The sequence below is a fragment of the Eriocheir sinensis genome, unplaced genomic scaffold, assembly GCF_024679095.1.
Source record: "Eriocheir sinensis breed Jianghai 21 unplaced genomic scaffold, ASM2467909v1 Scaffold1126, whole genome shotgun sequence".
NCBI lineage: Eukaryota > Metazoa > Arthropoda > Malacostraca > Decapoda > Varunidae > Eriocheir > Eriocheir sinensis.
In genome coordinates this window covers 14,245-86,333 of record NW_026110437.1, presented here as the reverse complement: position 1 = coordinate 86,333, position 72,089 = coordinate 14,245, and the positions used below count along the sequence as shown (strand labels likewise).

The following is a 72,089-nucleotide window of genomic DNA, read 5'->3' as shown; positions in this document are numbered from 1 at the left end:
TATTAGAGTTGCGTTGTGAGCGGTATATTCTCTCATATCCTTTCACAAAGCAATTCATTGGCCCCACCCCGCCAATGACTGTGGCCGACAACCATCTATATTTAATATTACAAACTTTACTAAACATTTTATTTTTAAGCTAACAGAGCTTGTGGTTGATACGACTATCAACCACCGTCGCCTCAAAGTCCAGGTCAGCAATGCGGGTGGTTTTGGGTGCAGGTGACCTGGTTCCTCTCAGGCAGACCAAGGCTGACCTCGGGAGGGAGAAGGACAGCCTGCATCTCATCCAGGCGACCACACTGCTTCTTGGCTGTTGTTTCTTATCCGCCAGTGTTTCGGCGAGTCTTGCGTAGAAGCTCTGCGCCCTTGGTCCCATCCCTCCTGCCGTCGTGAATACTATACCGGGGTGATGGAGCCCTGGTCCACATTCTGTATTCTTTCTTCATATGCTCTGTTCTTCTCTTGTTCGTTTCTTCTGTGGGCTGCATCAAGGGTCAGGTCTCTGTGGCAATGGGCCATGGGATCAAAGATCCTTATGTCAAAATATGCCCTTTGTCCACGAGTCCAAAACCCTCTGGCGCTAACATCCACTCGTGCTTCGTTCGAAACATTAGCGGTGCTTCTGGCGAGGTGTTCGCCTTGCAGAGGGAGCAGCATGGGTTCCACAGTCACGTCGTGGCAGACTTCTTTCAGCATCTGAGCTGTTACGTCTCTTACTTCATCATGTCTCATGGAGACGAAACCTCCTCTCTTGCATGTCATGGCATGCTTTTGGTTGAAGGGTGAGCCACAGTTACACATGTTTGGGAGCCCATCCACTGGCCAGCCATACCTGAGGGCAAGGGCATCAGTAAATTCTTTTTTGTTTAAGTTGAAGCCTTTTGCCCTGATAGGTAGTGTGGTTAGCCAGTTTGAAGCGCCCACTTCCTGTGCAATATCTGTCCTTCTCCTTGTGTCCCCAGGGAGTTCTCTCATTAGGTCACTCAGAGTGTCTCTCTGTTTTCCTTCTCTGTTTATGGAGATTTCATTCCTTAGTGACCTAATATCTTGAGGGTTGTCTTTTCCCCTTTCATTTTGATTGGTAATATATCCGGTCAAGGAGTCTGTGATTCGGATTGAGCTCCCGAATTCAGACTCAGCCAGATTTTGCGGGTTGGTGATGCCAAGCCCACTCATTCTTGGCGGCAACTCCAGCAATCTTCTCTCCTGGTCACTGGGACATCTCCCATTTGCTATCGCCGATATGAAGGTGTTTCTTATAGCATCTTCCAGAGGTTTTAGTAACGGAGCAACATCAGGAACTGTCCTCATGAGGTAGTTCCATTTATGCTTGACACCGTACGTAAATGCTTTACAAAAATGCTTAAATCTCGGAGTGGCATTCAACTTTAAACAGTAAATCATCATGCAGTACTTATGTGACTTATAAGGACAGTTTCTCTTTTCAAAGCTACTTAATAAAGTTACCAAAGCCGTATAGAATAAGTCTTTGAAATTTTGAACTAATAACCACAGATTACCCATTGCAACGGGCAGGTATACCAGAGCCCCTATAGAGAGGAAGGACTTTGTGGTGAATGTAGTAACAATAGTATAGGAGACGAGTACCCTGTCATGTTTGAGTGCAATGATCAAGACGTTACCCACCTGAGGCCTCGGTATGTTCCTGCTGGCTACTGCAGAAATAATACAAGTTTGCGCAACTGTTCCAAAATAATAGACATACCATGCAATATATAGCGGCATTATTCCGCAAGTCTCTTTGTAACATATTTAGATAATTCAAATTGTTAGCCAATGAATAAAATACATTGTATTTTATGTTCAGTTGTGCTCCATACTTTGTTAAAAAGTCTGAGCTCAAAATTTTTCTCTCTCTCTCTCTCTCTCTCTCTCTCTCTCTCTCTCTCTCTCTCTCTCTCTCTCTCTCTCTCTCTCTCTCTCATTCCATCATTTCTACCACCACCTCCACCCTCCCCCTTCCTCCCCACTTTCCTCTTGGGATAGGGACAAGAGGGAGGGAGGCATAGAGGGAGGAAGAGGTGGAAGAGGAGAAAAAGGAGGAGGATTAGGAGGAGGTGGAGGAGAAGGAGGAGGTGGAGGAGAAGGAGGAAGAAGAGGAGGAGGAGAGGAAGAAAAGGAGGAGGAAAGGTTTGAGAGGAAATGGAAATGGGAAAAGACCTAAAAAAGTAATGGGAAAAGACCTAAAAAAGTAATGGAAAAGACCTAAAAAAGTAATGGGAAAAGACCTAAAAAATTAATGGGAAAAGACCTAAAAAAGTAATGGGATAAGACCTAAAAAAGTAATGGGAAAATACCTAAAAAAGCAATGGGAAAAGACCTAAAAAAGTAATGGGAAAAGACCTAAAAAATTAATGGGAAAAGACCTAAAAAATTAATGGGAAAAGACCTAAAAAAGTAATGGGAAAAGACCTAAAAAAGTAATGGGAAAAGACCTAAAAAAGTAATGGGAAAAGACCTAAAAAAGTAATGGGAAAAGACCTAAAAAAGTAATGGGAAAAGACCTAAAAAAGTAATGGGAAAAGACATTAAAAATTAATGGGAAAAGACCTAAAAAAGTAATGGGAAAAGACCTAAAAAAGTAATGAGAAAAGACCTAAAAAAATAATGAGAAAAGACCCAAAAAAGTAATGGAAAAGACCCCCAAAAATAATGGGAAAAGACCTAAAAAAGTAATGGGAAAAGATCTAAAAAAGTAATGGGAAAAGACCTAAAAAAGTAATGGGAAAAGACCTAAAAAAGTAATGAGAAAAGATCTAAAAAAGTAATGGGAAAAGACCTAAAAAAGTAATGGAAAAGACCCCAAAAAAGTAATGGGAAAAGATCTGAAAAAGTAATGGGAAAAGACCTAAAAAAGTAATGGGAAAAGACCTAAAAAAATAATGAGAAAAGACCTAAAAAAGTAATGGGAAAAGACCTAAAAAAAGTAATGGGAAAAGACCTAAAAAAGTAATGGGAAAAGACCTAAAAAAAAATGAGAAAAGACCTAAAAAAGTAATGGGAAAAGACCTAAAAAAGTAATGGGAAAAGACCTAAAAAAGTAATAAGAAAAGATCTAAAAAAGTAATGGGAAAAGACCTAAAAAAGTAATGGGAAAAGACCTAAAAAAGTAATGGAAAAAGACCTAAATAAGTAATGGGAAAAGATCTTAAAAAGTTATGGAAAAGACCTGAAAAGTAATGGGAAAAGACCTAAAAAAGTAATGGAAAAAAACTAAAAAAGTAATGGGAAAAGACCTAAAAAAGTAATGGAAAAGACCTAAAAAAAGTAATGGGAAAAGACCTAAAAAAGTAATGGAAAAGACCTAAAAAATTAATGGGAAAAGACCTAAAAAAGGACTGAGAAAAGACCTAAAAAAGTAATGAGAAAAGACCTAAGAAAGGAATGGGAAAAGACAAAAAAAGTAATGGGAAAAGACCTAAAAAAGTAATGGGAAAAGACAAAAAAGTAATGGGAAAAGACCTAAAAAAGTAATGAGAAAAGACCTAAGTAAGTAGTGGGAAAAGACCTAAAAAAATAATGGGAAAAGACCTAAAAAAGTAATTAGAAATTACATAAAAAAGTATTGAGAAAAGGTCTAAAAAAGTAATGGGAAAAGACCTAGAAAAGTAATGGGAAAAGACCTAAAAAAGTAATGGGAAAAGACCTAAAAAAGTAATGGGAAAAGACCCCAAAAAGTAATTAGAAAATACATAAAAAAGTAATGAGAAATAACCTAAAAAAGTAATGGGAAAAGACCTAAAAAAGTAATGGGAAAAGACCTAAAAAAGAAATGGGAAAAGACCTAAAAAAGTAATGGGAAAAGACCTAAAAAAGTTATGGGAAAAGACCTAAAAAAGTAATGAGAAAAGACCTTAAAAAGTAATGGGAAAAGACCTAAAAAAGTAATGGAAAAAGACCTAAAAAAGTAATGGGAAAAGATCTTAAAAAGTTATGGAAAAGACCTAAAAAGTAATGGGAAAAGACCTAAAAAAGTAATGGAAAAAAACTAAAAAAGTAATGGGAAAAGACCTAAAAAAGTAGTGGAAAAGACCTAAAAAAGTAATGGGAAAAGACCTAAAAAAGTAATGGGAAAAGACCTAAAAAAGGAATGGGAAAAGACCTAAAAAAGTAATGGGAAAAGACCTAAAAAAGGTAATGGGAAAAGACCGAAAAAAGGAATGGGAAAAGACCTAAAAAAGTAATGAGAAAAGACCTAAGAAAGGAATGGGAAAAGACAAAAAAAGGAATGGGAAAAGACCTAAAAAAGTAATGGGAAAAGACAAAAAAGTAATGGGAAAAGACCTAAAAAAGTAATGAGAAAAGACCTAAAAAAGTAATGGGAAAAGACCTAAAAAAATAATGGGAAAAGACCTAAAAAAGTAATTAGAAAATACTTAAAAAAGTAATGAGAAAAGACCTAAAAAAGTAATGGGAAAAGACCTAGAAAAGTAATGGGAAAAGACCTAAAAAAGTAATGGGAAAAGACCTAAAAAGGTAATGGGAAAAGACCTAAAAAAGTAATGGGAAAAGACCTAAAAAAAGTAATGAGAAAAGACCTAAAAAAGTAATGGGAAAAGACCCCAAAAAGTAATTAGAAAATACATAAAAAAGTAATGAGAAATAACCTAAAAAAGTAATGGGAAAAGACCTAAAAAAGTAATGGGAAAAGACCTAAAAAAGAAATGGGAAAAGACCTAAAAAAGTAATGGGAAAAGAGCTAAAAAAGTTATGGGATAAGACCTAAAAAAGTAATGAGAAAAGACCTAAAAAAGTAATGGGAAAAAACCTAAAAAAGTAATGGGAAAAGACCCCAAAAAGTAATTGGAAAATACATAGAAAAGTAATGAGAAAAGACCTAAAAAAGTAATGGTAAAAGACCTAAAAAAGTAATGGGAAAAGACCCCAAAAAGTAATTAGAAAATACATAAAAAAAAGTAATGAGAAAAGACCTAAGAAAGTAATGGGAAAACCTAAAAAAGTAGTGAGAAAAGACCTAAAAAAGTAATGGGAAAAGACCTAAAAAAGTAATTAGAAAATACATAAAAAAGTAATGGGAAAAGACCCCAAAAAGTAATTAGAAAATACATAAAAAAGTAATGAGAAATGACCTAAAAAAGTAATGGGAAAAGACCTAAAAAAGTAATGGGAAAAGACCTAAAAAAATAATGAGAAAAGACCTAAAAAAGTAATGGGAAAAGACCTAAAAAAGTAATGAGAAAAGACCTAAAAAAGCAATGGGAAAAGACCCCAAAAAGTAATTAGAAAATACATGAAAAACTAATGAGAAAAGACCTAGAAAAGTAATGAGAAAAGAACTAAAAAAGTAATGAGAAAAGACAAAATAAACGACAAGAAAGGAAAATTAAGAGAATTTAAACAAGAAGAAATATTACGGAGAAAAAAGGAAAAGAAGCAGAAAAGGAAATAAAGAAAAAAAGTTCTTGGAGGAGGAGAGGGAAGACGCAAGTGGAAAAAAACACTGCGTGCGTGCGTGCGTGCGTGCGTGCGAGTGTGTGTGTGTGTGTGTGTTTGTGTGTGTGTGTGTGTGTGTGTGTGTGTGGGTGTTGTTATTGTTGTTGTTGTTTTCCCTGCAGTAACCTTTGAAGGTGTGTAAACAAACGTAAGCTCTATTGTTCTTAAAGTTTTATTGTTTCCATATCTCGACTCGGTAATCGTCAAACGTTGCAGTATCTCGCGTGGAGCTACTGCACGCGTCGCTAGGGTCTTTGTTGCTCTCTCTCTCTCTCTCTCTCTCTCTCTCTCTCTCTCTCTCTCTCTCTCTCTCTCTCTCTCTCTCTCTCTCTCTCTCTCTCTCTCTCTCTCTCTCTCTCTCTCTCTCTCTCTCTCTTGGAGTCAGATGAAAATGCAGTCACAAAATAGCAAAGATTGAATAGATGCCGTGTGTCGAAAGCTGCACCCTAAAAAGAGCGATAGAAAAACTGATATAGACACACCACAAGAAAAGTTAATCGAAGATGTTAAAATAAAACTCGTGTTCAGAGAGGAAGCCGAAGGACTATACAGTTGCCGATCGGAACATTGAATAACGTTGAGGCCAGTGAATCAAGATTTTGAGAGAGAGAGAGAGAGAGAGAGAGAGAGAGAGAGAGAGAAGATACAGGAGGTCTTAAAGCAAAAGTTATGACCCCCCCAACACACACAACCAGAAGGACCGGGGTTTGATTCCCCGGCCGGGTGAAAATAAGTTGGGTTTACTTTCTTTCACGTGTAGCCCCTGTTCACCTAGCAGTGAGTAGGTACGCGACGTCAGGCAAGGAGTTGTGACCTCGTTGTCGCGGTGTGTTGTGTGTGAGTGGTCTCAGTCCTACCCAAAGATCGGTAGTACGAGCTCTGTCCTCTTCCGTAGGGGAACGGCTGGCTGTCTCGAGAGAGACCCGCAGCAGACCAAGAGGTGAATTACACACACACACACACACACACACACACACTCTCTCTCTCTCTCTCTCTCTCTCTCTCTCTCTCTCTCTCTCTCTCTCTCTCTCAAGGCCAGGCAGTGAGTTGGTCGTAATCTCGGTCGTTACCTCGCACACTCGTTAGCAACACGTGGTAGTACAATGCGCGCCTCGCCCAGACTCCCGACGCGCGCGGAATCGAACGTGAGGCGAGGCAGTGCGTGCTGAGTGTGACGCATTGTTGCCGTGTTCTTTCATGGCAGTTGGTGTGTGTTATTGCGAAGATTATTTTTGCTGGTAATTTTTGTTTTGTTTTGTTTTGTTTTGTTTACCGCGATTAACTGTTGGAAAATGTGTGGTGATATTTTTTCCATTTATTTTTTACTTGTGTTATTTGCTTCGGAATAGAATTTCTCAGAAGTTATTTGCTAGTAATGTAATATCTTTGGTTTCATTTTACTACAACGATAAAGTGTTGCAGGAAAATTGGAAAGTCGTTACTGATGATTTTTTGTATGTTCACTTTACTTTTCAACATGTTGCGAGGAGAAAATTTACTCCTGTAAAGTTTGTGTCGCTGCTACTTTTTTGTGCTTATTTGTTTGGATAAGTTAAGAGAACAGGTCTTGGCAATATTGCTTTTCCTCCTGATGCTCCTGTGTTTTGTTACTACGAGGAGAGGGAATGTGCCGCAGCGAAACATTGTATCGCTAAGTTGTTTCCCGCTTCTTGCATTTCACTTCAAGAAGAGGTCAGGCGTCAGGTCACTTGTCGATATATCTGACTTTTTTCTGCTGCTGAATGTCTTTGCGATGAAGAATATTTGAAGGTTAGTTAGAGGCGCATGTCCGTCCTTTGTGTTGTTCAGTCATATTTCATTGTCGTTATTGTCATATTATTGGTGTCATTACATCTTGTTATCGGCGTTGCAGACGCCGACCAACAGATTTTCCATCTTGTTGCTGTTCTTTCAAGTTGTTTTCCTGGCTTACCCATGCATTGTAGACATGACATTGTATAATAACATTTGTTAGCCCTGATGAACCCTACAACATGGCACTTCAGTTTTTTTTTTTTTTTACGTCTTGGCCGGTAATGGTCGGCCCCAGCCCGTTGTGGCGCAGGCAAGTGTTTATAATGGCGCCATCTTTACTTTTCAACATTTTCCATTTAAGACCCCTAGTTGCATAATATAAATTGTTGCGGGTGTGTTGGAGGGTCATGCGACGCCGCTCTAGCACAGTTTTTGTGCTATTTATTAAGGTGAGCGTCTCAAGGCATTATCTTTGAAAAAATAATTTTTCATTTTTTTTGCGATTTTCAAGTTAAAGGCCTAAAAAAAAGGCTATCCTGCTCATGAAAAGTTGTTTAAAATCTACTGTTAAAGGGTCACGAGCACGTGCTAGTCCTTTAACTTTAACGCTAAGAAGCAAGAGATTGAAATATCATGGGTTTTTAATGATTTTTCGATCGTCTTTTAGACTTCCTTTAGTTTGATTTAGTCCACCTTTTCATGACAGCATGCTCTGTCGGGCTTGTTCTCAGAAAACGTAGACTTTTCTTGGGAAGAACGAAGAAAAAGAGTATTGTTTGTTTACGTGTTGGGGAGAACTCGGGCTCGTAATCTGATGTGTTTTACACCATTTTTCGATGTGCCACGTAAGTCTGAAGCACTCAAGGAGAGACCTGAAAGGTTAGCAGAGGTTAGAGAGGCCAGGAAGAGAAAGAAAGAGGAACGGAAGACTGCCACAGTGAGAATCTGGTGAGGTGGGCAAGCCACCCGCCACCCAGCCAGCCCCCACCAGCACCCTGGCTAGACGAATTGAGCTGTTACATCAGGACTGCAGTGACAAAACATCTGTTGTAAGTGCAGAAAATTGCATTATTGATAAATGTGTACTGCAGGAGCGTTTGAGGCTGACAGTGTAGCATGCCCAGCTGGGTTAGCCATCATATCATATCCATCATAGCATCATATTCAAGGCAGCAGACAGACATTTGATTGCCTGTAAAGTGCAAAATATGCCACAATGAAGTGTTCTACTGCTCTTCGAAGACAGTCAGGGATGGCAATTTTTCTGAAAATAATGTCAAACTTGCCAATTCTTTGCAAACAGGTGGTGGATATAATTTGTACTCTATGGCAGCAACCACCATCACCACCAAGTCCATGACAAGGAGTGCTTATTATGACATCCAGAGCTTTGTTGGAGATAAATATTTTACCCTTGAAAATTATTATAGAGACTTGAGAGACAGCAACGGCAAACGCATTGCCGAGGCGCATGAAATACCATCGGGGCGTGTAAAGAAAGCTTCTGCAGCTGACTATGCTACAGGAAGCTTCTAAATAATTAGGTGGAGTGTGGGGAAGTAGCCTACCTCTTGTAAAACAAAAACCCACATGATAAACTTATGTTCCGATGATCCCCAGAGATAAGGTAAAATATTACCGCTAAAGGCCTGAAACATATCAGTCTCATACGTCTGAGATACTGCAGCTACAACAACCATTTTCTCAGGGGTAGATGGCCACTTGACAAAGATGACGCCTACCAAATTTCATCCAGACAAGTCTAATACTTTATGAGATATGGGACGTGCCTTTTGTTCCATACTGAGAAGTAGTGGGCTTATACGTTATAATGCGGTTCAGTGGGGTGAGACGCTTACCTTTGCTATTAAAACTAGTTTTTCTCCTCCTATTGCATTTTCTCGAGTCGTTTCTGTTCCTTTCATTTCGTCACTTTCCGGTTAAATATGTCTTTAAAACAATAATTTGATATATTTGCCTTCGCTTACATTTTGATGGGTGTATTCAAGTGCGTAGGAAAAGCTTCGGGAACATTTGAGCGGCTGTTTCTGTCTTATATGTCCATGTCATTTCTCTACTGCCAAAAAGAGTGTATCAAGACACATCGCCATCCGAAATTGACCTCTCTTTTGGCCACTCTATACTTATCGCTATATGAGAGCAACAGTTATCGGGTTTATTTTTTACATCTTTTTGTTGCCCTCGAGTTGCTCTGTGCTGTAAAAAAAAACAAATACAGTGCAGATACATATTTAATTTGAGTGCAATATCTGACTCTTTGGCGACTTTTACTTCTTTGGTCTAGTTATCTTTGGGAGCGATGAAAGTGCCTCGGGCGAGCGGCTCTGCGTGTGTCTCCGACGTGGCGTGTCCCGCGGAAAATTCAGAGGTGAACTTTATTGGTGTTGTTTCTGACTCCTTTCATGCGTCTTTTCATTACTATGGTCTTGTTATTTCCAGATGTGATAAAATTGTATGCTTGCGATGCCCTTGAACTGTGTGTGTGTGTGTGTGTGTGTGTGTGTGTGTGTGTGTGTGTGTTTCTTTCTTATGTGTCTCTGAGCATATAATCTTAAACTTACCAGAATATAAACGTTTTGATTGAAAAATGTAAGAATATTAAGTCAAGCAAATAAATACGTCCTTAATGTGTCAGAAACCTGATTTAATTACGTTCAACACACACACACACACACACACACACACACACACACACACACACACACACACACACACACACACACAGACGCAGATAAAGACCAACGTGCCGGGGAAGGACTGGCAAAAGACATTATCAAAACATTTCTAGACTTTACGCGGAAACAAACTCCCATTGTATAAGGCTTTCGTGGTTGAGTTTGTGTTAGTATTTCTGTGGGTAGTTTTGTGAGCCCGGTGATAATTTGACAACATTATCAGGCTTTCTTGGAGGTTGTGTTAGTATTTCTGTGGGTAGTTTTGTGAGCCCGGTGATAGTTTGACAACATTATCAGGCTTTCTTGGAGGTTGTGTTAGTATTTATGTGGGTAGTTTTGTGAGCCCGGTGATAGTTTGACAACATTATCAGGCTTTCTTGGAGGTTGTGTTAGTATTTATGTGGGTAGTTTTGTGAGCCCGGTGATAGTTTGACAACATTATCAGGCTTTCTTGGAGGTTGTGTTAGTATTTCTGTGGGTAGTTTTGTGAGCCCGGTGATAGTTTGGCAAGGCTTCCGCACCATGAATGGGAAAAAAATAACATGATAAGGCTTTCGTGGGGTTGTGGCAATTCCCTTGGGCAGTTTAGTGAGCCCAGTGATTGTTTGACGAGGCTTCTGCACCATGAATGTAAAGAAGAAATACATGATAAGGATTTCGTGGAGGTTGTGTTTGTATTTTGATGGGTAGTTTTGTGGGCCCAGTGATAGTTTACTCACAGATACTCACAGATACTCACAGATGACTTCTGGAAGAGGCCCCTTCAGGCCTGTGACTCCAGTTCCAAACTTACTATATCCTGGTCTGGGTGCCGGACGCACCATGAAAGTGAAGTAAAGAAACCTGAGAACCCGATTTATTATTATTTTTTTCTCAAGGGCACACAAAAAAGTAAACAATAATAAAAAAAAGCCCGCTGCTCGCTGCTCCTAAAAAAATAATCAAAGGAGGTGGCCGAAAGAGAGGTCAATTTCGGGAGGAGAGGTGTCCTGATACCCTTCTCTTGAAAGAGTTCAATAAGCGCACCTGACAATACCATAGCCGATCCAGGACTCAGGACGTTTAATAAGCTAAAGAAGGTAATGTTATATTTGTATTTCGTAAAGAATCCTTATAACCAAAAACTAGCTAAAATTATGCGTATTCTTTTTTTTTAACACAATATTCAATAAACAACAGAACAATAATATGAAAATACGTATAGCCACCGTTGCCAGATTATCGTACTCAGAGCATAGTATTTAACGGTGCTTGACGCCTAACTATTGCCAAGAAACATCAGAATCTTACTCTTTTGACGATAACTATAAATTAGTTTCGTTTTTGGAGCCCAAAAGACAGTTTTGGGGCAGGAAGTCGGGAAAATAATCGGCTGAGTACGACAATCTGGCAATAATCTGTGGCCGAGGCAGCAGCAGCCTGCCATATTGCGGGTGTCAGATACCAAAATAGTATACTTTTACTACGTAGAGCAGGTGGTGTCACTTATTGTGACTTCGTGAGCTTTCATATTTATCTATTTGTGTATGTTTCATGGTGCCAAAACTTTAATTACTAGTTTCATTTTTACTAGTGACACGAATTTGTGACTGTTTATCACAATAGAATTTCACTCTAATAAGTGAATCAGACTCCACAGAAATGTTACCAGTGTGTGTATGAATGAATACAAAGATAAGCACATACTTTGATTTACCTCTAGGATGGCTCGTGGATCATTAATAAATGAAAACAAATATCCGGCTAAGCTACTCTTTAGCCATTACCTTTAATGGCGCCCAAAAAACAGTCCCTCCGCCAAGTTTGTACCCCACATTTGGTAATGTCAGGTGCGCCTATTCGTAGGCAGGAGGAAATACAGATGAAGGAAGATTGTTCCAGAGTTTACCAGCGTGAGGGATGAAAGAGTGAAGATGCTGTTGAACTCTTGCATAAAGGGTTTGGACAGTATAGGGATGAGCATGAGTAGAAAGTCGCGTGCAGCGGGGCCGCGGGAGGGGGGGAGGCATGCAGTTAGCAAGTTCAGAAGAGCAGTCAGCGTGAAAATATCGATAGAAGATAGAAAGAGATCTTCCTTGTGGTGTGATAGTGTGAGCAGGCTTAAGCACCATGAATGTGAAGGAAAACTAACATGAGCACGCAACTCTCCTTCTTCCTTGTGGCCTTTGGAAGTGTTTGTTGTGAGAGCCGAAAGCGTCTGAGAGAGAGAGAGAGAGAGAGAGAGAGATTGTCACCTCGTGGATCACATTATTTTTTTTTTATTATTCCACAAGACCTTGGTACAGTCGGCTATAGAGAGTAGTGTCACACTGTCCAGTAAGTTTCGTTCAGAAAGCGACATCTGGCAACCCCTCCACGCGACATGTAAATTATTACATCCTATCGAAATCTTACTGTTGTGGTGATTGGTGGTCACAGGTGCACTCTCCATAATTTTAAGATAGATATTTATCAAAAGTGCCCGTCGCTAACGCTTAATAAAGATTTTTTCTTTAGGCTGTCGCTACATTTTGACACGAGCTTTTAGTTCCGGTCAAATTTAGTCAAGAGCAATTCTAAGTTATTTATCAAACTATGATACATTTAAAAATATACTGCACTTAGTAAGGGAGATTGTTATGCCTTTTAACTTAAAAAATAAATCCCTGACAGCCGAGATCTTGTTCTTTATTAAAAAAAAATATATATATACGTAATAATAGGCTATAAACGTTCACATTATTGCGTCGTCGACCGCGGGCTTTTCCGCGCTCGCACTCAACACACACACACACACACACACACACACACACACACACATAACCACTTACACACACACACACACACACACACACACACACACAAACCACTCATATAGACACACCAATCATAGAAATACACACACATAAATACACACACTCAAACACGCACACACACACGCAAATAGACACGCACACATACTCACTCACACATACACACACATACCCCCCCCCCCCCCCCCCACACACACACACATGCACACCACTCATACAGACACACTAATCATAGAAATACACACACACATGTACACGCACACACACACGCACGCACACACACGCAAATAGACATGCACACATTCACGCACACATACTCATTCACACATATACACACATATTTCAAAAACTTAATGAATTTTGATGATGGACGTCCAGCAGCTGTAACAGCAGCAGTTTTGAGTAGAGGTAGAGGAGGAGTATATAAAGAAAGAAGCATAACATATGAAGAAGTAAATCAGGCAATAAAAAGATTAAAAAATGGAAAGGCAGCAGGAATTGATGGAATCACAGCAGAAATGTTGAAGTGTGGAGGAGATGTAGTTGTTAAATGGATGGTCAAGATATGTGAAGTAGCATGGGAGAGGGGGTGCCAGCAGACTGGACGAAAGCCATCATTGTCCCAGTTTACAAGGGAAAGGGCAGGAGAGGGGAATGTGGGAGCTATAGAGGAATAAGTCTCCTGAGTATACCCGGAAAGGTATATGGAAAAGTCGTAATAGAGAGGGTGCAAAGACTTACAGAAGAGAAAATCAGTGAAGAGCAAGGAGGCTTCAGGAAGGGGATGTGGATCAGATATTTGCCTTCAGGATGGTAGTAGAAAAAATAATAGCAAAAGGAAAGAAACTATACGCTGCCTTCATGGATTTGGAAAAAGCTTATGACAGAGTCGATTGGATTGCATTGTGGGATGTTTTAAAGATTTATGGTGTGGGAGGAAAACTGCTTAGTGCAATAAAATCTTTCTATGAGGATGCATCTGCATGTGTCAAAATTACTGGAGAAACAAGTGAACATTTTGAGATAAAAGTGGGCTTAAGACAAGGGTGCGTCATTTCACCTTGGTTATTCAATATTTATATGGATGGTGTTATTAGAGGAATTAAGGGCAAAGTTGGAAAAGTTGGAGTAAGACTGTTCGATGAGGGAAGGAAGTGGGTACTGAATTCAGTACTGTTTGCTGATGACACGGTGCTCATTGCAGAAAATGAAAGTGACCTACAAAATTTGGTCAGTGTTTTTGATAGTGTCTGTAACAGGAGAAAGCTGAAAGTAAATGTCAACAAAAGTAAAGTGATGGTTTGTGAACGAAGTAGAAGTGAGGTTGTAGATTTTGTATGCCCATGTAGAGTGGTAATTGAATGTGAAAAAGAATGCAAAATAATTTGAAAGGTGAAGAAATGGAGGAGGTCAATGAGTTTAAGTACCTTGGATCAGTTATGTGTAAGCATGGTGGTATGGAGGGAGAGATAAGAGAAAGGGCATTGCAAGGAAGAAGGGTGGTAGGGTCTTTGGGACGAATCATGAATGGCAGAAGTGTGAGCATGGAGGTAAAGAGGGATTTGAGAAATACAATAATAGTACCAACCCTCACATATGCAAGTGAAACGTGGGCCTGGAATGAAAGTCAGAGGTCTAGAGTGCAGGCAGTGGAAATGAGTTATTTGAGGAGTGCTTGTGGTGTGAGTAGAATGGATGGAATGAGTAATGAAAGTGTGTACGAGCGTTTTGGAATGTGTCACAGGGGTGAAGGGAAGTGTGGAGTGGTGGAAGAAGTGAAGCGACAGACTTTAAAGTGGTTTGGCCACATGGAGCGAATGGAGGAGAGTAAGATGACCAGAAGGGTGTATGTGAGTGAGATAGATGGAGGGAATGCTAGAGGACGACCTCCAGTGAAATGGAGGGATAGGGTGCAAGAGTACGTTGGGGAGAAGGGGGAAAGATCTTTGATAAACTTTGAGCAGGCAAGGAGGGAGTGTCTGGATAAAGAAAGTTGGAAGCTCTTCTGCCGTGGCCATCCCCTGGTGGGAGCTCCTAGGAGCAGGCGTCGATGAAATGATGGTGATGACACACACACACACACACACACACACACACACACACACACACACACACACACACACACACACACACACACTCGTGTCAAGGGGAGGGCACTATCAGTCTACTAAGTTTTCAAGCCCTGTTATGGTATTATAACAGCCCCGAGTTCGACCCCTGGCCATCACAGGTTGAAAAAATATAAAAAAGGGGAGGAAGAGGAAGAACAGTGACGCTAAGATTCCTCAACCTCACATAGAGTGTACGGCTGGGTTCGAATCCCTGCTGTTCCCTCTCTGTAAGCTGCCACCAGGAGGTTGTAATATGACACAACCCCCAAAGCCTGTAAGTGAGGAACGGCAGTTCTATGAACCAGGTGGGGCGGAACTAAACTAACTGTTTAGTCCCCAGACTCTCCCTGCCAAGGGCAGGCCTGGCAACACTTGACTAACAACTGTCCCACCTGGTAGATAGTGTCCGTCGCTCCCCAGCTTACTATGGGTTGTTCCTTGAGGTAGATGGTATCCTCAGTCCCAAGTTTGGTATTGTGGGGTCTTGGTTACCTTCGGAGGTCGTGGTGGGGGAGATTGCGAGACTGCACCTTAGGCTAGGAAGGCTGTATGCATTAATACAGGACATAGACAGAATACAATTTATTGGTTTAATCCTCACTCCCGATGGAAGGGTAGCATGTTTTGGTTAATACAAAATTGTAAATCTTTCTTCTAATTCCTAACCTTCTTATCGATAAATGCTACACACGAGAGATGACCATATGTAGGTATATATCACAGGGCTACCGCCCGATTGACTAGACAATCCGATTTCAACTTCCCGCATCGGCGTGCATACACAAATAAAAACACTCATGACACACTCAGGACAAAAATAGGAAGAGAAGGGTAAGTATGAGAGAAAGATCAGACTGTTACAGCTAAAGGGGGGGTGAGGTCACTGTTTGCCCCTCGTCCACCAAGCGGATGCCCCTTACCCGTTTTACACAATTTCCTTGGCTTGGTGGAGGCCTGAGAGCTACACTATATGCTGTTGTGCCGTGCCTAAATGGGGGGTTTCGGAGCCGTTTCTACTCCCATCACCAGCCTGCTGATCTCGGGGGCGGCAGGGATTGGACTGGCTCGCCCTTACCTGGGCTCAGTTCAGGCACTCATGACTGAGGGCATGACCCTTGTTCACCACTGGCGTCTGGGTCCATTCCCGACTCCCAATGGGGGCGGCTTCAAGATGGCGCGCCACTCGCCTGGCCTAACCCCTGGACACCGGCCTTCAGCTGTCTCGCGCCCTCACCTGTGCCGTGGAAAGTTAAGTCCCGAATGAATCTCGTCAGGCCGAGCGGTTAACTCATGACCTTTCCCCTGACGTGACCACCTCAAGGTTCCAACACTTTTCCTTCTCGCCTTTCAGCTTGGTACATTAATCTATCCTTCCTCTGCCTTTCTGAGGGTGTCTTTTTGTATGTTAATTCTAAACTTAATTTTCCCTTAATTTCTATGTCCTAACGTATTGTAACGAAAGGAGTAAGGGGTGGCGCCCCTTGGGGCCTGGGGCCGTATACACAACTATTCTAAGAATAATACTAAGCCTTGCACTTAACAACTTTTAGCTAAGCATAGGCCCTTAAGTATTACTTAGAATTCCCCTTAGCGGACTCTAAGCTAAGTATTTTTTGAGCAAAATACCGGTATGAAGTACATCGCCTAGCAAAACGATCACTTGCAAAAGCATTGTATATGGCTACCACAGTGCATATTATGCAAAGATGAAATAGCTATAATGCATTCAACATGTTATCTATCTGTACACAAAAGCTTGTTTGGAAACAATAGACACAACAGTGGAGTAAATGATCGACATAAACGAGCCTTCTTCTTCTTCCTCTTGTGGTCTTTATTGCCTATGATCGTTATATAGGTGCATCTTTTCATGTTTCCGGTGTACCTCCACTATTCTTTTATGTGTTTTGGTAAAATATGTATATTACTGCCCTGACGTCGTCTCCTCAGCCGCCGGTGACAACAAAGGCGTAGCGCGAAGCGTATCACACGGAATTACCAAATAATAAAAGTAAACAAGTCAAAAACAAACTAAATCTAACCAGACCTGACCAAACCTAACTATACCTAGCCTATGACCAACCTAACCTGACCCCTCTACCGCCAAAATGCAATGTGCTAAGATGCGTTAATTCACACTCCTCAATAGTTTGAAGTTTCTTCAATATTCAAGCTGTTTGTCACTGTACTGTATTCAGAGACCAACATACAACACATAATGCATTAGCCTCACGTGAGATGGCTACCATAATTTCAGACTCGTGTGTTCAGTGACTTTCTTGTTTATTTATTTTGATATATATCAACTTTCAGTCAGGTTACTCTGGTATATCTTTACCTCAGTGGGTCAAGGCACACAATCACTAGTACTATTATAAAATGTTCTAATGTTTCCCGAGCTTCTACACCTATCTGATGTACTATAGATAGGTATAGGTACTTCTCCATTCACAGAGGCCACTTTTCTCAACTATCTTTGACAGGTCTCCCATTCACATTGTTTCACTCTGCTCCAGTGTCATCATATGCTTTCCCTCTCTGTATATTTCCTTTCTCCAAAGGGGATTGTCTTGAATTTCCAGTGTTATATTAATTTGGCCCACTGGTGTTCACTCATTTCCTCTCTTTGAAACTCAGCTTCCCCTTTGTTAACCTTTCTCAGAAGCTTCACCCCATTTCCCCTGAGAGCATGTGAACACTATCATGCCAACTGGTCTTGAATGATTTCTAATCTCCCGACATCTTAAGTGTTAGTTTTGCTGACCCATACAAGATAGCTGTGGGGTTACTACTTTCTCCATCCAAAAGCAACTTCCATATTCATACTGGCTAATTTCCCTTCTCTACCACTGATGTTAACACCCGTCATTTTCCTTACCTTGGCTTCATTCAGTTTTCTTTGTGCTTTCTCCTATGGCCTCCTTGCTTATCTCAAATGCTAAATAACCATGTGTTTCTATTACCTCTAAGATATTGTTTCCCAGCACCCGCTGTCCTACTGCTGGTGTGAATTTCCATTATTATGTTTAAAGATAAGTTTCCATTCCATACCAAAGTCATTTAGGATCAGGCAAAATCCTTCCACTAATACTACATCATCTGCATAACCCAGGCAAAGCAATACAACTTCTGATGTGTGGGCTTTATTACTTTGCCTATATCCACATATACACATGGAGGAGGGGGAATGATTATGAGCAGAAAGGATTGATTGATTATGTGGCAGCAGATGGAAGACTGAGAAAGGATATCTGTGACGCGAAGGTAGTAAGCGGGATGTTCGATGGCTCTGACCATCTTGCAAAAGTGGGTGTTTGAAAAGAAAGGTGAAGTAAAAAATGAAATACTGAAGATAGAAAAGTTACAGGAAAAAAGAAATAAAAGATGAGTATAACGTGAAATGGTAGATGCCTTAAGTGAAAAATGGGAAAGTGTGAAAGATAGTACAGATACTGAAAAAGTTTTTAGAACATTTAAAGAAGTAGTGTTAACTACAACAAAAAAGTGGTAGGGATGAAAGTGGTGAGAGATGGAAAAAGAAAAGGAAATTCATGGTGGACAGAAGAGATAAGGAGGATAGTAAAAGAGAAAAGGGAACTTTTTTAAGAAAACTTAAGAAAGAAATGTGGTTGAGCAAGTAAAAAGGGAAAGGAAAAAGAAATATAGAGAATGCAAAATGAAATTAAAACAAGCAATAAAAGAAAGTAAGAAGAGAGTTGGTGAATACTTTGGAAAAGACTAAGTGAAAAATATAAAGGGAACAGGAAACCATATTGGAAAGAAGTAAAAAACGAAAGAAAAGCATCACCCCAATAATATCTCCCTAAGGAAAATTAATGAAGTTTTGGGTGAGAATGGAAAGATGTTCAAAGACGGGGAAGCTGTGAAAGAGACATGGAGAGAATATTTCAAAAACTTAATGAATTTTGATGATGGACGTCCAGCAGCCGTTACAGCAACAGTTTTGAGCGGAGGTAGAGGAGGAGTATATAAAGAAAGAAGTATAACATATGAAGAAGTAAATCAGGCATTAAAAAGATTAAAAAATGGAAAAGCATCAGGAACTGATGGAATCAATCAAATATTTTCCTTCAGGATGGTAGGAGAAATAATAATAGCAAAAGGAAAGAAACTATACGCTGCCTTCATGGACTTTGAAAAAGTTTACGACAGATTCGATTGGATTGCATTGTGGGATGTTTTAAAGATTTATGGTGTGGGAGGAAAACTGCTTAGTGCAATAAAGTCTTTCTATGAGGATGCATCTGCATGTGTCAAAATTGGTGGAGAAACAAGTGAACATTTTGAGATAAAGGTGGGATTAAGGCAGGGGCGTGTCATGTCACCATGGTTGTTCAATATTTATATGGATGGTGTCATGAGAGAAATAAAGGGCAAAGTTGGAGTAAAAATGTACGCTGAGGGAAGGCAGTGGGTGCTGAATTCAATCCTGTTTACTGATGACACGGTGCTCATTGCAGAAAATGAAAGTGACTTACAAAACTTGGTCAGTGATTTTCATAGCGTCTGTAAAAGGAGAAAGCTGAAAGTGAATGTCAACAAAAGTAAAGTGATGGTTTGTGAGGGGAGTAGAAGTGAAGTTGTAGATTTTGTATGCCCATATAGAGTGGGAATTGAATGTGAAAAAGAATGCAAAATAATTCTGAATGGTGAAGAAATGGAGGAGGTCAATGAGTTTAAGTACCTTGGATCAGTTATCAGTTGAAAATACAATAATAGTACCAACCCTCACATATGAAAGTGAAACATGGGCCTGGAATGAAAGTCAGAGGTCTAGAGTGCAGGCAGTGGAAATGAGTTATTTGAGGAGTGCTTGTGGTGTGAGTAGAATGGATGGAATAAGTAATGAAAGTATGTATGAGCGTTTTGGAATGTGTCACGGGGATGAAGGGAATAAGTGACTTTAAAGTGGTTTGGCCACATGGAGCAAATGGAGGAGAGTAAGATGACCAGCAGAAGGGCGTATGTGAGATTGAGGGAGGGAATGTTAGAGGACGACCTCCAGTGAAATGGAGAGATAGGGTGCAGGAGTACGTTAGGGAGAAGGATGAGAGATCCTTGAGAGAAACTTTGAGCAGGCAAGGAGGGAGTGTCCGGATAGAGAAAGATGGAAACTTCTGCCGTGGCCATCCCCTGGTGGGAGCTCCTAAGAGCAGGCGTCGATGAGATGATGATGATGAATGAATTGAGAGGAATCACAGCAGAAATGTTGAAGTGTGGAGATGAAGTTACTATATGAATGGTCAAGATATGCGAAGTGGCCTGGGAAGGGGGGGGGGGGGGGAGGTCCCAGCAGACTTGACAAAAGCCATCATGTTTCCAGTTTACAAGGGGAAGGGCAGGAGAGGGGAGGTGGGAGTTGTAGGGGTATAAGTCTGCTGAGTGTAGGCTACCTGGAAAGGTATATGGAAAAGTCCTAATTGAGACTGCGCAAAGACTTACAGAAGAGAAAGTCAGTGAAGAACAAGGAGACTTCAGGAAGGGAAGAGGATGTGTGGATCAGATATTTTCCTTCAGGATGGTGTTTATTAGAAAAAATATTAGCAAAAGGAAAAAATACTATGCTGCCTTCATGGATCTAGTTATTCTAAAGAAAGTTTATGACAGAGTCGATTGGCTGGCATTGTGGGACGTCTTAAAGATATATGGTGTGGGAGGAAAACTGCTTTATGCAATAAAGTCTTTCTATGAGGATGCATCTGCATGTGTCAAAATTACTGGAGAAACAAGTGAACATTTTGAGATGAAAGTGGGCTAAGGCAGGGGTGTGTCATGTCATCGTGGTTGTTCAATATTTATATGGATGGTGTTATGAGAAATGAAGGGCAAAGTTGGGGAAACTGAAGTAAAAATGTATGCCGAGGGAGGTGATGAATTCAATCTTATTTGCTGATGACACGGTGCTCAATGCAGAAAATGAAAGTGACTTACAAAATTAGGTCAGTGTTTTTGATAGTGTATGTAAAAGGAGAAAGTTGAAAGTAAATGTCAACAAAAGTAAAGTGATGGTTTGTGAGCGGAGTAGAAGGGAGGTTGTAGAGTTTGTATGCCCATATAGAGTGGGCATTGAATGTGAAAAAGAATGCCAAATAATTTTGAATGGTGAAGAAATGGAGGAGGGTAATGAGTTTCAGTACCTTGGATCAGTTATGTGTAAGCATGGTGGTACAGAAGGAGAGAAAAGAGAAAGGGCATTGCAAGGATTGATTGATTGGAGGAGAAGCTGCGGATCCATCTCTGGCATGCCATCTCATTGTTGGGGGCTGAATTTCTCCATGGCATGGACTGGACCTCTGCCGACAGCTGGAGAAAGCTGCCATGGCACAAACCCTGACTGATGGAGACAACTGATTTCTTCTTCCACATCATGTTTGGCCCTGAAATATGAGTACAAGTTCAAATAAACAACATAATATATATATATATATATATATATATATATATATATATATATATATATATATATATATATATATATATATATATTAATTGGGATGTTTTTCTTGATTAGTGTTCTATACTAAAAGAGGTTAACCTGGTAGCTGCATGGATCATGTTTCTTAAAGGCCCGTCTGAGCGAGAAAAATGAGAAAAAATCATCACTCACGCAAACCATTTCATAATATATATCAACACATTTGTGATCAGTTTATGCATCATCTATTTTTGGGGGTTTATATCATGACAAAAATGTGGCCCTTCACTGGTACACGGTAAAGCCACAAATTTGGCCTGTTGCTGCTACCAGGTTAAGTTGGACTATGAATGGACAGATGTTGTTTTAAGAGCATCTGAAATAAACTTATGGGACTGATATATGATAATTAAATCTGTGATATTTATTAAGATGTGTCCAGTGATTTAATTGGCAAAGAATTGCAAAACACAAGCTAAGAAAATAAAAGTACTGAACTGATTGACGTATCGACACAGGAAATGGCCGTCGGAGAAATAAGAATGGATTAGTAATTAATATAGCCGAAGCAAGAACTAAAAGACATTGCATCGACATAAGTATGTGATAGAATAACAGGCATTATCTACATGAGTTATTTACTGCACAGTGCACACTATATGGGCTGGCAACATTGTCTTATTTTCTAGCAATTGAAGTTGCTTATATTGTGCATTATATTCTTGCATGGGAATGCTTGATGCTGGATGACAAAAACTAAATGATTAAACAATAATGTTATGTGGCGAATACCAGCTTGAGGTCACTCTAGGTCTAGGAGGACTTGCTCGTTGTTGTCAATGTCATCACGATCACTGCAAATAGATACATTACAATTAGAAATGCTTTGGTACCTGCCCTATATCTATATCTATTTGTCCAGAAGTCAAAACTCTTGACTCATGGACCAATTTGCAATTTTTTTGTTCAAAAGATTTAGCATTGTTGATTGACTTTAATAGCTATTTGGGAGTAAGACTAAGAATAATCATAAAATTCACTTTAGATCTTCATAAGAAAGGAAGCTGCAAATAATATATATATATATATATATATATATATATATATATATATATATATATATATATATATATATATATATATTTTTCTTGATTAGTGTACTATACTAAATCATGTCCGAGCAGAAAAATGAGAAAAATCATCACTCCAAAACCATTTCATAATATATATCAACACATTTGTGATCAGTTTATGCATCATCTATTTTTGGGGGTTTATATCATGGCAAAAATGTGGCCCATCGCTGGTACACGGTAAAGCCACAAATTTGGCCTGTTGCTGCTACCAGGTTAAGTTGGACTATGAATGGACAGATGTTGTTTTAAGAGCATCTGAAATAAACTTATGGGACTGATATATGATAATTAAATCTGTGATATTTATTAAGATGTGTCCAGTGATTTAATTGGCAAAGAATTGCAAAACACAAGCTAAGAAAATAAAAGTACTGAACTGATTGACGTATCGACACAGGAAATGGCCGTCGGAGAAATAAGAATGGATTAGTAATTAATATACCCGAAGCAAGAACTAAAAGACATTGCATCGACATAAGTATGTGATAAAATAACAGGCATTATCTACATGAGTTATTTACTGCACAGTGCACACTATATGGGCTGGCAACATTGTCTTATTTTCTAGCAATTGAAGTTGCTTATATTGTGCATTATATTCTTGCATGGGAATGATTGCTTGATGCTGGATGACAAAAACTAAATGATTAAACAATAATGTTATGTGGCGAATACCAGCTTGAGGTCACTCTAGGTCTAGGAGGAATGCTCGTTGTTGTCAATGTCATCACGATCACTGCAAATAGATACATTACAATTAGAAATGCTTTGGTACCTGCCCTATATCTATATCTATACTTGTCCAGAAGTCAAAACTCTTGACTCATGGACCAATTTGCAATTTTTTTGGTTCAAAAAGATTTTAGCATTGTTGATTGACTTTAATAGCTATTTGGGAGTAAGACTAAGAATAATCATAAAATTCACTTTTAGATCTTCATTAGAAAGGAAGCTGCAAATAACAAAAGCCACAATATACTGTGAACTAATTAATTTCAAATGTGAGAAAAAATATGACCAAAACAAATTAAACAATAGTACAAATGCTAGCTAGCATGGGTATTAGTATCATTTTGCAACACCCAGGGATTCCTGGGAGGTATTTTACAGAAAGGATAGCTACCGATCGTCAAGTAGGATCAATGAGGTTAGGTGACGTTTATAATTTTTTGTTAAGTTAAAATAAGGCAACATTCTGAATGATAGTTAGTTTGGTAAAAATTTACGTCCAAAATCATAATGTTTGTTTAAAAAATAGTCAGTAACACAAATCGGAAATTTATCTGAGTTAGGAGAGGTGAACTTATATTAAGTTAGGTATGTCAGAGCAAGGTTTCTAAACAAGTTGATTTAGGATTAAAGGAAAAAAGTCATAAGTGATGCAAGCTTGAGTACTAGAGCAAGTTCGGTTTAAGAGCTACCGGTACGTCAAATTGATTTGGTTTGGTTACTAAAAATAAGCAAAGGAAGGTAATTTTGTTAGGACACTTCTGACATTTAAGTTAGGTTAAAAATATCAACTTTTCTAAATAATTGTTGATTTGGTTAAAACTGGCTATCTTAAATAGCAGATTAAGTTGAAATAACTATATGTCAATGATAAATTTACACAGGTTAGGTTAATATGATTAGGTTTGGTTTATCGCCGCTGGGAGGTTAGTCAGGTAAAAATTAAATAACAGACACTAGTGACCCAAATAGGTATTGTTTAGGGTTTGGTAAGATTGGTGGGAAACGTTTGTTGAAGTCAGTCACGAGATTAACAGGTGTGTTAGGTTTAAAGAGTTGAATATTGTAAAGGATAAGTCTGGCGAGGTAAAATATTGGCTCACCTGTGTTCGTTCCTTGGGCAGGAGTCTGTGGCTGCCGGTGTTGATCACAGGTAAGATACACGTGCACCAGTGATGACTGGACCTTCACAGACTACCTAAGGTGAGTGATAACAGACACTGGATGCCCTCCAGGCGATGGCTGGGGGCTGTATAACGCCAGCCACACACTGCGGCCCGCGGGGCTTCCAGCAAGGTTACTCCCAGGGCTCCTTGTGTGACAGCCTGTGGATGGTGGCAGGCGGTCACCAGCCATCGCTTGGAGGGTCTCCAGTGTCTGTTATCACTCAATCTCTGTCAGCCTGTGAAGGTTGCACCTGCATTTTACCTGTCGGCGAACACCACTTCAGTCGTGATGGCCATGTAGGTGTTTCCAAGGTCCGCCTCGCCGAACCACTCATCTCAGCACGGTCAGCACAGTCCACAGATATTTCAGGATGAGTTTCAAATCATTACACGCCTCCAATTCGTCTAGACGAGGCCGATATATTTTTGGGTGATGCCTTTCCTCTCGCTGTAATCCACCATGTTGCAATACTTAGGCATTTTTAACGGTGCTATGGGAGCCCCTTCCCCGCCTTAAATTTTCCGCCCGCTAAGTGCTCCAGCTTCAGCGCTAAGCGGCCCGGCGCCATTTTAAGTAGAAAACTTAACGATTCTTTGCCGTTAAGTGCACTTAGCGATGCTAAGAACGTTTGTGTATACCGCCAGGGGCCGTATACACAACTATTCTAAGAATAATACTAAGCCTTGCACTTAACAACTTTTAGCTAAGCATAGGCCCTTAAGTATTACTTAGAATTCCCCTTAGCGGACTCTAAGCTAAGTATTTTTTGAGCAAAATACCGGTATGAAGTACATCACCTAGCAAAACGATCACTTGCAAAAGCATTGTATATGGCTACCACAGTGCATATTATGCAAAGATGAAATAGCTATAATGCATTCAACATGTATCTATCTGTACACAAAAGCTTGTTTGGAAACAATAGACACAACAGTGGAGTAAATGATCGACATAAACGAGCCTTCTTCTTCTTCCTCTTGTGGTCTTTATTGCCTATGATCGTTATATAGGTGCATCTTTTCATGTTTCCGGTGTACCTCCACTATTCTTTTATGTGTTTTGGTAAAATATGTATATTACTGCCCTGACGTCGTCTCCTCAGCCGCCGGTGACAACAAAGGCGTAGCGCGAAGCGTATCACACGGAATTACCAAATAATAAAAGTAAACAAGTCAAAAACAAACTAAATCTAACCAGACCTGACCAAACCTAACTATACCTAGCCTATGACCAACCTAACCTGACCCCTCTACCGCCAAAATGCAATGTGCTAAGATGCGTTAATTCACACTCCTCAATAGTTTGAAGTTTCTTCAATATTCAAGCTGTTTGTCACTGTACTGTATTCAGAGACCAACATACAACACATGATGCATTAGCCTCACGTGAGATGGTTACCATAATTTCAGACTCGTGTGTTCAGTGACTTTCTTGTTTATTTATTTTGATAAATATCAACTTTCAGTCAGGTTACTCTGGTATATCTTTACCTCAGTGGGTCAAGGCACACAATCACTAGTACTATTATAAAATGTTCTAATGTTTCCCGAGCTTCTACACCTATCTGATGTACTATAGATAGGTATAGGTACTTCTCCATTCACAGAGGCCACTTTTCTCAACTATCTTTGACAGGTCTCCCATTCACATTGTTTCACTCTGCTCCAGTGTCATCATATGCTTTCCCTCTCTGTATATTTCCTTTCTCCAAAGGGGATTGTCTTGAATTTCCAGTGTTATATTAATTTGGCCCACCGGTGTTCACTCATTTCCTCTCTTTGAAACTCAGCTTCCCCTTTGTTAACCTTTCTCAGAAGCTTCACCCCATTTCCCCTGAGAGCATGTGAACACTATCATGCCAACTGGTCTTGAATGATTTCTAATCTCCCGACATCTTAAGTGTTAGTTTTGCTGACCCATACAAGATAGCTGTGGGGTTACTACTTTCCCCATCCAAAGGCAACATCCATATTCAAACTGGCTAATTTCCCTTCTCTACCACTGATGCTAACACCCGTCATTTTCCCTACCTTGGCTTCATTCAGTTTTCTTTGTGCTTTCTCCTATGGCCTCCTTGCTTATCTCAAATGCTAAATAACCATGTGTTTCTATTACCTCTAAGATATTGTTTCCCAGCACCCGCTGTCCTACTGCTGGTGTGAATTTCCATTATTATGTTTAAAGATAAGTTTCCATTCCATACCAAAGTCATTTAGGATCAGGCAAAATCCTTCCACTAATACTACATCATCTGCATAACCTAGGCAAAGCAATACAACTTCTGATGTGTGGGGCTTTATTACTTTTGCCTATATCCACATATACACATGGAGGACGGGGAATTATTATGAGCAGAAAGGATTGATTGATTATGTGGCAGTAGATGGAAGACTGAGAAAGGATATCTGTGACGCGAAGGTAGTAAGCGGGATGTTCGATGGCTCTGACCATCTTGCAAAAGTGGGTGTTTGAAAAGAAAGGTGAAGTAAAAAAGGAAATACTGAAGATAGAAAAGTTACAGGAAAAAAGAAATAAAAGATGAGTATAACGTGAAATGGCAGATGCCTTAAGTGAAAAATGGGAAAGTGTGAAAGATAGTACAGATACTGAAAAAGTTTTTAGAACATTTAAAGAAGTAGTGTTAACTACAACAAAAAAGTGGTAGGGATGAAAGTGGTGAGAGATGGAAAAAGAAAAGGAAATTCATGGTGGACAGAAGAGATAAGGAGGATAGTAAAAGAGAAAAGGGAACTTTTTTAAGAAAACTGAGAAAGAAATGTGGTTGGGCAAGTAAAAAGGGAAAGGAAAAAGAAATATAGAGAATGCAAAATGAAATTAAAACAAGCAATAAAAGAAAGTAAGAAGAGAGTTGGTGAAGACTTTGGAAAAGACTAAGTGAAAAATATAAAGGGAACAGGAAATCATATTGGAAAGAAGTAAAAAACGAAAGAAAAGCATCACCCCAATAATATCTCCCCAAGGAAAATTAATGAAGTTATGGGTGAGAATGGAAAGATGTTCAAAGACGGGGAAGCTGTGAAAGAGACATGGAGAGAATATTTCAAAAACTTAATGAATTTTGATGATGGACGTCCAGCAGCTGTTACAGCAACAGTTTTGAGCGGAGGTAGAGGAGGAGTATATAAAGAAAGAAGTATAACATATGAAGAAGTAAATCAGGCATTAAAAAGATTAAAAAATGGAAAAGCATCAGGAACTGATGGAATCAATCAAATATTTTCCTTCAGGATGGTAGGAGAAAAAATAATAGCAAAAGGAAAGAAACTATACGCTGCCTTCATGGACTTTGAAAAAGTTTACGACAGATTCGATTGGATTGCATTGTGGGATGTTTTAAAGATTTATGGTGTGGGAGGAAAACTGCTTAGTGCAATAAAGTCTTTCTATGAGGATGCATCTGCATGTGTCAAAATTGGTGGAGAAACAAGTGAACATTTTGAGATAAAGGTGGGATTAAGGCAGGGGCGTGTCATGTCACCATGGTTGTTCAATATTTATATGGATGGTGTCATGAGAGAAATAAAGGGCAAAGTTGGAGTAAAAATGTACGCTGAGGGAAGGCAGTGGGTGCTGAATTCAATCCTGTTTACTGATGACACAGTGCTCATTGCAGAAAATGAAAGTGACTTACAAAACTTGGTCAGTGATTTTCATAGCGTCTGTAAAAGGAGAAAGCTGAAAGTAAATGTCAACAAAAGTAAAGTGATGGTTTGTGAGGGGAGTAGAAGTGAAGTTGTAGATTTTGTATGCCCATATAGAGTGGGAACTGAATGTGAAAAAGAATGCAAAATAATTCTGAATGGTGAAGAAATGGAGGAGGTCAATGAGTTTAAGTACCTTGGATCAGTTATCAGTTGAAAATACAATAATAGTACCAACCCTCACATATGCAAGTGAAACATGGGCCTGGAATGAAAGTCAGAGGTCTAGAGTGCAGGCAGTGGAAATGAGTTATTTGAGGAGTGCTTGTGGTGTGAGTAGAATGGATGGAATAAGTAATAAAGTGTGTATGAGCGTTTTGGAATGTGTCGCGGGGGTGAAGGGAATAAGTGACTTTAAAGTGGTTTGGCCACATGGAGCGAATGGAGGAGAGTAAGATGACCAGCAGAAGGGCGTATGTGAGATTGAGGGAGGGAATGTTAGAGGACAACCTCCAGTGAAATGGAGAGATAGGGTGCAGGAGTACGTTAGGGAGAAGGATGAGAGATCCTTGAGAAACTTTGAGCAGGCAAGGAGGGAGTGTCCGGATAGAGAAAGATGGAAACTTCTGCCGTGGCCATCCCCTGGTGGGAGCTCCTAAGAGCAGGCGTCGATGAGATGATGATGATGAATGAATTGAGAGGAATCAGAGCAGAAATGTTGAAGTGTGGAGATGAAGTTACTATATGAATGGTCAAGATATGCGAAGTGGCCTGGGAAGGGGGGGGGGGAGGTCCCAGCAGACTTGACAAAAGCCATCATGGTCCCAGTTTACAAGGGGAAGGGCAGGAGAGGGGAGGTGGGAGTTGTAGGGGTATAAGTCTGCTGAGTGTAGGCTACCTGGAAAGGTATATGGAAAAGTCCTAATTGAGACTGCGCAAAGACTTACAGAAGAGAAAGTCAGTGAAGAACAAGGAGACTTCAGGAAGGGAAGAGGATGTGTGGATCAGATATTTTCCTTCAGTATGGTGTTTTATTAGAAAAAATATTAGCAAAAGGAAAAAATACTATGCTGCCTTCATGGATCTAGTTATTCTAAAGAAAGTTTATGACAGAGTCGATTGGCTGGCATTGTGGGACGTCTTAAAGATATATGGTGTGGGAGGAAAACTGCTTTATGCAATAAAGTCTTTCTATGAGGATGCATCTGCATGTGTCAAAATTACTGGAGAAACAAGTGAACATTTTGAGATGAAAGTGGGCTAAGGCAGGGGTGTGTCATGTCATCGTGGTTGTTCAATATTTATATGGATGGTGTTATGAGAAATGAAGGGCAAAGTTGGGGAAATTGAAGTAAAAATGTATGCTGAGGGAGGGAAGGAAGTGGGTGATGAATTCAATCTTATTTGCTGATGACACGGTGCTCATTGCAGAAAATGAAAGTGACTTACAAAATTTGGTCAGTGTTTTGATAGTGTATGTAAAAGGATAAAGTTGAAAGTAAATGTCAACAAAAGTAAAGTGATGATTTGTGAGCGGAGTAGAAGGGAGGTTGTAGAGTTTGTATGCCCATATAGAGTGGGCATTGAATGTGAAAAAGAATGCCAAATAATTTTGAATGGTGAAGAAATGGAGGAGGGTAATGAGTTTCAGTACCTTGGATCAGTTATGTGTAAGCATGGTGGTACAGAAGGAGAAAAGAGAAAGGGCATTGCAAGGATTGATTGATTGGAGGAGAAGCTGCGGATCCATCTCTGGCATGCCATCTCATTGTTGGGGGCTGAATTTCTCCATGGCATGGACTGGACCTCTGCCGGACAGCTGGAGAAAGCTGCCATGGCACAAACCAGACTGATGGAGACAACTGATTTCTTCTTCCACATCATGTTTGGCCCTGAAATATGAGTACAAGTTCAAATAAACAACATAATATATATGTATATATATATATATATATATATATATATATATATATATATATATATATATATATATATATATATATATATATATATATATATATTAATTGGGATGTTTTCTTGATTAGTGTACTATACTAAAAGAGGTTAACCTGGTAGCTGCAGGGATCATGTTTCTTAAAGGCCCCTCCGAGCGAGAAAAATGAGAAAAAATCATCACTCACGCAAACCATTTCATAATATATATCAACACATTTGTGATCAGTTTATGCATCATCTATTTTTGGGGGTTTATATCATGGCAAAAATGTGGCCCGTCGCTGGTACACGGTAAAGCCACAAATTTGGCCTGTTGCTGCTACCAGGTTAAGTTGGACTATGAATGGACAGATGTTGTTTTAAGAGCATCTGAAATAAACTTATGGGACTGATATATGATAATTAAATCTGTGATATTTATTAAGATGTGTCCAGTGATTTAGTTGGCAAAGAATTGCAAAACACAAGCTAAGAAAATAAAAGTACTGAACTGATTGACGTATCGACACAGGAAATGGCCGTCGGAGAAATAAGAATGGATTAGTAATTAATATACCCGAAGCAAGAACTAAAAGACATTGCATCGACATAAGTATGTGATAGAATAACAGGCATTATCTACATGAGTTATTTACTGCACAGTGCACACTATATGGGCTGGCAACATTGTCTTATTTTCTAGCAATTGAAGTTGCTTATATTGTGCATTATATTCTTGCATGGGAATGATTGCTTGATGCTGGATGATAAAAACTAAATGATTAAACAATAATGTTATGTGGCGAATACCAGCTTGAGGTCACTCTAGGTCTAGGAGGACTTGCTCGTTGTTGTCAATGTCATCACGATCACTGCAAATAGATACATTACAATTAGAAATGCTTTGGTACCTGCCCTATATCTATATCTATACTTGTCCAGAAGTCAAAACTCTTGACTCATGGACCAATTTGCAATTTTTTTTGTTCATAAAGATTTTAGCATTGTTGATTGACTTTAATAGCTATTTGGGAGTAAGACTAAGAATAATCATAAAATTCACTTTTAGATCTTCATAAGAAAGGAAGCTGCAAATAACAAAAGCCATAATAGACTGTGAACTAATTAATTTTAAATGTGAAAAAAAAAACATGACCAAAACAAATTAAACAATACTACAATGCTAGCTAGCATGGGTATTAGTATCATTTTGCAACACCCAGGGATTCCTGGGAGGTATTTTACAGGAAGGATAGCTACCGTTCGTTAAGTAGGATCAATGAGGTTAGGTGACGTTTATAATTTTTTGTGAAGTTAAAATAAGGCAACATTCTGAATGATAGTTAGTTTGGTAAAAAATTTACATCCAAAATCAAAATGTTTGTTTAAAAAATAGTCAGTAACACAAATTGGAAATTTATCTGAGTTAGGAGAGGTGAACTTATATTAAGTTAGGTATGTCAGAGCAAGGTTTCTAAACAAGTTGATTTAGGATTAAAGGAAAAAAGTCATAAGTGATGCAAGCTTGAGTACTAGAGCAAGTTCGGTTTAAGAGCTACCGGTACATCAAATTGATTTGGTTTGGTTACTAAAAATAAGCAAAGGAAGGTAATTTTGTTAGGACACTTCTGACATTTAAGTTAGGTTAAAAATATCAACTTTTCTAAATAATTGTTGATTTGGTTAAAACTGGCTATCTTAAATAACAGATTAAGTTGAAATAACTATATGTCAATGATAAATTTACCCAGGTTAGGTTAATATGATTAGGTTTGGTTTATCGCCGCTGGGAGGTTAGTCAAGTAAAAATTAAATAACAGACACTAGTGACCCAAATAGGTATTGTTTAGGGTTTGGTAAGGTTGGTGGGAGACGTTTGTTGAAGTCAGTCACAAGATTAACAGGTGCGTTAGGTTTAAAGAGTTGAATATTGTAAACGATAAGTCTGGCGAGGTAAAATATTGGCTCACCTGTGTTCGTTCCTTGGGCAGGAGTCTGTGGCTGCCGGTGTTGATCACAGGTAAGATACACGTGCACCAGTGATGACTGGACCTTCACAGACTACCTAAGGTGAGTGATAACAGACACTGGATGCCCTCCAGGCGATGGCTGGGGGCTGTATAACGCCAGCCACACACTGCGGCCCGCGGGGCTTCCAGCAAGGTTACTCCCAGGGCTCCTTGTGTGACAGCCTGTGGATGGTGGCAGGCGGTCACCAGCCATCGCTTGGAGGGTCTCCAGTGTCTGTTATCACTCAATCTCTGTCAGTCTGTGAAGGTTGCACCTGCATTTTACCTGTCGGCGAACACCACTTCAGTCGTGATGGCCATGTAGGTGTTTCCAAGGTCCGCCTCGCCGAACCACTCATCTCAGCACGGTCAGCACAGTCCACAGATATTTCAGGATGAGTTTCAAATCATTACACGCCTCCAATTCGTCTAGACGAGGCAGATACATTAGGAGGTGATGCCTTTCCTCCCGCTGTAATCCACCATGTTGCAATACTTATGCATTTTTAACGGTGCTAAGGGAGCCCCTTCCCCGCCTTAAATTTTCCGCCCGCTAAGTGCTCCAGCTCCAGCGCTAAGCGGCTCGGCGCCATTTTAAGTAGAAAACTTAACGATTCTTTGCCGTTAAGTGCACTTAGCGATGCTAAGAACGTTTGTGTATACCGCCCCAGGACATCTTCGGCTTTTCCTTCGTATATTTCACGAGTAAATAGTGTTCTATTTGTTATTTTAGAAGGGCATATATTGAAAAGTATCAGAATATTTGTATGACTGATATTATGTCGCAAACTTCGCTAAAGTTGATATATATTTTTTAGTTTGTAAAGTCTGTGGTGTTTCCATTTGATCGTAAACGTAAAGTTATTCCTGAAAATTCATTTATAATTGTCCCCAAGAATGGCAAAAGACGGCAGATTGATAACTAAATATGGCATTATTATGGGAATACTTAACATATACCATAAAAAAGGGTATTTCTTGGCCACCACCTTGATTTAAGACAAAAATGCCATAAATGACACGACCTGGCAACCCCGGTGTGGCTGTCCAGGTGTGTGACGAGTCATGGATACCAACCTGTCTCATAAATTAACTTACCCGCGTTACTTGTTATTTACTTGTAGATCAACAACGCTATTGTTTTGTTTTATGAGATATAATGTATATGAATACAATGTTGTGTAAAAAATGCATTATTTATCTCGTTTTCTGTAATTATTGATTTGAAAGTGCTGCCAACATTATTATGACGTGCGGATTGGTGCCTCATATCTGTCCCGGGGATGGGAAGGTGACGGGACGGCTTGTCCATACCCCAGTCCCGCTTATGGGGATGGGGACGGAAAGGGAATTGGGAAGACTAACACTATGGCCGTTAGACTCCACTCTGTCCAAGAGAGCTGTGTGAGTGGAGCCCCTCCACACGTGAGATGCATACTCCATGCGTAACGTAAAGGGGCGCAAATGTCTACCCGGCTGGTGACCAAGTAACGATCTCATTCATACCTGGCCAGCCCAGGGCCTACAGTGACTACAAGGTTAACCATGACTGAGGAGAATACTGGCGATAAAGGAATAGGTATCCTACTCCACACGCGGGTGGCGCGATTCACCCTTTTGTATATGCTCGTGCGGGACCTCACCTTTATCTTACCAGGAATAAGTTACCCAACCCATTCCAACAAGTCCATTTAGTATCCACAGGTCTACGTAATTCACAATTTCTCCCGGGTAATTACAACTCTTTTGCAAACGAAAAGATGAAAAAATGACAAAAGGAATTCTTTAACTTTTTTTCCCGTCATCGATTCTAGCATTATTGCAAACTTTGGTTTTTCGATAATTTCTTTGTGGAGTTGAAATCTCTGAAAAGTTACCCGCCGTGTTTCCCTTTCCCTTCCATCACGGCAGCCACCACGTGACTAATTACCGAACTATCCTGAAGATGACGAGTGTAGCTCGTTTTTCATCCCTTTCCCTTGTATTATGACGATTGTATGAGAAGCCACGCTGGGGAGAAGGTACAGATTCCTGAGGTACGAGTACTTGCCAGTTAATAAATAATCACTATCATCGATAACTTCAGCGATTACCTAATCATATAAAAAATAATGTTATGAATTATATGAGACGACGAAATGAGAAAATATAGGAAATGCATACAAATCAAAAGAGTGACAACGATACGAGTGAGCCACACAATAGGTATAAATGACAGGGACAGTTAGGCAGACAAAACACCTGTGCTTAGTTAAATTTCATCCTTGTAAAACATTCACTCACCTATTTACTGGGAAGGAGTCCAAACCAGATTCTGCCACAGTCTTGCGCTTGTTCTTTGAGTACTTGGATCCCAAACAAACGCCAAAGGCCGCCACGCTGCTGGCATTACTACGTCCACTCTAGCGGCGCGAGGACTACAGGAAAGGTTAGCGATGATACGGCAGCTCCTTTCAACAAACTCCTCGAGTACCCCCTTATCATCATGATATATTTCTCTTATGTTATATATTATGTTATTTTCTATGCATCTATCTGTACATCAGCACACACACACACACACACACACACACACACACACACACACACACACACGGATATCCCGATGAACCGTCTCGATACCCACGGGTGAGCAGCGGTATTACTTTAACAACTTTGTCCTCGCCGCATCAACACCCGGGTTTGATGCAGCCGTCCCACGCACAACCAGAGGTCAAAGGGCACGTCTGGGCTAACTTGGATGGCAACAGCTGTCCATAAGGCCTAGGCGAGCTTATTGGAGGCGAGAGAGACAATTTCGCGTCGCAAAACAATGTATGCTATGTAGTATTATGTCAGCACGGACTTGTGTTTGCCTCGTCTGACCGTAGGAAATGTAAGGGTACTGTGAGGTAATTGTAAGGTAAATGTTATGGTAAATGTCTAGGGAAGGGCATTGTAAAGAATCACGTGTCCGATAATGCTCGGAGCCTGAGTGCGACATGGGGTTTGGGAGAGGCGGTGGACTGCTGGGCGAATTCGTTTTATTTTCATATTATTATTCTTGAGCTTATCAGAGGTGCCAGTCACACGGTTTCTAGTTGACAGATCACCTCACTGCCACCTGCTACCTATTATATTCTGTAAGCGGATACGGGTACTACACATTAATAAATCTACATATATTAATTAAGATGAGTGGGAAAACTACATACGATCCTCGAGTCTGGGAGCGGAGGACGGAAAAAAAATAAGGAAGAAAATTGGGAGCAGCGGAAAGGGAGAGTTGAATGTCGTGGAGTGACTTGTACAACGTTTTGGCCACTCCTATGTACTCTACTCAGGAGCAGTAAGTGGCGGGCTTCTTTTTCATTATTGTTTTATTTTTTTTCACGCCCTTGAACTGTCTCCATATCTGTAAAAAAAATCGCCGGAGCAACACCTGAGTGGGAAGATTTCGTGCCTCATTGCTAGTTATTCTTGCGTCAGATGAAATAATTATTCAGTATTTCAATGAGCTCCGAACACCATTCCCACCATCTCCGAGGAACTATAACATGGGTCGTATTATAAGACACCTCGTCACCCAAGTACGCATATTTTATAAGGGTTTCGTAGCAGGTGTGGGCATTTCCAGTAGTAGTTTTATGACCCTGGTGTTAGTCTGACCCTTCTTCTGTACCATGAACCTGAAGAAACACTTATTAGAACCCGAAGGACCCATCTTTGACCTTTAGAAATAGCTGATGTGAGAAGCGAAAGTGTCTTATGATACCGAGCACAGTCTCCAGCTCGATAACCTCCCGCCACACTCCTCCCCTGGCCGATCTCAGTCACCTTATCATTGCCATCGCTCCATGATGCCACCACCGTTGTCACTGTCATCACCATCATCATCCTTGCCCACATTATCATCGTAGTCGTTACTATCATTATCACCATCAGTACTTGGTCCTTGTTTATCTCCACATCACCCTCTGTTTTCAGGATTCTCACCTTCCCCTCCCTCCTTCATATATATATATATATATATATATATATATATATATATATATATATATATATATATATATATATATATATATATATATATATATATATATATATTTATATTATATGAATATTTATAGACATATATATACACCCACTTGACAATTTTGCAATTTTTTATAATTTATCTTCTTGCATGATCATAAGATTATATTTACCTAGTCAGTTAGTTATTTTATATGTGCTGTTGACAAAAATAGTCATAATCTGCCAGGCTACCAGAATGCAGCGGTGATGAACGCCTTTTTCCACATCATTACCAGAATTCTATCTTATAAATCTGCGCTAACAGGCAGCGAAATCTCAATCCAAACAAAGTTCTCCAGTAGAAAAATGTCAAGAATGACATCTTAATATATATTTTATCAACACCATAAACTTGAACCATATTGGCGAGTCTAGGATCTGTTTGGACACCTGTCTCTGAGCTGAGGCCGTGTAGAGACAAGCATACGCATCGCGGGGCGAGTTGCAAGGGACGAGAGCATCAGAGCCACTAGAGCTGCCAGGCCCACCAGGCCGGGCGCCGCCACGTTGTAATCGTTTCCATACTGAGCTAATATAATAATTTATACTTTATATTAAAACTAATAAAGGTTATAAATGATCTCTTAAATAAGTTTTCAAATTAGTCTGTGATAGCTATATGTGCGTGGGTTATTGTTTTATAGAAAAAATTCAAACGAAAACTGCATAACAATCAAGGAGAGAGAGAGAGAGAGAGAGAGTGGTGTCAGCTGTTTAGTTATATACATAACAATTACCATCTCTTGAATCTTGCATTTCCCCCTCCGGCGCGTGCTGATGTTGCGTTTAAGAAGTGACACGTGACAGGAGGCCTCGGCCAGCGATCTGCTGACGGCCGTAATTATAACTGTTCGGCAGAGAAATAACCGGTACTGGTGGAGTCACATGCTACAGATCCGCCTGGCGTCGGTGCTCGTCTCTCTCGCTGGCCAAAGAGCACGTGGCGGGTGCTGCCGGGTACAGGTCCGTTGTCATGTGCGAGGCACCACAATTGATAATCTCCACATTTCCCCAGGTGCCCATTTATTGAACGTACACCTGTGCAGTGCAGCAGACACTTGCCTTAGAGCCAGGTTACGTAACGCATCAGGTAACAGTGAACAACTAGGCGAGAAAAGTGCCCTCTTGACAGGACGCGTAAGGGAAGGGAGAGCCAGCCATTGGCGGAGAAAAAAGCCAATTGCCGATAAAGTCAGCTGAGGAGCGGTAGTTTTGAATTTTCTACGGTCAAAACGTTCAATTCCTTTGGTGGCTGCGACGCACTTATAAGATCACCAATCAGCGCGGCGGTCCTCGGCGAGTGTAACAATTAGGACGCCGGGCGGCAGGTGAAGGCTCTATCGGATGGATCAGGTTTTTGCGGAAGAGTATATTGCGTTGTTCTCTTTTTAATCCCTTCCAGCAGTCTCTCTCTCTCTCTCTCTCTCTCTCTCTCTCTCTCTCTCTCTCTCTCTCTCTCTCTCTCTCTCTCTCTCTCTCTCTCTCTCTCTCTCTCTCTCTCTCTCTCTCTCTCTTGTGTGTCTGTCTCTCTCTCGCTCTCTCTCTCTGTCTCTCTCTCTCTCTCTCTCTCTCTCTCTCTCTCTCTCTCTCTCTCTCTCTCTCTCTCTCTCTCTCTCTCTCTCTCTCTCTCTCTCTCTCTCTCTCTAGACAATTTGAATTTTCCTTTATTTTGTTAATTATTATTAAACAACATGAAGAAGCGTGTTGCTGCAGCCCTGTCACCCGCCATCCGACGCGTGAACTGCACTACTTAGCCGACTAGGCAAGATTACAGCAGAAAGAATTTGCTGGAGGCCAGTCGGTCTTCATGGACATAGCACCTCCTTTATTACCTAACACCGATTTCCTCGATATACGGATATTTTTTATATCACATCGAAGCAACGATGGAAACTCTGCATCTCGACAGAAATTCAACGTGTGGGTAACCCTGGAGCGAGGCTCCTCCCAGGTGGACTCCATCAAGCTCTCGTGCAAGGACTCCACCTGCTGCCTGAAGAGGAGGCGTACGGTCGCCTCCGTCAAGCTCCCCGTGGAAGGATGGTCTTGCGTCGCAGGGATTCAAGGCTGCCACGCCGAGGGTGAGCTGCGTGTGCCCTTGGCGAAGCTGTGCAAGAAAGACGGCAACGCGGCCGTCAGGGTGCAATGCGCCTCGCTTAGGAAGCCAGTCTTCACCTCTTCCATCCCACTGGCCTGGCTGCTGGACAACATCAGCGGCCTCCACTTCTCTCTCTTCTGTGATGACGGGCCCGTCTTCACCAGTCTCCGGTGCAACGGGAGGCGGTGTGGCGAGCCCGTCCGGGCGGTGAGCCCTGCACCGCGTGCGGCCACTGACGGAGTGGCCAGGACCGATGAGGCTGATGCATGGGCAGCCTTTGAAGTGACGACCCATGATGACTGGTCCGTGGAGGCTGATGTTTCATGGGCAGCCCCAAACTTGGTGACCTCCGCTGCTATGGTCGAGGCTGATGCATGGGCAGCCTTTGAAGTGACAACCCATGATGACTGGTCCGTGGAGGCTGATGATTCATGGGCAGCCCCAGACTTGGTGACCTCCGCTGCTATGGTCGAGGCTGATGATTCATGGGCAGCCTTTGAAGCAATGACCCGTGATGACTGGTCCGTGGAGGCTGATGATTCATGGGCAGCCCCAGACTTGGTGACCTCCGCTGCTATGGTCGAGGCTGATGATTCATGGGCAGCCTTTGAAGCAATGACCCGTGATGACTGGTCCGTGGAGGCTGATGATTCATGGGCAGCTCCAGACTTGGTGACTTCCGCTGCTATGGTCGAGGCTGATGATTCATGGGCAGCCTTTGAAGCAATGACCCGTGATGACTGGTCCGTGGAGGCTGATGATTCATGGGCAGCCCCAGACTTGGTGACCTCCGCTGCTATGGTCGAGGCTGATGATCCATGGGCAGCCTTTGAAGCAATGACCCGTGATGACTGGTCCGTGGAGGCTGATGATCCATGGGCAGCTCCAGACTTGGTGACTCGTCTGCTATGGTCGAGGTTGATGATCCATGGGCAGCCTTTGAAGCAATGACCCGTGATGACTGGTCCGTGGAGGCTGATGATCCATGGGCATCCGCCGAATTGGTGACCGCCATCACCGATGAGGCTGATGATCCATGGGCACTCTTTGAAGTGACGACCCGTGATGACTCGTCTGATGAGGCTGATGATCCATGGGCATCCGCCGAATTGGTGACGACCCGTGATGACTCGTCTGATGAGGCTGATGATCCATGGGCATCCGCCGAATTGGTGACCGCCATCACCGTCTGATGAGGCTGATGATCCATGGGCACTCTTGGTGACGACCCGTGATGACTCGTCTGAAGAGGCTGATGATGCATGCCCATCCGCCGAATTGGTGGCCGCCATCACCGAAGAGGCTGATGATGCATGGGCATCCGCCGAATTGGTGGCCGCCATCACCGAAGAGGCTGATGATGCATGGGCAGCCTTCGAGATGATGACCAGTGATGACTGGTCCGTAGAGACTGATGCCTTCCTGGACGTCACGGCCATCTGTGCTGTCGTTGTGTAAATTGTCATGCTTCACTAAGCAGCCTGGTAACACACTCACCAGTGACCCCCGGCGCAGGCGCGAGCCACATCGTGAGCCACACTCCCGGGGAGCGAGACACCTTCAGTGACCGTCGCTCTTATTACACCTTCAGGGGAGGAGCTCCAGCTGTATTTCTTATCTTATCAATGAAAACCTTTACAATAAAACTATTATCCTATTAATGAATTTACCTTACCTATTAATAATAGTGTGCCTATCACAGTGAAATTCACCACATGCACGACTGCCAAGCCTCTTCCATTCGACTACCATTCTATTAGCAAACCAATTCCTGCCTGCATGTTTAACAAATCTATATTGATCTAACGACCCTTGGCTAAGAGTGCATGCCCTTTTACGAGCAGACCCTCATCAAAGGCCGTCACCCATCTATAAACCTTAATGAAGTCTACTCGCAACGTCCGCCTTTCCAGGGAATGCAAATTTAGACGTTAAGGGCAACCCTTTTTACGGCACGCGTTCCTTTACTCACCAGTTACGGTCATATTGTACATTACACCTTTTTAAATACATTGGAAAACAGTACAAGAAAACTACTACTACTACTGCTACTACTACTACTACTACTACTACTACTACTACTACTGCTACTACTACTACTACTACTACTATTGCTACTACCTTTATTTACATATTTTTTTACATCTTGGCCTATGGTGCCGGTAGGCTTTCTTTGGGGGCCTGGTAGTCGGCTCGAGCCCACCGCGGCGCAAACAAGTGTTTATAGTGACGCCATCTATTCGTGGCTCATGCTGCCTCCCGAGCTCATTCTTGATTTCCCTTTGACAGTTCCTGTAGACTCTTAGACCATAGCCACGGAAAAACTCAGCACAACGCGCATACTCCAAGTTCCAACTACATGTTTCCAGACCTTATTCCTATGATATCAACTTTCCACGAAGCACTTTACTTGATGATGAACACCTCTAAAAATTATCCATATATCTCATATTTACTGTAATAATGATCCAACAATCTGATGTCCACTGATAGTAATAATTTGACGCAAATGTGCAAAGCAAAAAAAGTAATTGGGTGTAAAGTACTATATGTGGAATTCAAAGAAGGTGAAAAACTATAAAACCTGCCGTTGAGTAGTAAATGAGAACTTTGTATTTAGCGATGAAAGACTGAGTACAATATGGAGAGGCATAGGCACACTTGAAATACTTCTACTATATACGATGATGATGATAATAGTAATAATAATAATAATAATAATAGACAAAGTAGGTATTGGATGTATTCTGGTCTCATTAGTAACAATCCAGGGGTATAGTAGGCAGAAAGGCAACTAAAATTAAGAAATCGCAATGGTCGGACACGGGATAAAGGGAACAGATATGGAAGGAAAGAGTACCTACGCGACACACTGGGAAATAACTAATGTATGAAGAACCCAAGGCATGTTATCCACGCATTGTGCATGAAATAAAAGTTAAGCACGGTTATTTTTTCTTACTTATCAAGATTTATTTGCGAATAGTTGCCATTCAAAAGAATTAAGAATATTCTATCTATTCCTTTATAGTTTAGCAACAGCCCTGTCACCCGCCCCCACCACAAGCAGTAGCGGCAACATGACCACCACCACCAACTATCACACAAAATACTTCCACCATCACTATCATCACTACCTCCATAAACCTTAAAATTCCAATACCAATGACAATATTAATCTTACCACCATCAACACCACTGATATCAACAGGAATATCATTACCAATATTAGTACCAACAACAATACCATTACCAGCACTATATAGTACCACCTCCACCACCACCACCACCACAAACAACAACAACAACAACAACAACAACCATTAATACAACCACCACCCGCATCCCCAGCGCCGCCCGAGTCAGGTGTTAGTGGAGGCCGTGCGGCGAGACAGCAGGCAGCAGCGGGCGGGCCAGGCAGCCGCACCTCACCTGACGGACTCGGGTTCTCCAAGGGCGCCTCCGTTGATATGATGGGCGGAAGGAAATCGTCGGCGTCGTCAGGCAGGAGCGGAGAGTCGCCCTGGACGCTGCTGGTATTGTAACTATACTCCTCCTGCCCCAAGACTTCCACGGCCGGCACCTCCTCTGGCGTGACGGGCGGAGACACACCATGGCTCTCCGCAGGGGCCCGGCGGCGGCCTGTGGTGGCGGCAGCTGCAGCAAGAGAAGCAGCAGGAGCAGCAAGTACTCCTTGGACGCCACGCCCTGCACCACGGCAAGGGCTCGCCGCCATCTTGGCTCCTGCAACGGAAAGAATTATCTGTTAGATGCTTATAAGTGTTTATTTATTAGTGGTCTCCCAAAGTACCAAGTAGGTCTATAGAGATAAAATACCGGGAAAACAGAGAAGAATGCTTAGGGGGGGGGGGGGATGAAAACCACCCATGTGCGTTTAAGTTAATATTACAACACAAAAGGTAACTCATCATTTTTACTGGGGAAAAGTTTACATATTATTATGCAGTTCGTGAACAAACTGCTCCGGTGTGCGGCCGACTTCAAAGAAACTCATTATTTCAGCGTTACTTGTAGGGCGAGCCAACCTCACCTCCCGACCGTGAAATTCCACCAAGCAGTAATTAACGGGGTCTCACCAGCACTTACGAAAACTTCATCATAGTTAGCCAATGAAGTTTCCAGTGCTGAGTCATGTAAGTTTATTCCAATCAAATTCCACTCTTTAGTTTTATCAAATCTTCCTTCCTTCCTTCAGACCCCTTTCCCCTCTCACTAACAGGTTACACAAGGTTCGCACTGAACTCTGACTCTTTTCTAAGTCTAACAATACATCTGCCATCGCCTTAGAGGTTCCTGCCCCTTGATCATTCGACGAGCAAGGAGGCAGGAGGCGGCCGTGGGTGATTCCTCCACTTATCTCGCCTATAATCCGCGGCACACCGAGAAGTATGACATTAAGCCACAACCTTACTGTCAGCTTAACCTTATCTACCTACCGAGGTCGACTTCCCTCAATGAAAGGTTGATTTTATTAAGCAGATCCCCGGGAGTTGCAACCTCCCGACTTAATCCATACCTCTTCACCGGTAAGAAAAAAATATAAATAATCCTTAGAATTCCTTACTGACCGCCGAATCCAGTCGACACTTCCCGTCGAATTCTTTACGTCTGGCGCCTACTAAAGGAAGGCTTCAAAAAGTTGCCGTTATCTTATTTGGCGTTTGGGATGAGGCGACCACACATTTCTCAAGCTTTCAGCGGGGAGAGGAAAGGGCGGCGAGCTGTGACGGTGATGGTTACATAATTCTATACTTTCCTGAACTTTCCCCCGCAATCAAGGAATGAAGGAAAGCCACACGAGTTACGGTGAAAACATTTCTCGCAGTAATGTATTTATCGCATACCTTGGAGAAGGCTGTGTGTGAAGAAGCGTCCAAGAGTTACGGGCAGTGAGTAGTTTCTCCATAAATACTTCATTTGAAACGCCTGGTCAACCGGGAGAGAGAGAGAGAGAGAGAGAGAGAGAGAGAGAGAGAGAGAGAGAGAGAGAGAGAGAGAGAGAGAGAGAGAGAGAGAGAGAGAGAGAGAGAGAGAGAGAGAGAGAGAGAGAGAGAGCGTGTGTGTGTGTGTGTGTGTGTGTGTGTGTGTGTGTGTGTGTGTGTGTGTGTGTGTGTGTGTGTGTGTGTGTGTGTGTGTGTGTGTGTTCTTTCATGTCTTTGTCTCTAGTTGTGTGTATCTGTCCGTTGCTCGTCTGTCTGTATGCCCAGATGCCTACCAGTCTGTCACTAACAACTTTCACCAATGAATAATACTTGAATACTGAGTTCCACGGATTTATCTTTGACAGACCTTTTTTCCAGCACACATTATCCTAGCACACCTGTCTTTATGAAAAAAAATGGGAAAGGTTTACATAACACTCCTTTCAGTCCCTTTGCCCTTCTGACCACCGCGATGGGACGGATGGAGCGGGGGGGGGGGGGGGGGGGCGGGGGGGGCAAGGTGGGAGCTTGGCGGGGTGCGGCGGGCAGGTAGGACCCCCCGCAGAGTTGTTCATCGGCGGCGTCGCGGGAGAAGCTACTTTGCTGATCCGCTTTTATTTATGAAGAGTGAGGAGAGAGTCGCCGCCTTTCTCTAAGCTGACCGGCCGCGCTGAGTGGCTGTGTCGAAACAATCCGCAACGTCTTCATTATCAGATGTGATGAGGAAAGCACACACACACACACACACACACACACACACAGAAAGGAAGTTTTATTGTGTGTGTGAGTGTTTGTGTGCGTGGTACGTACTAATTACCTTTTACGTAAATCTGTGACGGAGAAGCAGCTCAATTTTCCTTTACGTGCTGAGCAAACAACAGATTAAGTTTTACAGTTTCTATCCAGACTCTTTTTTTTCTATTTCTGATGAACGTATTTTTTTTCAAGAAGTGCGAAAAATGGAGGAATGATAACTGGAAAATAATCATAACCCTTAATACTTTCTTACACGTTTTCACTGTCACCGCCTCCGGCACTTGGCGCACGCAGCACGGCCGTCACGTGTGTGTGGAGGGAGCTGTGTAAACGTTTGGGATGTCCACCCATGTGGAACTGGTAAATATATTCATCAGATTTTTAGGTTTTTTGGTAAGAAAAAAAACAGACAGGTAAACAGACGGACAACGACGAGTGTTTCTTTCCTCATTGTCCGTCGCTTTCATTGTCTGCCCCCAAGTTGCAACAGAAATATATATGTTACAAGTTATTGTTCTTGCTTAAGCAAGTGCCCGTGTGTCCTTAGCCCGGAGCTCCCCGATGACAGCCTCGCCCTCCCATGCAATACTTCACCTTCCCCTTCGCAGGTTGGGTCTCAGCGACTCCCAAAGCGGCAAGAACACAACAGAGGAAGTGAATGAATATCTCGCGCTCGCCATTGACAGACTTAGGAAGGAAAATTGCAAGCCGTTCCTCCTTACGTTCACTAAGCCCAGCGTGGAGAAGGTGTGAGAGAGAGAGAGAGAGAGAGAGAGAGAGAGAGAGAGAGAGAGAGAGAGAGAGAGAGAGAGAGAGAGAGAGAGAGAGAGCATTATAGACATATAAACCAGCCTTACAATCACTATACGTAGCTACTTTTACGCCTGTTTCAAAGCCGCTGGTGTGTGCGTTACCTAATCTACAGAGAGACTGTAAACGAGGTTGAAGTGAGTTCGTTCCATATTCCTAAACGTCTCGGCTCAGATTAGGACTATTTTCCAAGCCCACAGAGAAGATTAACTGGGTTTTCACGGGGGTGTCCCGTTGAGGGTGCAGAGGTCGTGTATGACTGTCACCGGGATCACGAGACAGTCCGTGAAAACCCTGAAACTTCTACGAGAGGCTTTTAAACAGGCGAACCGAGGCGCCGATGCGTTAAGAATACGTGCCGTGCAGCCTTACTGACCCATCCCTGCAGCACTGTGTGTGTGTCTGTTTACAGCTGACGGTGTGTGTGTGTGTGTGTGTGTGTGTGTGTGTGTGTGTGTGTGTGTGTGTGTGTGTCATTGTGTGCTCTAATCTCTATGCCTACCCATTTCCCTGCAGTATAGATGTATTTACACATTTCGGAGAGTAGAAACCAGTCTTGCTAATCACTCTATCCGCTTAAGTGTCTATTTCAAGCGTCTGGCCCCTCAGTTCTCTTGTTTGATAAGCCTCTCGTACTTACAAGTTGCTGGGCTTTCCGTGGACTGTTTTGTGATGCTGGTGATAGGTTTACACGACCTCTGCTGCACCCTGAACTGGAAAACCACCCATGAAAGCCCGGTTAATCCTCTCTGAGGAAGTAGTAATGGCAGCCCAATACTGTTAAAAATAAGGCCCTCAGACTTGCTCATGACTTACGCATCTTGATCGGGAAAATCGCGCATGATCATCCAGCTCATCTTCCCTGCGGCCTTGGGAAATAGTCGCCATGGGGGCTGATACGTTCAAGAATTCGGGGTCAACATTTCGTCGCCCAAGCACGCACACGTTTGCCAAGGCTTCCGTAGGAGTTGTGGGCATTTCCCGGGGTAGTTTCATGACCCTGGTGGTAGTCTGACCCTTCTTTTGTTCCATCAGCCTAAACGAACACTCATTAGAGCCCGATTAATGTCCTCTTTGGGCCTTGAAAAAGTTGATGTGAGAGGCGGAAGCGTCTGACAATGCCGACCTGAGTCTCGTATTCTTAACGCTTTCCACCTCACAACAAACGTTTACAAAGTTTTCCGGAGTATTTTCAAGATCCCATCACAGAGGCTTCGTCAGACTACCGCCAGGGCCGTAAACTACCCCTGGACGCGCCCACCACTCCACGACAGCCTTGCCCAGTGTGTGTGCCTGGACGCCGAAAGGTTTACCAACATGACCCCCGAAGTAGCCGGTGACGCGTGATTCAGGGCGCCGCGACTGGCTCGGGTCCGGCATGCATGGCAGAGTTTAAAGGCCCATCATTCATCCCTGCGCCGCCCTCAAGGTCACGCTGGCCTTAGCCCCGCCCCGGCACACGATAGAAAACGGGATTTTTGTAAGGCAGACTCCGGGATTTGATGGCGCTCCCTGCTGGAGTGACTGATTTACTTTAAGAATGGCTGATTGAATGCCTTGACTGACTGACTGACTTATCTTGACTAGCTGACCATGCTGATGTAAGTGGCTGACTGACTTACTGACTCGCTGGCTGTGTGGCTACGAAAATAACTGACTGAATGCCTGACTGACTAAATGACTGACTGACTGACTAGCAGTCTGACTACCTACGTAACTGTCTGACTGCCGGACTAACTAATGTATAATTGAATGACTGATTTGGCTGACTGACTGATTGACTGACTCTGTGGCTACGTAAAAAAAGTGATTGGTTGCCTGACTGACTAAATGACTGACTGACTGAATGAATGAATAAATAAATGAATGGCAAACGGACTGACTGAATGAATGAGTGAATGGTTAACTCGGTAGGAAGCAGCGGGGATCATGTTTCTTAATGGTTCCTCCAAGTGAGAAAAATAAGAAAAATCACCCTCACACAAACCACTTCATAATATATATCCAAGCATTTGTGATCAGATTATGTATCATCTATTTAGGGGGGGTTATATCATGGCACAAATTTGGCCCGTCGCTGCTACAAGGTGAAGCCACAAATTTGGACCGTCGCTGCTACCGGGTTAACTATCTAACTGACTGGCTCACTGACTAACTGAGTGACTGACTGATTGACTGACTGCTGGACTGAGAGAGAGAGAGAGAGATGGGGGGGAGGGGAATATATCGACGACTGAAGGAGTAACGGGGATAATATACAGACGGATGAAGGACGAGGAATAAATGGACTATATTAACAGATGAAGGAGGGACGGAGAGACACGAATAGAAAGAAACTGAAAGAAAGAATGTACGAGCAAGTATTAGACAAAATAGACAGGAGATGGTGACTGGCAGTGGGACAGGAAAGGAAAGTGTGTTGGGGCTGGAAGAGGAAGAACAGGTGCGGGCATGAACGAGGCGGAGCAAAAGAGAAGGAGACTGAATGAAGGACAAAGACGAAGAGAGAAAAAGAGAGGAAGTGAGCCAGACGTCGCCTGCCTCCGTGTGTTTCTTTCTTGTTTTGTTATCCATCAAGGTGAGGATATTATTTTTTTCATGGGTGTTAGCGAAAAGCCTATTCAGTAGTACGGGCCGTGCCCGTGAAACGCTGCCACTGTTACAAAGGAAGTGTTGTGTTCCCACACGCTACATTCCCTGCTCCCTCAGCACAGCTCCGCCTCGCTATTTCCAGCACACTCCAAATTCAGGGTGACGCCTCGCCGCTGTGCTCAGCGTGATCAGCTCGCCTTGTGTCTCAGCTACAGTCGTCGTGTTGTTCCCTACATCACACTGCGGCCTCGTGTGTCACTGTATGTGCTTGTGTGTGTGTGGGGAATGTGATGCGTCTAGTGTGCTGGCACTGAGATAACGTTAAACACTGTGTGTGCCTTGTGTGTGTGTGTGGGGAATGTGATGCGTCTAGTGTGCTGGCATTGAGATAACGTTAAACACTGTGTGTGCCTTGTGTGTGTGTGTGGGGAATGTGATGCGTCTAGTGTGCTGGCATTGAGATAACGTTAAACACTGTGTGTGCCTTGTGTGTGTGTGTGGGGAATGTGATGCGTCTAGTGTGCTGGCATTGAGATAACGTTAAACACTGTGTGTGCCTTGTATGTGTGTGTGTGGGGAATGTGATGCGTCTAGTGTGCTGGCATTGAGATAACGTTAAACACTGTGTGTGCCTTGTGTGTGTGTGTGTGTGGGGAATGTGATGCGTCTAGTGTGCTGGCATTGAGATAACGTTAAACACTGTGTGTGCCTTGTGTGTGTGTGTGTGGGGAATGTGATGCGTCTAGTGTGCTGGCATTGAGATAACGTTAAACACTGTGTGTGCCTTGTATGTGTGTGTGTGTGTGTGTGTGGGGAATGTGATGCGTCTAGTGTGCTAGCATTGAGATAACGTTAAACACTGTGTGTGCCTTGTGTGTGTGTGTGTGTGTGGGGAATGTGATGCGTCTAGTGTGCTGGCATTGAGATAACGTTAAACACTGTGTGTGCCTTGTGTGTGTGTGTGGGGAATGTGATGCGTCTAGTGTGCTGGCATTGAGATAACGTTAAACACTGTGTGTGCCTTGTGTGTGTGTGTGTGGGGGGGGAATGTGATGCGTCTAGTGTGCTGGCATTGAGATAACGTTAAACACTGTGTGTGCCTTGTGTGTGTGTGTGTGGGGAATGTGATGCGTCTAGTGTGCTGGCATTGAAATAACGTTAAACACTGTGTGTGCCTTGTGTGTGTGTGGGGAATGTGATGCGTCTAGTGTGCTGGCATTGAGATAACGTTAAACACTGTGTGTGCCTTGTGTGTGTGTGGGGGGGGGGGGAATGTGATGCGTCTAGTGTGCTAGCATTGAGATAACGTTAAACACTGTGTGTGCCTTGTGTGTGTGTGGGGAATGTGATGCGTCTAGTGTGCTGGCATTGAGATAACGTTAAACACTGTGTGTGCCTTGTATGTGTGTGTGGGGAATGTGATGCGTCTAGTGTGCTGGCATTGAGATAACGTTAAACACTGTGTGTGCCTTGTGTGTGTGTGTGTGTGTGTGGGGAATGTGATGCGTCTAGTGTGCTGGCATTGAAATAACGTTAAACACTGTGTGTGCCTTGTATGTGTGTGGGGAATGTGATGCGTCTAGTGTGCTGGCATTGAGATAACGTTAAACACTGTGTGTGCCTTGTGTGTGTGTGGGGAATGTGATGCGTCTAGTGTGCTAGCATTGAGATAACGTTAAACACTGTGTGTGCCTTGTATGTGTGTGGGGAATGTGATGCGTCTAGTGTGCTGGCATTGAGATAACGTTAAACACTGTGTGTGCCTTGTGTGTGTGTGTGTGTGTGGGGAATGTGATGCGTCTAGTGTGCTAGCATTGAGATAACGTTAAACACTGTGTGTGCCTTGTATGTGTGTTTTTTTTTTACAGCAAAGGAGACAGCTCAAGGGCACAAAAAAGTAAACATTAATAAAAAAAAAAGCCCGCTACTCGCTGCTCCTAAAAAGAATCCAAAGAGGTGGCCGAAAGATAAGTCAGTTTCGGGAGGAGAGGTGTCCTGATACCCTCCTCTTGAAAGAGTTCAAGTCGTAGGCAGGAGGAAATACAGATGAAGGAAGATTGTTCCAGAGTTTACCAGCGTGAGGGATGAAAGAGTGAAGATGCTGGTTAACTCTTGCATAAGGGGTTTGGACAGTATAGGGATGAGCATGAGTAGAAAGTCGAGTGCAGCGGGGCCGCGGGAGGGGGGGAGGCATGCAGTTAGCAAGTTCAGAAGAGCAGTCAGCGTGGAAATATCGATAGAAGATAGAAAGAGAGGCAACATTGCGGCGGAATTTAAGAGGTAGAAGACTATCAGTATGAGGAGGAGAGCTGATGAGACGAAGAGCCTTTGCCTCCACTCTGTCCAGAAGAGCTGTGTGAGTGGAGCCACCCCACATGAGATGCATACTCCATACGAGGGCGGACAAGGCCCTGTATATGGACAGCAACTGTGCAGGGGAGAAGTACTGGAGACGGTACAGAACGCCCAGCCTCGAGGAAGCTGATTTAGTAAGAGATGAGATATGAAGTTTCCAGTTGAGATTTTGAGTTAAGGATAGACCGAGGATGTTTAGTGTTGAGGAAGGTGATAGCTGGGTGTTGTCAAAGAATAGGGTATAGTTGTTTGGAAGATTGTGTCGAGTGGATAGGTGGAGAAACTGTGTTTTTGAGGCGTTGAAGGACACCAGGTTCTTCTTGCCCCAATCGGAAATAATAGTAAGGTCTGAGGCTAAGCGTTCTGCAGCCTCCAGCCTTGAGTCGTTAAGTTCCTGAAGGGTGGGTCTTCTATTAAAAGAAGTTGAATAATGCAGAGTGGAATCATCGGCGTAGGAATGGATAGGACAGTTCGTTTTGGAAAGAAGATCATCAATGAACAACAGAAAAAGATACGGAGAAATGACAGAACCCTGTGGGACACCACTCTTAAAAGAAATAGCGGAAGAACAGTGACCGTCTACCACGGCAGAAATAGAACGGTCAGAAAGGAAACTGGAGATAAAGGTACAGAGAGAAGGATAGAAACCGTAGGAGGGTAGTTTAGAAAGCAAAGATTTGTGCCAGACCCTATCAAAAGCTTTTGATATGTCCAGCGCAATAGCAAAAGTTTCACCGAAACGGCTAAGAGAGGATGACCAAGAGTCAGTTAAGAAGGCTAGGAGATCACCAGTAGAACGCCCTTTGCGGAACCCATACTGGCGATCAGATAGAAGGTCAGAAGTGGAAAGGTGCTTTTGAATCTTACGGTTAAGGATTGATTCAAAAGCTTTAGATAGACAAGAAAGTAAAGCAATAGGACGGTAGTTTGAGGGATTGGAGCGGTCACCCTTCTTAGGTACAGGCTGTGTGAAGGCATACTTCCAGCAAGAAGGAAAGGTAGATGTTGACAGGCAGAGGCGAAAGAGTTTGACCAGGCAGGGTGTGGGGAATGTGATGCGTCTAGTGTGCTGGCATTGAGATAACGTTAAACACTGTGTGTGCCTTGTATGTGTGTGTGGGGAATGTGATGCGTCTAGTGTGCTAGCATTGAGATAACGTTAAACACTGTGTGTGCCTTGTGTGTGTGTGTGTGGGGAATGTGATGCGTCTAGTGTGCTAGCATTGAGATAACGTTAAACACTGTGTGTGCCTTGTGTGTGTGTGTGTGGGGAATGTGATGCGTCTAGTGTGCTAGCCTGGAGATAACGTTAAACACTGTGTGTGCCTTGTGTGTGTGTGGGGAATGTGATGCGTCTAGTGTGCTGGCATTGAGATAACGTTAAACACTGTGTGTGCCTTGTATGTGTGTGTGTGTGTGTGGGGAATGTGATGCGTCTAGTGTGCTAGCATTGAGATAACGTTAAACACTGTGTGTGCCTTGTGTGTGTGTGTGTGTGTGGGGAATGTGATGCGTCTAGTGTGCTGGCATTGAGATAACGTTAAACACTGTGTGTGCCTTGTGTGTGTGTGTGTGGGGAATGTGATGCGTCTAGTGTGCTGGCATTGAGATAACGTTAAACACTGTGTGTGCCTTGTGTGTGTGTGTGTGGGGAATGTGATGCGTCTAGTGTGCTGGCATTGAGATAACGTTAAACACTGTGTGTGCCTTGTGTGTGTGTGTGGGGAATGTGATGCGTCTAGTGTGCTGGCATTGAGATAACGTTAAACACTGTGTGTGCCTTGTGTGTGTGTGTGGGGAATGTGATGCGTCTAGTGTGCTGGCATTGAGATAACGTTAAACACTGTGTGTGCCTTGTGTGTGTGTGGGGAATGTGATGCGTCTAGTGTGCTGGCATTGAGATAACGTTAAACACTGTGTGTGCCTTGTGTGTGTGTGGGGAATGTGATGCGTCTAGTGTGCTGGCATTGAGATAACGTTAAACACTGTGTGTGCCTTGTGTGTGTGTGTGGGGAATGTGATGCGTCTAGTGTGCTGGCATTGAGATAACGTTAAACACTGTGTGTGCCTTGTGTGTGTGTGTGGAATGTGATGCGTCTAGTGTGCTGGCATTGAGATAACGTTAAACACTGTGTGTGCCTTGTGTGTGTGTGTGTGGGGAATGTGATGCGTCTAGTGTGCTGGCATTGAGATAACGTTAAACACTGTGTGTGCCTTGTGTGTGTGTGTGTGTGGGGAATGTGATGCGTCTAGTGTGCTGGCATTGAGATAACGTTAAACACTGTGTGTGCCTTGTGTGTGTGTGTGTGGAATGTGATGCGTCTAGTGTGCTAGCATTGAGATAACGTTAAACACTGTGTGTGCCTTGTGTGTGTGTGGGGAATGTGATGCGTCTAGTGTGCTAGCATTGAGATAACGTTAAACACTGTGTGTGCCTTGTGTGTGTGTGTGGGGAATGTGATGCGTCTAGTGTGCTGGCATTGAGATAACGTTAAACACTGTGTGTGCCTTGTATGTGTGTGTGTGTGGGGAATGTGATGCGTCTAGTGTGCTGGCATTGAGATAACGTTAAACACTGTGTGTGCCTTGTGTGTGTGTGGGGAATGTGATGCGTCTAGTGTGCTGGCATTGAGATAACGTTAAACACTGTGTGTGCCTTGTATGTGTGTGTGTGTGGGGAATGTGATGCGTCTAGTGTGCTGGCATTGAGATAACGTTAAACACTGTGTGTGCCTTGTATGTGTGTGTGTGGGGAATGTGATGCGTCTAGTGTGCTGGCATTGAGATAACGTTAAACACTGTGTGTGCCTTGTATGTGTGTGTGTGTGGGGAATGTGATGCGTCTAGTGTGCTGGCATTGAGATAACGTTAAACACTGTGTGTGCCTTGTATGTGTGTGTGTGGGGAATGTGATGCGTCTAGTGTGCTGGCATTGAGATAACGTTAAACACTGTGTGTGCCTTGTGTGTGTGTGTGTGTGGGGAATGTGATGCGTCTAGTGTGCTGGCATTGAGATAACGTTAAACACTGTGTGTGCCTTGTATGTGTGTGTGTGGGGAATGTGATGCGTCTAGTGTGCTGGCATTGAGATAACGTTAAACACTGTGTGTGCCTTGTGTGTGTGTGTGTGGGGAATGTGATGCGTCTAGTGTGCTGGCATTGAGATAACGTTAAACACCGGCGTACCAGAAAATTGAAAAGGGGGGGCCAATATATATATATATATATATATATATATATATATATATATATATATCTATATATATATATATATATATATATATATATATATATATATATATATATATATATATATATATATATATATATATATAATTTTTCTGCGTCCAGTATTATTACAAGCGCAGGGATCCCATACAGCTTGAGGATTCGGGTTAGATCGCTAGGGTAAATTTGTTATTTTTTATACATACATGTATTGGTACATACATATACATACATTGTACATTTTAGAAGTTTATTGGCAGCATATAAGTACAACATAAACCTGGGAGATTTAAATAATCTTAAAAGTACTAATTTTATGTTACTTGAGCAAACATTACTTTTAACATAAGAACATAAGAACGTACTAAGGAGTCTGCAAGAGGCCGGTTGGCCTATACAAGGCAGCTCCTGTACACTCAACCCCACCTTACCTCACCATCCATGGCTTTATCTAACCTCTTCTTGAATGTATCTATGGTATTGGCACCCACAACATGGCTCCCAAGCCTGTTCCATTCGTCCACCACTCTATTGGTGAACCAATTCTTGCCTATGTCTTTGTTGAATCTGAATTTGTCTAACTTAAAACCATTTCCACGCGTCCTACCTGGCTCTTTCACTCTCAAAATTTTATTGAAATCCCCTTTATTAAAGCCCTTCATCCATTTATAAACTTCGATCAAGTCTTCTCGCAACCTTCGCCTTTCTAGAGAGTGTAGGCTTAACTGCTCCAGCCTGTCTTCATAAGGCAAGTTTCTCACCCCCTGAATCATCTTTGTCATCCTCCTCCGTAGAGATTCTAACATCTTGATATCCATTCTATAATAGGAGGACCAGAACTGAACTGCATAATCGAGATGAGGTCGAACTAGTGCTAAGTAAAGTTTGAGGATGACTTCAGCGCTCCTATTGCTCACGCTCCTTGAGATGAAACCTAGTACTCTGTTTGCCCGATTTTTAGCCTGAATGCATTGAGCCCTAGGACGGAGGTCAGCGCTCACTAGGACTCCTAAGTCTCTCTCACGCCCAGACCTGCTTAGAGGAGTGTCATTTAAGGAGTAATTGTGTAAGGGGTTATTCCTACCTACACTCAAAATGCTACACTTCCTGACATTGTATTCCATCTGCCACTTCCTCGCCCAATTATATAGTCTGTCAAGCTCATCCTGGAGAACGGTAGCGTCGCTGTGTGATTGGATTACTCTACCGATCTTGGTATCATCTGCGAACTTACTGACATCGCTACTAATTCCTGTGTCCAAGTCATTGATGTAAATAATAAAAAGCAGAGGACCCAGCACCGAACCCTGTGGGACTCCACTCGTAACACTGCCCCACTCAGATTTCCTACCATTGATTTGCACTCTCAGCTTCCCACTAAGCCACGCCCTGATCCACTTCAAAACTTTCCCATCTACGCCGTGAGCCTGTAATTTTAGTAATAGCCGGTGATGAGGGACTTTGTCGAACGCTTTACTGAAATCTAGATATAATATGTCATAGTTTTCATCTCTGTCAACCGCCTCGATTACTTTAGTGTAGAAGGACAACAGGTTAGTAAGGCAAGACCTACCCTTTGTGACCCCATGTTGTGAATCACGAATTAAATTATGCTTTTCTAGATGGTCCCGAATGCTCCGGGCTATAATTGACTCTAAAATCTTTCCTACAACTGATGTTAAGCTAATTGGGCGATAGTTTGAGGTGGCTGACTTGTCTCCCTTTTTGAAAATCGGCGTCACATTAGCTACTTTCCATTGATTGGGCACATACCCAGAATTTACCGACATCTTAAAGATATCGGCAAGAGGGCCACTAAGGACTTCCTTGCACTCTTTCAGAACCCTTGGGAATACTTCGTCTGGGCCCGGCGATTTGTTTTTCCTCAACCTACCAATCTCATCCTGGACTATTTGCCTAGTGATGATCACATCCCTCAACTTGTCGTTCTCGTCACCCTCATATACCTGAACTCTCTCCGGAATGGTTGTTAGATTTTCCTGCGTGAAAACTGAGAGGAAATAGTCATTCATCATTTGACTCATATCTTCTCCATTCTCAACGAGCTCGCCCGTGTTTGTTTTCAACGGTCCAATTCTGTCCCTTGTTTTCGTCCTGTACAATTTAAAGAAGCCCTTGGGATCGCTCTTGGCCGCGTTGGCTACCCTAATCTCATAATTTCTTTTTGCTAGGCGGGTGTTCTTCTTCACCGACCTGGCTAGCTCAACATACCTACCCCTGAGGTGGATCTCTCCGTTCTTTATTTTCCTATAAATTCCTCTCTTCAAGCCTATTTCATGCTTGAGTCTGCGGGTCATCCATTTGGGGTCGTTATTTTCCTTCCTACGTGCTTGGTAAGGGATAAGCTGTCTCTGACCCTCTGCAATTTCTCTAACTAAATTAATGTAGGTCATTTCTACATGGTTCCCCTGTCTTTCCGGTTCCAGCCCTGAGATCTGGCCCTCATCCAGCCCTAAGGTTTCCCAATTTACCTCCTCAAGGTGTCTTCTGAGCCCCTCATAATCAGCTCTTCTAAAGTCGGGCACCAACACAGGGTTGAGTTCATGGGTCACCGCCCAGTCTAATTTAAACCTAATTTCCTTGTGATCACTGCCACCTAATTCTCCCTCAACATCTAGCTCGCTGATCATATACTGGTGTTAGTTAAGACCAAGTCCAGAATGTTGTTACCCCTGGTGGGCTCTGTTACTGTCTGCTTGAGAAAATTATCTTGTATTACTTTCAGAAAATCCTCAGACTCTTGTAACGGGCTTGTCGGGGGGCGTTTAAAGGGTGTTGATTAAGACTTCAGCTTCCTTAAGGCGAATTATATTCGTAGCCTTTATGTACAAGAAGCGACGGAGCGAGAGCGACTGTCGTTGTGTGTCAGTCGGACTCTCGTGAAGGAGTGCGAGTTACAGGTTGGAAAATAATTGTTACAATTGGTCACGTATGTCAAGGTGACCTCCACGCACCATCGGAGTGCTAAGTATACAAAACTGAGACGGTAAACACTGACGGACGACATTCCTATAAGGTGGCGTGATCTATCTGTCGTGGGTTTTTCCATTGACAATTGTATGCCTAATTCGTGGTGATATTAAATAATAATAATACATTGATATCCTACTATAACACTGCTCGGTCACCTACCAGTGATCGCGACCTCGCGATATATAAAAATCGAAATAGCAGTCTAGGTACCATGAACATACATAGAGGGAGTTTGTCAAGCAGACTGCCTATGATACAATAATATGAAAACACTGGCTATGTAAGAACAGATGTGGAATTATAATATAAATAGGGAGAGGGAAACCACAACATGTGTGACATGAAACATAAGAAACCTCTCAAAAGATAAATATAAGGACACATGTAAAGAAACTATCAACTGGCATAGTTACAGACAATGAAACGTTGATCTAGCTCCTAAAAAAAAATACAGTAGTGAAACACAGTACAATGTTAAGTATAGGAGCAGCCAGGTTTCTGTCCCCTGACTTGTCTGAGAAAAGGAAAAACTACCTTGCCAGTGGCCTCCCGGCATCCAGTCGCCGTGTCTGCACAACCAAATAATCGTGCAGGACAGAGTTCCTCCTAATAAGGTAGCACATGACGACGAGACTGACGAACATCAGAAACATTGGTACAAAAAATCCAGGGTACAGGTAGGGGAGATGCAAATAATCAGGCAGCGTTTCCTCCAGGGTTTCCGCAAACTCTGTTCTGTTCGCGAAAGACAATGAATTAAGGGAATTAGTCACATACGAGATGCTGGAGAAATGAATGTCATCGAGAGACCGTAGAGGAAACACTCGATGGGAAATATTGGCCGTGAAAACCAGACGAATCCGGGACGGGTACGTTGTTATGTTAGTGGAGCGGATATAGCATGCTTCCGCTATGGCATAGTGACCAGTAACCCGTTGATAAGTGGTACCCTCCGGGCAGATGACCGATACATAGAATGACTGAGGGAAATAAAAATAATGCAGACCCTGAAAGTTCTTATGGAAAACAGGCGTTGGTGTTAGCTGCTTGTAAGGGCACAGGGAAAGAGCGTCAGACGCGTTCACGCGGGTGAGGGCGATCTCGCATACCCCTCCCCGAACTGGAAGGAAGGCAAAGAGAGACGCAGAGCAATAGAATCGCCCGAAGACCGTCTCCTTGCAATACTGCAAGAGTGAGTAGCTACCCGTTGAATACAGAGCGAAATCCTTCGCGATTAGAACAAGAGACGGGGACGTGTCCAGGGCTAACACACTGTCCCTTGCTGAAAAAGGGAACGGGACAATTTCGTGTGCCTCAAACACGTCCGCCGTCTGAAATGGAACATGAATGATTATGGCATCAGGGGTGAGGCTGGACTCAATCAAGGGGTAAAAATATTGACTCATGTCCGGGGTGAATAAAGGCGTCAGGCGATAATTTTGATACCCGATCTGGACAGTCGTTCTCAAATCGTGTAGAGGGAACAAGGCAGGTGTGACTCTACCGTGCGCTGCGTCAACCACGTTGCTAATAACCTGCTGATTTGCCGTTGCGACGGAGTTAATGACGTTTTCCAATACATGCAAGGCCTGATCTAGGAGGAGAAACTGATTCACCTGGTCGATCTGTTTGACAACTATGTTGATAACCTCTACCATCTTATTTGGCTGCTCTAGCAGTACCGCAATGTTAGTATGCAATTGCGCAAGTTTTCTACAATTGGCGTTGATCACCCTGCGATTTCGAGCAGCAAAGGAAAGTACATGAGCGTAGTGGTCCCGCAAATCGCGAACGGCCCCGTCGGTAGACGTACCGAAAAGGAACTTTGAGGCGGACCCAACGATGTTGAGCAACCCCCTCTTTACCCGAGAGTGAACTGAGTGAGAACTATAATCCATGTTTACCTCATCAACCTTTCCCCGTAAGAACAGAATCCTATCCTCCAGTAGTTGAAAAAGAGTCAGAGAGTTGGTACTAGAAGGTGCCTTTGATTCCCTAGTCTTGGTAGCCCGGATGGCGTCTGCCATGCCGAGTAGTTTTTCTGAGACTATCCTGATTGTGTCCGTGGTGTTGGTCAAGGAAGTATATGGATATTTTACGAGGAGCACATCTTCTATGAGGAAGACCTCTCCTATGTGTGCCGTGAGGGCACCAGGCTTCAGGTGGATGGGTGTTGTTGCAAGCAGGGAGCCGAGGGATAACAAGATGGTCAGAAAACGCAACATCATGATCTGAAAGTGGTGGGATTGAAGTATGTAAACCCGTGGTCTCAAGTTATAGCTATGGGTGTTGGGATTATCTTGTTGAACATTTGACTCTGAGGGGGAAGTACCAATATCAAGGTCCAAAGGTGAGGGAATTACTTTCAGACGATCACTGTGAACTTCTAGACTGACTCCACTATTCGACTCGAGAACCTCGAACCGATTTCCCCTGACATTCCGAACAACTCGGTAAGGACCCACAAATTTAGCCCCCAGTTTCGAACTCCTTCCCGCTTGCTTAATCATGACTGAGTCACCCTCTTTGAAATTCACCGGGACGGCCTGTTTGTGTTGTTTTGACATCATTTCAACCTTCGTAGCTTTTAACGTACACCTAACTTCTGAGTGTATCGTGGAAGACATATGCATCTGCTGTTGTGCGTACCTATCAATGTTGTAGAGAGGTTGCTGTGGGGTAGTTAGGAAGTCGTACGGAAGACGTTTCTCCACCCCATACAAGATGTAGTAGGGAGACTTCCCCGTAGAGTCGTTTACCGACGTATTTATGGAAGCGGCTATATGCGATAGCCAATCCTCCCAATTATCGTGGAGATCGTTCACGATAGGCCTGAGGACCTGTAAGATTTTCCTATTAGCCCTCTCCGCCAACCCATTAGCAGCTGGGTGGTAAGCTGTGATGAAGGATTGCGTGATGTTAAACTGAGCGCATATTTCGCTCAATACTGAGTTCCTAAACTCGGTGCCATTGTCACTCAGAAGAATTCGAGGAGACGAATGTGGACACAACACGTGAGTCACGAGGGCATGGGCCACGCGTGTGGCTGTCTTGTCCTTGAGAGGCGCTAGAACTAGAAACCTAGAGAACTGGTCGACGCACACCAATAAGTAGCGCGAGCCATGTTGGCTCTGGGGGAGCTGTAGTAAGTCTATATTAACAACATCCCATGGCGCCTCTGGTACTGGGTATTGCAACATAGGTGCTGGCCCTTTGACGGACCCCTTGTGCTTAGCACAAACGACGCAATGTGCGACATGTTTTTCTACATCAACCCGCAATGTGGGCCAGTAGAATTTTCGTCTGGTGACAGATAGCGTCTTGTCTCTTCCTGGGTGACCCGCAATGGGTGTGTTATGGACCAGCTTAAGCGTCACGGGGACGTATATGTCTGGGATGACCAGTTGGTCAATAGGTACCGGTTTGGTTGGCCATGACCTACAAAGGAGGTTGTCCTCTGATAGGAAGAATTGTGAAAAGTGAACTGGCAATTCAGGAAGGTTTGATTCGTCTCCCGACTCGAGGGCGTAAATTAACCTCTTCCACACAGGGTGGTCACGCTGAGCAGTGTGTAGCTCAGGTGAAGTGAAGTTGTGGATGACCTCTGGGGTGGTAATCGCGCCTATCGGAACATTCCGAGATAAGGCATCTGCGACCACATTTGTTTTCCCGGTGATGTATTTTATCTCCGGATTGTATGCTTGGATCGTTAAGAACCATCTTGCCAGACGACCGTGTAGGTTTTTTCCCTTGAAAAAATCAGTTATGGCCGCGTGGTCCGTAAACACCACAATTTTATACCCCATCACAATGTCACGAAAATGCTTCAGAGCCCACACAATGGCAAGAGCCTCTAGGTGGGTAACAGAATAGTTCTTTTCCGGAGCTGTAAGTACTCGACTGGCGAACGCTATCACATGCTTTTTGCCGGACATATCTGTTTGCATCAGCGCGGCTCCTACTCCACTAGCCGAAGCGTCGGTACAAAGCTGAAAGGGGTCCTTGAAATCCGGAAAGACAAGTACAGGAGACCGTGTAAGCGCTTTATTTAAATCCCCAAAACTCGTTTGTTGAGCTGGGAGCCACTGAAATGGTACGTCTTTCTTTAAAAGATGGGTTAGGGGACTCGCGCGAGCTGCGATGTCCTTAATGAAAGGCCTGTAATAACCTGCGACACCCAAGAAAGACCGTACCTTGTCCGCAGACGTTGGCTGAGGGAACTCGGCAATAGCCTTTATTTTGTCGTCCACTGTATGGATGCCGAATTCGTCCACGACATGCCCCAAGAACTTGATCCGAGGCTTTAAAAATTCACATTTGGTGATTTTGAGCTTTAATCCGACCTCTTGAAGTCTGTGTAGGACTGCTTTTAGTGTTTCCATGTGTGCATGCACGTCTTTACTTGCTATGATGATGTCGTCTAAATACACATAGACAGAGTTGCCCAGCAAGTCACCAAAAATACTGTTCATTGTCCTTTGGAAGGTCAAGGGAGCTCCTTTGAGCCCGAACGGCATCCTCGTCCACTCATAGTGGCCATGAGGCGTGCTGAAAGCCGTTATTTCACGTGACTCGGGGGCCATGGGCAGCTGCCAGTAGCCACTGACCAGATCAAGACTCGTAAAGACTTTATTTCCTCTACCGAGACACATCAGAAGATCTCTAAGAACGGGAAGCGGAAAATGATCATCCACGGTCGCGGTGTTCACACGCCGGAAATCAATCACAGGACGATAAGAGCCGTCTTTCTTTGGAACCAGGAACAAGGGCGAATTCCACGGGGAATTCGATTCTTTGATGACACCTTGTTCTAACATTTCAGAGATAAGTTGTTGCACCACCTCCCTCTGACTGTGGGGGAGCTTGTACGCATTGATATATACAGGATTGGTATTGGGTTTTAACTTAATGTGGTGTTCAGCACACTGCGTAACTCCAAGCGGCTCGCCTGGTAGAGCAAGCGCCCCCCGATAATGTTCCAGAAGCTGGACTAAGGTTGGCTTAATTTCGGAATAGTGTGCAACTTTTAGGAACGCCTCTAAATGAGCTGTGTCTTGTTCGGGAGAAGCCTGACACGCCGAGGATATGCCTGAAACTTGGGCTGAAGGGTATTCAGCTGGTTCCGGGGCGACATTTCTCCCATACACTAGACACTGGCATAATCGAACACCGTGTTTTAAGGATACAGGGGATCCAGACGTGTTTATTACCAATGCCTCTGCAAAACCTCCCTCCTTGACTGTTACCTCCACCGTCACGCGGTGTACGTGAGGAACTCCGTCGATACACACATCACTGCCCGCCGGAGGGGCGTTAGGCAAACGGATTTTAACAAGTTTTGCAGCACGATCCGGAACTATATGAGGACCTTCTACGACTGCCGTTACTGTCCGCCACAAGTCTGCAATGGTTTCGTGTGGTTTGACCGTAAGAGGGGACACTTGGGCGGTGGCAGCCCCTGAGTCTGTGGTGGGTTGGTCATTTTCCACCTCTGAGGGTGAGATTACAGTTGACAGAGGCGATGGATTGACCATCCCCTGTATGCGTCGGCCTTGATACACGATCGCGTTGCTTACAGGGTTTATGGCGATGTGCAGGTCTTTCATGGCGTTCAATCCTAAGATCCCATCCACAGGTAAAGCAAACCTGCTAGAGACATAAAAGAAATCTCGAAAGGGACATACTTTTTCATGTAAGCTGACTGTTAGTGGTACTCGCCCAAGGATTCCCAAAGTGGTGCCCGTCACGCCTATCACATTCAGGTCGTTCTCTTGGAGCGGCCAATTTTCCCCACTCGCTTGTCGTGTCAGTGACCTGTAAGCGGAGTCGGATATGACATTGACTGTGGCACCTGTGTCAACCGCTAAGGTGAGTGAAGTGTTGCCCACCTTGCAAGGGAGGGCAATTATGCTTGTCCGTCCCAAGGCGGCAATGACGGAGTCAAGTTGCTCCCAATTAGTATTTTCCTTAAGGGACACTTGGATGTACGCCTCGGGGGTCACGAAGTCATGTCTTTTTATTCTGAGAAGAGGAGTGTGGTTTACTGTCCGCTGAGGACTTGTACTTCTGTTCCTCCTTGGCCTTTTGTATTGCAGAACAACTGTCTGAATCATGAAAACAATTCCCGTGGATATGGCAAAAGGCAGCCTTCCGCTGATGGTTTGGCCTAGGGTTCCTGTGTGATGAATGATGCCCGCCCCTGTAACCTCCTGACCTCCTATCTGAGCCCTGTCTTGAATGTGTTGACTCCCTACGTTTCGCGAAACAAGAATGTTCAGAATGTCCTGATTGGTTGCAAAAACTACAGGTGAGAGAGACCTTACTTTGAGCCTGTAATACTGCGGCCGGTGCGAGGGGATGCCGGTGAGGGTGTCCTTGAACCTTGAGTGGGTTGTAAGTATGCAGACGAACCCGGGGGTGAACGAAGTCTGCGGCCTGGAATTGATAAATAATGAGTGCCTGAACATAAGATTACCTTAGTAAATTCACCGGTTGTGGTATCGAGTTCCAGTCCCTCTTCACTTGAAGGACGAGCCAACTGTTGAAAGGTGTCGCCGAGTTTAGCGAGAGTGTCTTTGGTCATACTATGGTGTAAATCATTTACAAAATAGGAGCATATGTTGATAGCTGTAAATATGAACCAATAAACGGAACGTGTATGAATGAATAGTTTGCATTGAAAACCCTAAAAAGGCAAGAAAGAATGGCTAGCAAGGTGCCCGTATAGACGTAATAGAAGTTAAGGTTATAATGGAATGCCCTAATGATATGGGTATAATGAAAGAATAACTATATAAACAAAGTGGTATGTTAAGTGAGTATACCATTGAAGCTTACGTTTTCTCTCGAGCGGTGAAAAGAAAACGGAGGCAGGGCACACTGATGAAGATTAACTTTGATAAGGGAACTCACACTATACTCAATAGACTCGCTAGCAAACTATAAGAAAGAATCAATATCGTATAGGAATGAACGTTACTCTCACAATTATGACTGAAGAACAGTGTTAGGAACACAGAAATAAAAAAAAATCGTGCCTCTGCACGGATAATAATGAAAATGAGCCGAGTCGGCAAATTTGGACAAGAATGGAATATCCACAAATACCAAGATTAATCAGCTGAGGAAGTGGAGAGGGCGACGGCTTGTGATGCCCTGGGTGACGTGCAGTCGTTGTAGGCGCGTCAGGAAACCTCGGCCGCGGCCACAGCGGCGGTGAGAGGTGAGGGATGGGCTGACATCGGAGGACTCGCCATGGAGGTTGAAAAACTGCTGACCCAGCAAAATGAGCGGCCGCGGCTGCGGGAGCCGGTACACTGCCGCCAGACGTATGATGGCCGCGTCGTCCTTGTTATAGTAAGAGATGGGCGGCGGTGGCAGATAAGACGACTTGGGTGTGTAACCTCTTGAGAAAACGCCTTGCAAGAAACGGTAGTGGGAACAGCTTGCAGTCACCGGGAGATGGCCGCGGGTACCCTTGCTGACTGTTTGCCGGAAGAGGTTTTGGCCGATGCTCCCGGCAGCGGCGGTGGTGCCGCCAGCTGTGGAGCGAGGGGCATGCGGGGTGTCCCAAGGTCAGCGGGGCGTGCCTCCTCGTGGCAGGTGTGAATACCTCTGCCGTATCGTGGAGTGGCTTGCAGGGTACGTAGCAGTGCTGGCTTGAAGCGGGGGAGCGGCTTGTAGGCCTGTGGGTGTGCTCGGGGCTTGTAGGCTTGACGCCTGTAGAGTTGCTTGAAGCTGGTGTGCTCGAGGCTTGTAGGCTGTAGAGCCTGTAGGCTTGTAGCTGGTGTGCTCGAGGCTTGTAGGCTGGACGCCTGTAGAGTTGCTTATAGCTGGTGTGCTCGAGGCTTGTAGATGGCGCCTTGTGAGTTGCACGTAGGTGGCGACTTGGGAGATGCTTGTAGCTGGCGCCTTGTGAGTTGCACGTAGGTGGCGACTTGGGAGATGCTTGTAGCTGGCGCCGTGCGAGTTGCACGTAGGTGGCGACTTGGGAGATGCTTGTAGCTGGCGCCTTGTGAGTTGCACGTAGGTGGCGACTTGGGAGATGCTTGTAGCTGGCGCCTTGTGAGTTGCACGTAGGTGGCGACTTGGGAGATGCTTGTAGCTGGCGCCGTGTGAGTTGCACGTAGGTGGCGACTTGTGAGATGCTTGTAGCTGGCGCCATGTGAGTTGCACGTAGGTGGCGACTTGGGAGATGCTTGTAGCTGGCGCCTTGTGAGTTGCACGTAGGTGGCGACTTGGGAGAGGCTTGTAGCTGGCGCCTTGTGAGTTGCACGTAGGTGGCGACTTGTGAGATGCTTGTAGCTGGCGCCTTGTGAGTTGCACGTAGGTGGCGACTTGTGAGATGCTTGTAGCTGGCGCCTGGTGCGTTGCCGCGGACGGCAGGTGCGGTGCCGCGGACGGCAGGTGCGTTGACTCCTTCTTCCCTTGTACGCCTGGCCCCGGAGTTTGTTGGTGAGTTCTCGTGGCTTGGAGGAGAACGAGGTAGCGAAGGCACAGGCGCGGGGTGACCGCTGCCAACCAAATGTAACGGGCTTGTCGGGGGGCGTTTAAAGGGTGTTGATTAAGACTTCAGCTTCCTTAAGGCGAATTATATTCGTAGCCTTTATGTACAAGAAGCGACGGAGCTAGAGCGACTGTCGTTGTGTGTCAGTCGGACTCTCGTGAAGGAGTGCGAGTTACAGGTTGGAAAATAATTGTTACAATTGGTCACGTATGTCAAGGTGACCTCCACGCACCATCGGAGTGCTAAGTATACAAAACTGAGACGGTAAACACTGACGGACGACATTCCTATAAGGTGGCGTGATCTATCTGTCGTGGGGTTTTTCCATTGACAATTGTATGCCTAATTCGTGGTGATATTAAATAATAATAATACATTGATATCCTACTATAACACTCTAGATCACCCACCACGCCTTCCCAATCTATATTCCTATAGTTAAAATCCCCCATTATGCAGACATTTTTGCTCCTGCTCGCCCTGCCTACCTCTTGCAGTAATATATCAGTGTCCTGCCTGCTGAGGTTGGGTGGCCTGTAAAGAACCCCTAGAATTAGTTTGTCTTTCCCTTTGTGGACGTCCACCCAAACTGATTCTGAGTCGCCATTTGTTTGAATAGAGTTGTTAGCGGAACATTTAAATGTGTCTTTAACACAAAGTGCCACCCCCCCTCCCCTTCTTCCCTTTCTATCTTTGTGAAACATCTGGTAACCATCTATTTCATACTCAGACACAAAGTTTTTGTTGGCAGTATCCACCCATGTTTCCGTGATAGCTATAATGTCGAATTTCTCGACACATGCTTTCCCCCTCAGTAGATCTGTCTTGTTCCTGAGACTCCTACTGTTGGTGTAATAAGCCGTTAGCCCATCCTTTCTTATATCCTTTCGATTTCTCCTGCGCCCCCTGGTCCCAGTCTGCTATGCATTGAAAGGCCCTCCCCCCTCGCCTACTCTAAAAAATTATGTAGGGTGCTAAGTGATCGCTCGAGGGAGTCTGCGAGAACCTCCACCCCCTGGAGTGACAGATGCACGCCATCCTTGGCATACAAGGTGCCTTTATTGTAGAAGAGGTCCCTATTGTCAAGGAAAAGCCAACCATTTCGCTTACAGTGGGCCGCCAGCCTGCTGTTTACTGCTAAGGCTCTGGAAAGCCATCCCTCTCCCACCCCCCTCCTCGGCAAAACCCCACAAACAGCCGGCACCCCCCCGAAGTCCCTCACTTTAGCAAACGATTCCCTGAAGCGCCGAAATATCTCTTCGCTACCCACCTTACTGATGTCATTACCACCGTAACTGCAGAAGACGATTAGCTGTGTCCCCTCCCCTGCTAAAATTTCCTCCATTCTGTTAGATACGTGCTGGATGCCTACCCCGGGAAATCACACTCGAAGCCTATTTTCCTTATCCCTTGAACAAAATTACCTGTCAATGAACCTGACTTGAGAGTCCCCAACCACCAGTACTTTCCTCTTATTAACTTTGTCAGTAGACGGATGGGAAGCCGCTACTGGTGGTGTGGGTGGGGCGGCAGCTGGGGTGTGGGTGGTGGAATAGGAGGTGGGGGAGGAGGAGGAGGAGGAGGAGGAAGAGGAGGAGGAGGACGATGAGTGGAAGAAGGAGAGAGAGGAAGGAGATGACGTCGAAGGGGGAGGGGGGAGGAGGTGGCTGAGGTGGTGGCGGAGGTGGTGGGGGAGGAGGGGGAAGAGGGGGGGGGGGAGGAGGAGGAGGCGGAGGAGGAGGACGCGGAGTGGAAGAAGGAGAGCGAGGAAGAGGATGACGTCGAAGGGGGAGGCGGGGAGGAGGAGGTGGCTGAGGTGGTGGCTGAGGTGGTGGGGGAGGCAGGGGAGGAGGGGAGAGGGAGGGAGGAGGAGGAGGAGGAGGAGGAGGAGGAGGAGGACGATGAGTGGAAGAAGGAGAGAGAGGAAGAGGATGACGTCGAAGGGGGAGGGGGGGAGGAGGAGGTGGCTGAGGTGGTGGCGGAGGTGGTGGGGGAGGCAGGGGAGGAGGGGAGAGGGAGGGAGGCGGGGGAGGAGGAGGAGGCGGGGGAGGTAGTGGTAGCAGAGGAGGGGGGAGGTGATGTGGGGGAGGACAAGGAGAGAGAATGCGAGGAAGAGCAGGAAGAGACGGAAGGGAGGGAAGAGGTGGAGGAAAAGGGAGAGGAGGGTGATGAATGAGAGTCAGCGGCGGCAGAAGGGAAGGGAAGTATGGTGGGTGTGGAGAGGGGAGAAATCTTGTTCATTTCTGTAATTTGGACTGCAAAAATTTTCCCTCGAAACAACACTACTTACTCTAGAACTAAATGTTCTGATAAAAAAGTAATATACTGGCAAGGAAAAAAATGTTATATTCATATAACATGTATAATCTTCGTTTATACAAGCTGCTGCTGTAATACATATTTTTACAAGATACTTGGAAACTGGGTCAGGTATTCTATGAATATAAAATAAAAATTAACTAAATGAATTAGATTCGTTACTGTCAACAACAATACATTGTAACTGGTTTACCTCTCAAATTTAGGAGTCTGTTCTTACGTGAAAATTCATCAAGGACTTCATGATCAAGATTTGTGTCACAATGGACAGAGTAAGGCCAGCCCATTTAAACGACTGTCACTCACTGCGTTCCTAAGGTATGTTTTAAGCAATTTAAGGGCACTTAATAATCGCTCATTGGTGAAAGTGCTAACAGGTCGGGTTGAAAAATTTGCAATAGGGTGGAAAATTTTGGACGTGTGCCCAATTTTTTGGCACATGCTAATGTCTCAAGAACTTGCTTTGACCTCTCATGAGATTCACGACGCTTCCAATAACTCTGCCCCCGTAGATATTCATCTTCAACGAGATCGGCATCTCCATCAAGAAATTTCCATAAAATTCAACTGCCTCCTTCAGTTTACCAAAGCCATTATCAACTGAAAAAGAGGGAACAAGATTTCCCAACAAAAAGCTCCTACTGTGTTTAAATGCAAACCTTTCCCTAAGTTGTGCTATAGCAGTGTCCGAGAATGGGAGAAAAATAGCTCTTCGATAGTACTCCTATGGAGTTGCTGTTGAAGGGTTAGCCTTTATTATGTTTATGATGACCACTGATTGTTCAAGGCTTCTGGATGATATCTCCGTGCCTTTCCTCAGCTTGGGCAAAAAGTTGGTTGAACTTATTTCCATCACGATAGAACTGAAATGCATCTATGCAGCTCTGTGTAGCTACACTTCCAAGAGCACCCATCAGTTCTTGTTGTGACCCCTGCAGCTTTTCTGGCAAGGGTTTAGTGACACTTAGAACTGAGGTGAGCACTTCCAAACTCATGAGAAAACCTGGGTCACTTATTGCTATAGATTAGGCTTGGCTGATGATTCTTCACCTAACGTGTTTTGCAGTAATTATTCTTAATCATTATTTCATTATCTACCCACCTGATTAACTGAATTATCCGGGCATCAGCCGAGTCAGTAATGACTTTCCTACATTACATAGAGTACGTACGTGAAGCGTTTTCTGGCGTTTTGTGACCAGGGAGGAAATATGTAAAGAATGGAAAGACACAAATCCCAAGCCTGCGTGAATTCAAGAAATGACACCCGCTATAGAAAAAAAGTATTACATAAACAGAAAATGAAGTCTATCAATCATAATTTTTTAGAAATTTGGAATTTGTGGTCAGAAAATATTATACGGATAACATGAATAGGCTATGGCCACGTGAGCCTACGTCGTCAATGAATGTCTCTCAAAATAGATCACCTGGGCCCGTATCCTCACGAGCTATTAACTTTTACTCTTAAAGTTACTATCAAAGTTAATAGTTTCAATTTATTAAGAGTAACAGCTATCCTCGTCAACTTTGAGTGTAAGTATTAGCAAATCCTGGCTACTATTATCTTCTTCTTCTTCTTCTTTATGGCGGGCTCGTTGCTAAGGACGCCTCCGTGCAAAACGTAAACATCCGACATGAATTAAGTATATATTTCAAAAGAAAAATAAAGAAAAGATGTATAAATGTACAACAGAAACATAATAAATGGCAAACACAAGAAAATACTGAGTTTTGTGGCAGATAGAAGAAGCCTCAAAGGCTGTTTTAACTCCGTCACTCGTCAATGCCCGTATCTCCCCTCCTGCGTCACAACTTGCTCTGCTGAAATTACCGCACCATAACCACGTCATCTGCCCCAATGAGCACATCTACGGGCCGGAGAACCAGCGCAGAAAAGGAGTAAGTTTAATTGGTCGCCAGATGAAACGGTCTTCTTACATCAAATTCATGAAAAAATACGTACAATCAGAGGGTGTTACGGGAAGAGTATCACCCCTGAGGATAAGAAGAGAGCGTGGACTGAAGTGGCAGAAGCTGTAACAAGGTTGGTAATCACACAGTCATGCTTCAGTTAGCTTACAAACTAACCTAACCAAATCAAGTGGGTATTTTTTGCATAATAACACAACCACTGACCTTCCAAACAGAACATACCTTTTCATTCTGTATCTGAATAGTTTCATTATGACCATTTCTGCCACAACCCCCTCTCCCTCAACAACCTAACATAGCTAAACCTAACCATGCCAAACCTGCCCCGTCCTACCGAACACATCTTAACTTAACATGCCAAGTTTGTTGGGGGGTAAGAGGGGGTTGCTTTAGATAGTTAAGGCATATTTGACCTTTTTTTATTTTTTATTATTTTTCATTTGTTTATTATTTTTTTATTGGGGGCGGGGGGGGTGATGCTAGGCATGCCAGACTATGGACACTTTTACAAGTACTTTATGTCAAGACTATATGGGAATAGGTAAGTTTCGTGAGAATGGTAAAGTAAGATTAAAATAGTATATTTATAGCATTGGTCAAACAGATTATGGTGATATAATGTTAGATTGGAATGTACTCAAGATAATGAGATTAAGGTTAACGCTTTTATTTTGTTTGTTACATATTCACATATTCATGATTCAAGTAACTTGCAAACTAACCTAACCTCGTCAAATGGGTATTTTTGTATACAAACACAACCACAGAGTTTCCAAACAGAACATACTTTTTCCTACTGCTCCATGTGAATAGCATCATCATGACCATTTCTGCTGCAACCCCCACTCCCTCAACAATCTTTCTTTTTTTTTTTTTTTACGTTGTTGCCTATTGCGCCATCTAACATAACTAAACCAACTCCTGCTAAACCTGTCCTACCTAGCACGTCCTAACCTAACATGGTAGGTCCCCAAGTTTGTTAGGGTGGAAAGGGGGTTAGTATAAGAGAGTCAAGTCATATTTACCTGTTATTTTATTTATTCCTTATTTAGATTTTTTTTGGGGGGTTGGTGGGTTGGGCATGCCAGACTCTCAACACTTTTACAAGTATTTTATGTTAAGACTATATCGGAATAGGTAGATTTGATGAGAATGGTAAAGTAAGATTAAAATATTATTTTGATAGCATTGGTCAAACAGTTTCTGGTGATATAATGTTAGGTTAGAAGTACTCAAAAGAATGGAATTAAGATTAATGCTTTGAATTTTTTTATAGCTGTATTGTGTAATATCATCCTACTTAGAGAAAAGCATTTTAGAAAAGTAGGTAATGAAAAGTAGTATTTATGGCCATGTTCATAACAACTAAAAAGTTAATGTCTTATGATGCATGTAAATAAAATACCGGTACTGATTTATATTTCCATCACAGCATGTATTAAATGTTATTGGAGAAGGTATGGGAAATAAATAGCATGCCATAGTGAAACGATTAAGATACTCGCTTTACATTTATACCTTGACAGTGCCTTCCCTGGGAGTGGACCCCGTACGCAGGATGACTGTGAGAGGCGTTGGTACAACGTACAACAAAAATCAAAGCCTCGCATTGCCAAGTGCAAGAATGAGCAGCGGCAGACTGGTATTTTTTTTAGTTGTTATGTCTTTAAATGTAAAACTTATATTAGTTAGTTTTTGATGTGCTCACAGAATGCAGCTATACTGGCCACAACGCCTTTATTTCAGCTTAAAGTTAATAAGTTCATAGCAGTGAACTGTATATTTTATATATAATTTTTTTTGATGTTCATCTGTCAATGACTATCAATCTATCGAAATACCTTGGCTGTCTTCCCCCAGTGAAGGGTTTTAGCCAAGACAGGCACACACTCACTCACACACTCACACTCATGTACACCACTCTCTCAGCTGCACAGCCCCTGAGGGAGTAAAAAAGGCCCTCACTGTATGGGGGATTAGCTGCACAGTTCAGGCAGGGAACTTCCACACCAAGGCCTCACAGCATACACTGGTTTACCCCTGCCCCTTCATAACAATGACATTTCCCCCAGCACCTGAGTGCCCCACACGTGTGGCACCACAGATACGCAGACATTAACTGTGGTAGATAAACTGGTGGATGACATCATAGGCTGCTCGTCTCATGTATATGAAGGGGTACCAGAGCCACTCAGCATTGACACAGCTGATGATGTGTTAGGGATAGGACAGCAGCAACAGTCAAGCAGCAGTGAAATATTGACTGGCCTGTATGTTATGGGGGAAAAACTTTTATATTCTCATTAAAACAATTTATTAATCACTCTTAAATTCATATTCTTTGTAGATACACACTTTATCAGTCAATTATTTTACAACCAATAACAAATAGATCCTTTTTCTTCAACTACGTACCTATTTAACCCATCCGCTACGATTGGCATGGATTTGGCTTCCACTGCAAGCCTGGTAAAATGATAGTCCCAGGTCTTTCTCTGCCTCTGCGGTGGATAGTGGAGTGTTTCCCATGTGGTATTGGTATGCTGGATATCCCCTCCCAAGGTGTAGGACTACATTTTCTTCAATGAATTGTAGCAACCACTATTTGTTCCATTTCTGTGATTTGGTGACGTTTTCTTGCAGGAAATCCGCAGTTAAGTGGTTAAGTTACATGCATTAATCATGACTAATATATGACGCTTTTTTTCAGCCCCGCTGCTGTATTGCTAGAGACCATCCCAGCACATTGTTCATTACTTGTGGAAAATATACCATCAGCTGCTCCGGCAACAGCCACTGCTTCATCATCTGCTGGCCCTATGACACCTGCCACTGCTTCAACATCTGCTGGCCCAATGACACCTGCCACTGCTTCATCATCTGCTGGCCCAATGACACCTGCCACTGCTTCATCATCTGCTGGCCCAATGACACCTGCCACTGCTTCATCATCTGCTGGCCCAATGACACCTGCCACTGCTTCATCATCTGCTGGCCCAATGACACCACCCACTGCTTCATCATCTGCTGGCCCAATGACACCTGCCACTGCTTCATCATCTGCTGGCCCAATGACACCTGCCACTGCTTCATCATCTGCTGGCCCAATGACACCTGCCACTGCTTCATCATCTGCTGGCCCAATGACACCTGCCACTGCTTCATCATCTGCTGGCTATTTAATGACACCAGCCACTGCTTCATCATCTGCTGGCCCAATGACACCAGCCACTGCTTCATCATCTGCTGGCCCAATGACACCTGCCACTGCTTCATCATCTGCTGGCCCAATGACACCTGCCACTGCTTCATCATCTGCTGGCCCAATGACACCTGCCACTGCTTCATCATCTGCTGGCCCAATGACACCTGCCACTGCTTCATCATCTAAGAGATGCCTTTCATAGGGCAGCAGTATAATTTTTGATGCTGGGGCTGAATATTACTGCCTCAAGGCTATGATTTTGTCACTTTTTTTATTACTGAGGAGGTTGGGGTGGAAGGGTGAAAAATAATCTGTGCTGTTTTTCGACAGAAATGGTTAGCAAATTCATTCAAAGCACAAAATTTTCCAGAAAAAAAATTGTGTGC

General features: G+C 43.4%; 3 long non-coding RNA genes across 4 annotated transcripts; 1 reads left to right on the top strand and 2 right to left on the bottom strand.

Annotated features, from left to right (window-relative positions):
• Positions 1-18,664: 18,664 nt before the first annotated feature.
• Positions 18,665-32,555, bottom strand: LOC126989292 (uncharacterized). 2 transcript variants are annotated; one of them, XR_007743158.1, is made up of 4 exons: positions 31,868-32,487; positions 30,708-30,769; positions 29,769-29,854; positions 18,665-21,144 (listed from the first exon to the last, which is right to left on the bottom strand). It is a non-coding gene; the product is annotated as an uncharacterized LOC126989292 (long non-coding RNA). The 2 variants fall into 2 exon arrangements; XR_007743157.1 differs by having other exon boundaries at positions 19,807-19,852; positions 28,473-29,854; positions 31,868-32,555.
• Positions 21,186-24,730, bottom strand: LOC126989291 (uncharacterized). The gene is made up of 3 exons (XR_007743156.1): positions 24,237-24,730; positions 22,061-22,122; positions 21,186-21,230 (listed from the first exon to the last, which is right to left on the bottom strand). It is a non-coding gene; the product is annotated as an uncharacterized LOC126989291 (long non-coding RNA).
• Positions 32,556-68,368: 35,813 nt separating the features above from the next.
• LOC126989290 (uncharacterized) lies at positions 68,369-71,306 on the top strand. Its single transcript, XR_007743155.1, has 3 exons — positions 68,369-68,610; positions 70,025-70,140; positions 71,209-71,306. It is a non-coding gene; the product is annotated as an uncharacterized LOC126989290 (long non-coding RNA).
• Positions 71,307-72,089: the final 783 nt, after the last annotated feature.